General features: G+C 35.6%; 1 protein-coding gene and 1 pseudogene across 1 annotated transcript; both read right to left on the reverse strand.

Annotated features, from left to right (window-relative positions):
• Positions 1-8,318: 8,318 nt before the first annotated feature.
• On the reverse strand, positions 8,319-8,840 carry LOC139875659 (uncharacterized). Its single transcript, XM_071862975.1, has one exon. The coding sequence runs from the start codon at positions 8,838-8,840 to the stop codon at positions 8,319-8,321; it is 522 nt and encodes a 173-aa protein (XP_071719076.1).
• A 14,244-nt stretch (positions 8,841-23,084) lies between these two features.
• LOC139875660 (G-type lectin S-receptor-like serine/threonine-protein kinase LECRK3) lies at positions 23,085-46,561 on the reverse strand (annotated as a pseudogene).
• Positions 46,562-72,089: the final 25,528 nt, after the last annotated feature.

The raw sequence follows: 72,089 nt of genomic DNA on the forward strand, positions 1-72,089 counted from the left end.
CCACTTTCTTTTGACTTGCTTCACATTGGCCTCTTCAGCAGTCTGTTCTTTAATTCTTTCTTGAATCTGGTTCACTAGTTTGTGAGCCATTCTACATGCATGTTGTATGGAGGCGGGCTCGTGTGAACTTATATCTTCTTGGATTCTTTCCGGTAATCCTTTCATAAACGCGTCGATCTTCTCTTCTTCATCTTCGAACGCTCCTGGACACAATAGGCATAATTCTGTGAATCGTCTTTCGTATATGCTAATATCAAATCCTTGGGTTCGTAACCCTCTAAGTTCTATCTTGAGCTTATTGACCTCGGTTCTGGGACGGTACTTTTCGTTCATCAAGTGCTTGAATGCTGACCACGGTAGTGCGTAAGCATCATCTTGTCCCACTTGCTCTAGATAGGTATTCCACCATGTTAACGCAGAACCTGTGAAGGTATGCGTAGCGTACTTCACTTTGTCCTCTTTAGTACACTTACTTATGGCAAACACCGATTCGACCTTCTCGGTTCACCGTTTCAATCCGATCGGTCCTTTGGTTCTATCAAATTCTAAAGGTTTGCAGGCAGTAAATTCTTTGTAGGTGCATCCTACACTATTTCCTGTACTGCTAGATCCAAGGTTATTGTTGGTATGTAGCGCAGCCTGTACTGCGGCTATGTTTGAAGCTAGAAAAGTACGAAATTCCTCTTCATTCATATTCACGGTGTGTCGAGTAGTCGGTGCCATTTCCTTCAAAATAGTCAAATGGCACAAGTTAACCATACAGAATATTAAGAGTAGTTAATAGTATTTCGTAGCATAATATGAACTCATTTATAAAAGCTTTTTCTTCATATTAGCGTTTTATAAGTTTAAATTCGGGTAGTACCTACCTGTTAAGTTCATACTTAGTAGCTAATATACAATTCAACTACTACAATTCTATATGAACAACTGATTATAATAATATTTCACGTTCAAACTTTTATACAATATTTTACAAACTTACAATACCGCTTATTTTACGTAAAGCATGAAATATAGCACACAATAACTTTGATACAAGATAGTTGTGAAGATAATTCTAGCTAGTACACAAGTCGTTCAGCAAAGGCAATAAAGACACGTAATTCATACGTCCAGAAACAAGTCATGCATTCTGGTTTTACTAGGACTACTTCCCATCCTTGGTCTCGTGGAACATAACCGTTATGGCTGTTGATAAGACAGCGTGTTGTAACGTCATCAAAGGGACGAGGGTTACGTAATGTCCAACAGTCCCGTAACAATCTAAAAACCTTGTTTCTCACCCCAACTACTGACTCCGTTACTTGTGGAAATGTTTTGTTTAATAGTTGTAGCCCGATGTTCTTGTTCTCACTTTGGTGAGAAGCGAACATTACTAACCCGTAAGCATAACATACTTCTTTATGTTGCATGTTAGCCGCTTTTTCTAAATCATGAAGTCCTATGTTCGGATACATTGAGTCAAAATAATTTCTTAACCCGTTGCGTAAAATAGCACTTGGGTTCCCCGCAATATATGCGTCAAAGTAAACACATCGTAACTTATGGGTTTCCCAATGTGATATCCCCCATCTTTCAAACGAAAGTCTCTTATAAACCAAGACATTCTTGGAACGTTCTTCGAATGTCTTACAAACTGATCTCGCCTTAAATAGTTGTGCCGAGGAATTCTGGCCGACTCTAGACAAGATTTCATCAATCATGTCTCCGGGTAGGTCTCTTAAAATATTGGGTTGTCTATCCATTTTGTGTTTTTAAACTGTAAAATAGACAAGAGTTAGATTCATAAAAAAAAATACTTATTAATACAAGCAATTTTTACATATATCATAAAGCATAAGCACACTATATTACATATATTACACCACACGAATACAACTATCTTATTCCGACTCGCTTGTTTCTTCTTCTTCTTCGGTTTTGGTTCGTTTTGCCAAGTTTCTAGGGATATATGATGTTCCCCTAATACGAGCCGTCGTTTTCCACATTGGTTTAGAAAAACCTGGTAGTTTAGAGGTTCCCGGGTCATTGTTACAACTTAAGGACTTCGGGGGTTGACGATACATATAAAGTTCATCGGGGTTGGAATTAGATTTCTCTATTTTTATGCCCTTTCCCTTATTATTTTCTTTTGCCTTTTTAAATTCAGTTGGGGTAATTTCTATAACATCATCGGAATTCTCGTCGGAATCCGATTCATCGGAGAATTGGTAATCCTCCCAATATTTTGCTTCCTTGGCGGAAACACCATTGACCATAATTAACCTTGGTCGGTTGGTTGAGGATTTTCTTTTACTTAACCGTTTTATTATTTCCCCCACCGGTTCTATTTCTTCATCCGGTTCCGATTCTTCTTCCGGTTCCGATTCTTCTTCCGGTTCCGACTCTTCTTCCGGTTCCTCTTCGGGAACTTGTGAATCAGTCCACGAATCATTCCAATTTACATTTGACTCTTCATTATTATTAGGTGAGTCAATGGGACTTGTTCTAGAGGTAGACATCTATCACATAATATCAAACGCGTTAAGAGATTAATATACCACATAATATTCACATGTTTAAAATATATAGTTTCCAACAAAATTTGTTAAGCAATCATTTTTCAAGTAAACACGGTCGAAGTACAGACTCACTAATGCATCCTAACAAACTCGATAAGACACACTAATGTAAAATTCTGGTTCTCTAAGACCAACGCTCAGATACCAACTGAAATGTCCCGTTCTTATTGATTAAAAACGTTCCATATTAATTGATTTCGTATCGAGGTTTTGACCTCTATATGAGACGTTTTTCAAAGACTGCATTCATTTTAAAACAAACCATAACCTTTATTTCATCAATAAAGGTTTAAAAAGCTTTACGTAGATTATCAAATAATGATAATCTAAAATATCCTGGTTACACACGACCATTACATAATGGTTTACAATACAAATATGTTACAACAAAATAAGTTTCTTGGATGCAGTTTTTACACAATATCATACAAGCATGGACTCCAAATCTCGTCCTTATTTAAGTATGCGACAACGGAAGCTCTTAATAATCACCTGAGAATAAACATGCTTAAAACGTCAACAAAAATATTGGTGAGTTATAGGTTTAACCTATATATATCAAATCATAATAATAGACCACAAGATTTCATATTTCAATACACATCCCATACATAGAGATAAAAATCATTCATATGGTGAACACCTGGTAACCGACTTTAACAAGATGCATATATAAGAATATCCCCATCATTCCGGGACACCCTTCGGATATGATATAAATTTCGAAGTACTAAAGCATCCGGTACTTTGGATGGGGTTTGTTAGGCCCAATAGATCTATCTTTAGGATTCGCGTCAATTAGGGTGTTTGTTCCCTAATTCTTAGATTACCAGACTTAATAAAAAGGGGCATATTCGATTTCGATAATTCAACCATAGAATGTAGTTTCACGTACTTGTGTCTATTTTGTAAATCATTTATAAAACCTGCATGTATTCTCATCCCAAAAATATTAGATTTTAAAAGTGGGACTATAACTCACTTTCACAGATTTTTACTTCGTCGGGAAGTAAGACTTGGCCACTGGTTGATTCACGAACCTATAACAATATATACATATATATCAAAGTATGTTCAAAATATATTTACAACACTTTTAATATATTTTGATGTTTTAAGTTTATTAAGTCAGCTGTCCTCGTTAGTAACCTACAACTAGTTGTCCACAGTTAGATGTACAGAAATAAATCGATAAATATTATCTTGAATCAATCCACGACCCAGTGTATACGTATCTCAGTATTGATCACAAGTCAAACTATATATATTTTGGAATCAACCTCAACCCTGTATAGCTAACTCCAACATTCACATATAGAGTGTCTATGGTTGTTCCGAAATATATATAGATGTGGCGACATGATAGGTCGAAACATTGTATACGTGTCTATGGTATCTCAATATTACATAATATACAATACAAGTTGATTAAGTTATGGTTGGAATAGATTTGTTACCAATTTTCACGTAGCTAAAATGAGAAAAATTATCCAATCTTATTTTACCCATAACTTCTTCATTTTAAATTCGTTTTGAGTGAATCAAATTGCTATGGTTTCATATTGAACTCTATTTTATGAATCTAAACAGAAAAAGTATAGGTTTATAGTCGGAAAAATAAGTTACAAGTTGTTTTTGTGAAGGTAGTCATTTCAGTCGAAAGAACGACGTCTAGATGACCATTTTAGAAAACATACCTCCACTTTGAGTTTAACCATATTTTTGGATATAGTTTCATGTTCATAATAAAAATAATTTTCTCAGAATAACAACTTTTAAATCAAAGTTTATCATAGTTTTTAATTAACTAACCCAAAACAGCCCGCGGTGTTACTACGACGGCGTAAATCCGGTTTTACGGTGTTTTTCGTGTTTTCAGGTTTTAAATCATTAAGTTAGCATATCATATAGATATAGAACATGTGTTTAGTTGATTTTAAAAGTCAAGTTAGAAGGATTAACTTTTGTTTGCGAACAAGTTTAGAATTAACTAAACTATGTTCTAGTGATTACAAGTTTAAACCTTCGAATAAGATAGCTTTATATGTATGAATCGAATGATGTTATGAACATCATTACTACCTTAAGTTCCTTGAATAAACTACTGAAAAAGAGAAAAATGGATCTAGCTTCAACGGATCCTTGGATGGCTCGAAGTTCTTGAAGCAGAATCATGACACGAAAACAAGTTCAAGTAAGATCATCACTTGAAATAAGATTGTTATAGTTATAGAAATTGAACCAAAGTTTGAATAGGATTATTACCTTGTATTAGAATGATAACCAACTGTAAGAAAAAGATATTTCTTGAGGTTGGATGATCACCTTACAAGATTGGAAGTGAGCTAGCAAATTTGAAAGTATTCTTGATTTTATGTAACTAGAACTTGTAGAATTTATGAAGAACACTTAGAACTTGAAGATAGAACTTGAGAGAGATCAATTAGATGAAGAAAATTGAAGAATGAAAGTGTTTGTAGGTGTTTTTGGTCGTTGGTGTATGGATTAGATATAAAGGATATGTAATTTTGTTTTCATGTAAATAAGTCATGAATGATTACTCATATTTTTGTAATTTTATGAGATATTTAATGCTAGTTGCCAAATGATGGTTCCTACATGTGTTAGGTGACTCACATGGGCTACTAAAAGATGATCATTGGAGTGTATATACCAATAGTACATACATCTAAAAGCTGTGTATTGTACGAGTACGAATACGGGTGCATACGAGTAGAATTGTTGATGAAACTGAACGAGGATGTAATTGTAAGCATTTTTGTTAAGTAGAAGTATTTTAATAAGTGTATTGAAGTCTTTCAAAAGAGTATAAATACATATTAAAACACTACATGTATATACATTTTAACTGAGTCGTTAAGTCATCGTTAGTCGTTACATGTAAGTGTTGTTTTGAAACCTTTAGGTTAACGATCTTGTTAAATGTTGTTAACCCAATGTTTATAATATCAAATGAGATTTTAAATTATTATATTATCATGATATTATCATGTATGAATATCTCTTAATATGATATATATATATACATTAAATGTCTTTACAACGATAATCGTTACATATATGTCTCGTTTAAAAATCATTAAGTTAGTAGTCTTGTTTTTACATATGTAGTTCATTGTTAATATACTTAATGATATGTTTACTTATCATAGTATCATGTTAACTATATATATATCCATATATATGTCATCATATAGTTTTTACAAGTTTTAACGTTCGTGAATCACCGGTCAACTTGGGTGGTCAATTGTCTATATGAAACATATTTCAATTAATCAAATCTTAACAAGTTTGATTGCTTAACATGTTGGAAACATTTAATCATGTAAATATCAATCTCAATTAATATATATAAACATGGAAAAGTTCGGGTCACTACAAGCCGTATGGCAGGCCGGATGGTGGGCCGTATGCAAGGCAGGCCGTATGGTGGCTCGTTTGTTGGCACGTATTTGGCAGGCCATTTCCATACTGGCAGGCCGTATGGTGTGCTGGTCAGCCTTGATTCCCTGGATCGTAACTTGATTTCTTGTCTTTACCATTTTCGCTCTAGAATCTTCGTTTTAGCTCCGTTTTACTTGATTCTTTTTGCATCGCCTTTGTAATTACTTAATCTACAAAATCAACCGAAAAAGTGATAATTTTGCCAATAAAGTTTTAACCTTTATTGTTTTAGGGCTCCGATATCAACCCCCATCACCTCTTCCACATCAGCACTATACCCCACAAAAAACCCATCACCCCCGGCAGCATTAAAAAGAGTCTAAAAGGATCTACCGTATCTCTCTCTACATCTATGTTGTGCATATCTCAATCTTGATCTCTACCTCTCTTAAAAAAATCAATATCTTCCTTTCAACACATATGGGTAACCGACAAAACAAGACACGGATGAACTGCCGACTGACGGCTTAATGCTGATTAACACGATTAATTAGCATCCGCTTTGATTAACGTTGTTGCATCCTGCTAACAACTTGCCCTCGATTCACTGATGTGCATCTCGGATCTTAGACCGAACTATCAAATGTGTCACGCACTCCGGCGAAAAAATTATGACGCATCCTTGTGAAAATGGTTTAACTCTCAGTAAATGATATCCAATTATACAAAAATTGTGTTCAGCGCATCCTATTTGAATGTATATATCAAAATCAAATAATTACTCATATTGGTTAATATCGAGATGGATAGTGCATTCACCAGATTCATTGTTTTTTTTGTTTGGTAATTTTTTAATATTAAATAAATAGCATAAAGAATATTTTTATCAAATAGGTGTGCATCAATAAATTAGATCTATAACAGCATAAAGTATATATTTTTATCAAATAGGTGTGCAACAAAAAATTAGATTTATGTTCATCCCTAATTCTGTAATTTGTTCATTACGTACGGTCAGTAGTTTTTGTTTTTTTTTTTTTTTTTTTTTTTGCTAAAAATTCAAATGTATTAAAAACTTTCCAAACCTTCTCATCAAAGAGATGACTTGGCCCATTACAAAAGCTAGTCACTATTAGCCCATTTAAATATGGGTCAAGACTAGGAAACAAACTACAAATTACATACTTGATAACTAGCTTACAATAACAGAAAAATAATCGAAGCAAGTAGACTTTTGATTAGCTAGCGAGATGGTTGCTTAAAGAAGAGCCCACGGATTTGAATCCCAAATGTAAAATTCATAAGAATGACATAGCTTCGCATTCGTAGCCCATTCGAACGATTTGATTTTAACCTTCTTCAAAATGGTTGTCCAACACGTAAACTCGCTATTAAAAAGGGCGTTGTTTCTTGCTAACCAAATTAACCAAATAGTTACCGGGCCAATTAACCGCCATAATTTCCCGGCTTTGATTCCCATCCCCGAACTCCATGCGTGTGTAAAGGGAGCTAGGGAAGATGGCATAACCCATGTAATATTCCACCAACGAAAAATGTCCGCCCAAATCAAATTGACCCAAGAACAATGTAAAAGTAAGTGATCGATCGTTTCGACCGAATTAAAACACCAAAAGCAATCCACACTTTGACTAACATGAAGAATACCTCTTTGAGAAAGAATACCCTTAACCGGTATACTCCTTTGAATGGCGAGCCAATGAAAAATAAGAATTTTAGACGGAATAGGATTGTACCATATCAATTTTGCCCAATCCGGAATTGAAACAATACTCTCATTAACGAGTAAACGAACACCTTCGGAAACCGAATATGACCCGTCCAAAGCAGGTACCCAAAGCATTGAGTCGTCTTTATCTTCTAATAATGTGATATTATCCAATTCGTCCATAATAAGATCGAACTCGGGCGCGTCGAAAGCTTGAAGAGGAAAATCTAAAAACAAATTCCACTTTTGGCTACTGTTAGTGGAATTAAAAACTTCTTGAACACTAGCATCTTTTGCATGGCTAAATCGAAACAGTGAGGGATAAACATAACAAAGGGGAGATGAGGACACCCAGTAATCATGCCAAAATGAAATTTTAGACCCGTTACTCACAGACCACTTCCAACGACCATTGCCCAAAACCGACGTTAAGCTCTCGTCATCCTTTAAGGAAACAATATCTTTCCATAAAGGCGACAAGTTACGAAAATTCAAGCTAGCCGTTTCATACATTAACTTGCCTCTAAAGGAAGGACCAAACGAATTAAGAACAATTGATTTCCAAAGAACAGATTTATTGTCATTTAACCTAGCCCACCACTTTGCGAGCATAGCTAAGTTCTTTATCCGAAGAGGAGTAACACCGAGACCTCCCAATTCTTTTGGTTTACAAACGGTCGCCCATTTGACAAGGCACAACTTTTTTTACAACAATCGCCACCCCATAAAAAGTTCCTCCTTAAACTTTCTAATTTTTTGAGAACCTTTATAGGAGTTTTGTAAAAGGCCATGTAGTGAAGGGGAAGACTTGAGAGAACAGCGTTAACCAACACAAGTCTACCGCCGAACGAAAGACACCGCCCTTTCCATCCCGCTAACTTCTTTTTAAACTTACCAATAACCGGGTCCCAAAATGAGCTATGTCTTCGTTTGATACCAATCGGAATACCCAAATATGAAAACAGGAAATGACCAATTGGGCAACCCAAAATACCCGAAAAAAATTCCAATTGGGCTTGTGAACAATTTAAGCCGTATAACAACGACTTAGAGGGATTAATGGTTAAACCTGAGTGTTGAGAAAAATGAGCAAGAACACGTTTGATGTGAAGAATTTCTCTCAAAGATGGGTAGGCGAAAATCATAGTATCGCCCGCATATTGGGAATGATTAATTCTTAAAAAAGGACGAATTTCGAAACCTATTAACTTGAAAGTAACTTGCTTAGGACCTCGGTAACGATAATAAACAAAAAGGAGGATATTGGGTCTCCTTGTCGTAACCCTCTTTTCATAACACTCTCTCTTGAAGGAGCACCATTGATTAGAACCGAAAAATGAACGTTCGAAATACATGCCTTGATCCACCTTATAAACTTAGCACCAAAACCCATTTCTTTTAACACACGAAGAAGAAAATCATGAGAAACACTATCGTATGCTTTTGAAAAATCAATCTTTAGAAACAAAATTGGACTTTTCTTCTTCTTTGCAGAGAACCAAACCTCATTAAGAACCATGACCCCATCTAATAGTAGTCTATTAGGAACGAACCCACTTTGATTTTCACTCACTATTGACGGGATGACCTTCTTTAAACGATTAGCAATAACCTTTGACAATATCTTGTAAGGCCCGTTTATGAGGCTAATGGGCCTCATTTGATCGATAGAAGATGATGAGTTATTCTTGGGAATAAGAACAATAAACGAGGAATTGAAACCTTTCGGAAAAGACGCATTAACATGAAATTGAGAAAAAGTTTGCATAATTTCGTCATTTAAAAATTCCCAACACTTCTTGAAAAATTTCATTGAGTATCCGTCCGGACCCGGCGACTTGTTACCATCAAAACCATTCACAACATTTTGAACCTCCTGTTCTTCGAAAGTAGAAACGAGCTCACTGTTTTGGGCTGCAGACACATGGGGCAGACCTAACTCGGCCCAATCCAAATTTTGCACGAAATTTTGATTTTGTAAGGAGAATAGACTAGTAAAAAAGTCCAGAACATGTTCTTTTACCACATTTGGGTCATCCTCCCAAACTCCATTAATATTCATGCCATCAATTCTTGAGGATTGTAATCTTATTCGACACATTAAATGAAAAAATTTGGAGTTTTTGTTTCCAACTTTGAGCCAATTGACTCTCGATATAATTTTTCTCCTTGATTCCTTTTTTACTTTCAGTAACCGTCTTTGTGCTTTAAAAAGAATAAGGGCGAAATATTCTTCTATCGATAAGTCCCTTTGCTCGAAAATAGAGTTTAAAACAAGGATATTGTTTTCACATTCGGTTAAATCCTTTATTTGATTAATTATCTCCAAACTGTGCCAACTTTTAAGCTCATCTTTTAATAAAATTAACTTTCGTTGCAGCACGAAAGCCGCCCACCCATCAACTTGAAAGGATTGCCATAAAGCTTTACATTTATCAATAAAACCGCTTACTTTGAACCAAGAATTAATGAACTTAAAAGGCTTTGGGCCCCAAAACGTTAATTGTTTGGCCCAAATCAAAGGTCTATGATCAGAAAGATCATTATCCCCTGCGAATACTGAGGCTTCGGCCCAAAGAGATAGGCATTCGTCATTGATCAAAACTCTATCGATACAAGATTTTTTCCCCAAAGGTCCCTCCCAAGTGTATAATTCATTTACAATGCTCTGATCAAAAAGGTTACAGCTAGAGATAAAATTATTGAAGTTTACCATATTTGAGACGTCTTGAGATTCTCGTAACCGTTCATCGGGATGGCAAGTTGAATTGAAGTCGCCTAAAATACAAACAGGGCCGCTCCATTCGAGTAACAAATTCGAAATATGATCCCAAACTAAACACTTTAACACCTCTGATTGTGGTGCATACACGTTTAGTATTAACATATCAACACATGTTGGGACGAACTGCACGTACGTTGCAATCCATTGTTGATCATAAACCACCTCGATCAACTTAAAATAATCGTCTCGCCAAATAGACAACAAGCCACCCGAAAGTCCAACAGCCCCCACTTGAACTCCTCTGTACATATTATACTTCCAAATTTCGTTCATAACCGGTTTTCGAACTTCATTTACTTTGGTCTCTTGGATGGCCATGAAATGGATTTGATACTTTTTCACCAAACGTCCTACCATTAAACCTCGATCTTTAGAACTGAGGCCCCGAGTGTTCCACGTTGCCAATCTCATTGGCGTTTTTTGTGAGGTGGGGTTGGAGGTTCGCCATATTTACTCATACCGCTAATAAATTCAGTATATTTTTTCATATGAACCGCTTCCTTGTTAGGATTAACAAGTTTGACGTTTGATTTGGGTTGTTGAGTTTTAGAATTTTGACCTGACTGAATTTTGGATTCGGTTGGAGTAGGATGAGTTAGCTGATTCGAGGCACCAAGTGTATCAGTGAGCCCATCTGACCCATCGTCAATGCTTTCAGATTGGATATTCTTTCCGAACGGATCTTTATCTAAATTACCAGCTTTCTACTTCAAAGCCTTCTTTCTTTCGGATTTTGAAAGTCTGTTTTTGTTCTCATTTGGAAAGTTTACTGCTTCCTGAGCTTGTATCCCTTTGACTTTGTGAAAATTATCAATAAAATTAGCACAAGGCTCTTTGCATTGAGGAGTGGGACAAGGTAAATCTCTGCTATTTGATTTATCAGTAGGTGTGGGAACAGGTATATCATGCTTTAAGTACTCTGCACTTGTACTATGTTGTAAAGTGACTCCCTTTTTGTCCCCTTTAGTAACCTTAATTGGAATGGAATCAGATTTTTGGAAACTATTAAAAATTTGGAGTACATTATTATACATATCGACAGTAAGGTGCTGTTTGTTTTTTAAGATGTTTTTGTCTGAAGGTCTGCGGACCACATCTGTAGAGAAGATGTGGTCTGAAGGTCTGTATATAGAGTACTGAAAACTGTTTGTTTTTACATCTGCAAAATAACTTAATTCTGTCTCCAGATTATATGAGTTTACGTTTATTTTGCCAAAATAAGAAAATAAATAAATAAAATTCACTATTAACACAAACATTTACATGTATACTAGTAATATAATTAGGTGATCCGTAAATAAAAATATAGCATTCGAAGCATATTATATAGTTTATCTAAAAAGAATATACTGTAATTTTTTTTGACAAGGTTATTAGTTTTACACGTATATTACATATCATCCACTTGTATGTCTTTAGTTAATACATTGGTTCTTCCACCACAAGTTCCAATTCTCATTCTTGCAATATGCCAATATCTAAATATATTTATCCCTCTTTTTGTATCTTCTCCGTATATCGTTATAAATCATCTCAGTCCTTCACCATATATCTTGATTTCTTCATGTTCTTCACTTGTCAAAATCAAAATTAAAATCAGGACTTCTTTATATTTGATAAACACCTTATTTAACATTTATCTTGTCCTTTGTAATGTTCTGGCCGATAACTTTTACCATAAAAAAAGATGGTTAAACTGAGATGGTTACATCATTATAATAAGTCAAAAGGAACTGATCAGCAAAAGAAAATTATCGATTTATTGCTGCCGCAGGTCGTGTCGTTGAAGGTTATTCCGCCGGAGGTGGTGCCGCCAGAGGTGGTCCGCCGATGAAAGTGGGTAGGTTGGTGGGAAGGGTTGGAAGAGACGGGTAAAAAGTTGAAAGATAATTGCATAGGGTGAAGCTGATTATAATTCTGTAGAAGTTAGAAGCAGTATTTGAGAGCTTCAAATTAGAAGACATTTGAAGATGTTTTTTTGTCTTATGTCTTCAAGAAAACAAACCATCTGCAATAGAAATGTCTGCCCGCCCGCAGACATAAGCTATAATAAGGTCTTCAATATGAAAAACAAACACCACCTAAATTCTTCTTCATTTAAAGAAGTTGGTAAAAAAATCTTTCTTCTTCCCACTTTTTTCACTAGTTACCGAGCTAATGGGTTCAAAATTTGAATCTAAATTGCCACCATCCGGGTTAATAATTTCAGTAATGTAAGACCCCAATATTTATGGCACACAGAGTTTTTAATGATGTTCGTATAGTGGATGAAGCATGGTGTAAAAGTTAAAAGGTCAGAATCTGCCCAGACATGGGTGCGCGCCGCGCACATGCCCAGCGACAGAATTCTGCCTTTTTCTATTTTAAGTTTAATGAGGGGCTTTTTGATCTTTTCACTTGAGACCGGATCTCATGCCTTATCAGCCAGTTTGGATCCACTTTTGGATCATATTTAACATCCACAAACACTCTCAAGTATCTTAGAGAGAGAGAGTGAGAATTCTAGTGAGAGAATTAGGGTTTTGGTGAAGAAGGAGCTTGAATTGATCAAAGTCCCGGGTGTTAAAGTTGTTCACCTCGTTCCTAGCTATGTTTTGGTTGTTGTGGTAAGTTCTAACTCCGAATTTCATTGTTTGATTTTGATATTCAAGTAAGGGTTTGAACTTAAATTGTTGAGAAACCCATTTAAACTCTTGAAGTGAGTTTAGTGATGCTAGTAATCGGGTTTATTGTTATTGTTGGTGGATTTTTGGTTGGTGAACTAATTGGCCATGATTAGAACTTGTAATTGGGTTTAATCATTAGGTTTAGTGATTATGGAAGTGTTAGAACCCATTTTGTGTATTTGAAAGACTAATTTTGGAAATGGGTCAAAATTAGGGTTTATGGGTGATTTTGAGATTGATAAGTGTTTAACACTTATGATTGGGTTAATTTGGCATATTAGGACCATTGTCACTAGTGTTAGTGATTATTGGTTAGTTTGGGCGCGTTTTGTGCTTGGAAGTGCATTTGGGTCAAAATTGCACTAAGGGTCATTTGGGTTGGTTTGTACGTCAGCCCTAATTGTGTTGCTTGTTTCGTGATAATGGAATAGGTACTTTCCATTGAAGAGTTGCGGATTATTCGGTGGCATTCATCAAGGCGACAAGGTGAGTGTTAATATCCTATATGCATATGTATGTGTAGGATGGGTGCGGGTCGGATGAAGTGGTTCTCGGTTATAGAGCTCACTTCACATATAGGTGGATTGATGGACTTGTGTATAGGTCCAATTGGCACGGTTGTGCGTTTTGGTTGACCACCTTTGGCGAGGTACACGTTTATGTGTACGTTATCACACTTGGTTGTGATGTGGACGATATAACCCCAATGGCGAAGGGTTTTGATGTTGAGAAGTGAATCGCGTGTAGTTCAGATTCACGATGACGCGTGTAGTTTCGGTCATCTTATTAAATTGTGAAAGTGGATCTCGTGTAGTTCGGATTCACGGTGACGCGTGTAGTTCGGTCATCTTGTTGAGGTAGTGATCTTGTGTAGTTCGGATTCACTAAGGCTCGTGTACTTCGGCCAACCTCGATGTTGTGTTATTGAAGATAGTAGTCTCGTGTGTATGCGGATTTACTAAGGCTCGTGTAGTTCGGCCAATCTTCATTGTGGTATTTGGTTTTCGGTATTTGGGTTAAGGGGTTAACCTTGAACGTATATATATATTGTTATACATATATATTAATGTATTGTTGTGATGTAGCTAACCCTCCGGGTGTAGCTATTTGGCATTGTTCACATCGTCGTTGGTGAACTTATATTTTGTTGATGTATCTTTAGCTTGTTGCTTAGTGATCGTACGGTATGCTTAGCTTAGCTTGCCTTTATGCTTGGATGCTCCGGTATGCGGTATTTGATATTTTGTGGCGTGTCCATTTTATGCATATATATGTATGTAGTATATATTTCACTCACTAAGCGTTAGCTTACCCTCTCGTTGTTTACATTTTTTATAGATTGCATGGATGCGATGGCTCGGGTAAGCATGGGACTAGAGGTCTCGTGTAGTTGCTTTAGAAGGCTTGCTTTTGGATTGATTAGGATTGGGTAGCGTATCCCGAATCGCCATGCTCGGCTTTATTTTTTATTAAAAGTCGTGTGATCGAAAACTAGTATTATGTACTTAAAGGGTAATTTGGGCATATGTGGGCCCGGTGTCGTAAAACCCTTTTTATTAATGGAACGTGTTAGTTTTAACTATTATAATATGTTGTGAAAACCGTTTGGTCTAAATGTGTCGGGAAGTCGAAGATCTTTTCGCGTGAAATGGAAAAAGTGGACAGCGGGCAGCCAGGCCCTGTGCGCGCTGCGCACAGGTGGAGCTGCGCGCCGCGCACCCCATCTGGTCAGCCCAGTTTTAAATTTTCTTTTTCTTTTTTTTTTCGCGTTTTTGGTTGGTTAACGGGTTGGGATGTTACAAGTGGTATCAGAGCATGGTCTAAGGGATTTAGGTGACTTGAGATAGGTGCCTAGACTTAGACTTTTGTGTGTGCTTAATTTGTTGCGGGACTTGTAGGATTACGGGTCGAAATGGGTTATAATTAGTGTCTTGTTTGTAGGTGGACTAACGTTTATATTAGTAATGCGGATATTATTAATATATTATTGTGTTGTGGTGTAATTCTTGCGTGTGTGTATATCGCGTGGAATTTTGTTTGTGTTTGATTATATCATCGAGCGAGGCGGTCGTTGTACTAACGAGTTGATACGGCGTGTGTGCGTAATAAGGACTTGCAAACCTTATTACGGGTGCAAATCGTGTCTAGCAAGTGATGTACGACGAGTGTTTAGCAAGATGGGGCGGTGTTGTGTGTGTGGTTTTATACATTCGTGATCTAATCGCTTTGCATTCCTTAGAATGGCGACGGGAAGTGGGATTGAGACGAACGACGTGGAGTTTAACGTTAGAGTTGCGGCCGCCGTTGCGGAGCAAATGAGTGCGTTTCGAGAAGAAATGGATAGGAGGTATTTCGAACTTCAATGTAGTGGTGAAATGAAGCGTTGTTTTAAGGGCTTCATGAGGACTAAACCCCCGATGTATGACGAGAAACCGGATCCTTTGATAAGCACAACTTGGGTCTCGGATGTCGAAGGGTGTTTTCGTACTATTGAATGCCCTCCCGAGAAAAGGACGAGACTCGCTACTAGTTTGTTGCGGGGTAGGGCGAAGGATTGGTTGGATGGTAAGATTGATCTTGTCGGTGGGGAACCGTTTATGGCGTTATCATGGGACGAGTTTAAGAAGGAATTCTTCGAGGAGTTCTGAACTTCGGCTGATTTGTCGGAAATGCGTAATGAGTTGCGAAATTTGCAACAAGGTTCTATGGATTTGAATACTCTCAAGACGACCTTTATGGCGAAGGCTCGTTTTTGCCCGGAGTATTTGGGGAATGATCGTTTGTTGATGGGGAATTTCTATTGGACCTTGAATGACGACTTGAAGAGTAAAATTAGCTGAGGTCAAGCGAAATCGTTTGCTGAATTATTCGACTTGGCAAGAGGTTTTGAGTCGTATTCACGATCAAAGAAGGGTGGACCTTCAAGTGAGAGAAGGGTTGTTTCGTATGGTGCTCCGAGTAAGAGGACTAAGGGTCCGAGTGTGAGCACGGGTGGTACGCGGACGGGTATACCGGATTCTACTGCGTCTAGATGTTACAATTGTGGCATGAGGGGTCACAAGTCTTGGGAATGTTAGGTACCAAAGGGTGATGGCATGGTGAAACCCTTTTGAACAACCTTATAAATCTTGCAAGTTGATATTCATGAATGCTAGCAGGATCATAACATTCCACAAAAACATAAGAGTAACACGATTGGGTCTTTCTATGCGTCGATTTATCCACACAAAGCATTTTGCCATATTTCCTTGCAATAGCTATAGCATTTTCAACTGTGCCACTTTCAAAAGGTAGACCTTGTAGCTTTAACGAAGTGAATCTAGAGAAGGGTCCCTTTCTATCCTCGATCGATTGAACCGCTAAAAATTCGTCATCGCCTGAGCCCGGACCTTGTAAAGCTTTGTCAAAGCCATCCGAATCGAGACAATGAATGATGCACCCATATACGCCCCAAACACTGATCGAAGAAATCAAAATATTTCTGTTTTTCAGCCACTGAAAAACCTTGTTTTTACAAATGGGTTTGCGATCGATGAGCATCACAGATCTGCCCAAATTTTTAACAAGTTCTTCGTCGTGCTCGTAATAACCGATCTGTTTGAAACCCTTTTGAACAACCTTTCTTTTATGTAAAGAAAGGTTTAAAAGCCTCATCTCTGTTTTAGCATAACCCACAATTAATTTTTTACCATGGAAAAAACGACCATTCGTTTCCAACTTAGCATCATCTGCTTGGCTGGAGTTCATAAATCTTATGAACGCGTAATTTCGGTTTCTCAACCATGAAATGCATTGGATTGACCCAAATTTACGAAAAGAAACAGCTAACATTGACGGGTTAACCTTAGTGGTTAACCCTCCGACATAAATCGTCTTAATTATGTTACTGGAATCAAGACCTGAAGTAGGCAGGCTATGTGGAGGGTGATGATGAGGGTGTTGGGAATTTAGTGAGGGTTTAAATTGAGGTGGAGGAGGTGGAAGTGGAGGTGGAGGTGGAGGAGGAGGTGGAGGAACGGTTGGGGAAAGGGAAGGGTTTGAGAGCATTTTGGAATTCAAGTATCCAACAGGAGGTTTATTATATATTTTGTTTTTATTGTTTGAATAAAGAGAGATGCTATAAATTAGGATTGCCTAAAATTATGGAAGCATACGAATTTCCTTTAATACCCATGTTCTCATTTATTTAAATATGTGAGAATGTTCTCATGAGACTCGTGGGGATTGAGTCAATCTGCTGCAGATTGACATTTTTTTTCCTTTTTTGCAGATTGACTCAGCAGATTGACTTTTTTTTGTGCAGATTGAGTCAATCTGCGTGCAAATTGACTTTTTGCAGTTTTTTTTTTCAGATTGACTTTTTTCTGTGCAGATTGACCTTTTCTTTGTGCAGATTGAGTCAATCTGCGTGTAAATTGACTTTTTTTACAGTTTTTTTTTGTAGATTGATTTTTTTTCTGTGCAGATTGAATTTTTTTTGTGGAGATTGAGTCAATATGCGTGCAGATTGACTTTTTTTTGCAGTTTTTTTTTGCAGATTGACTGTTTTTTTTCTTGTGCAGATTGACTTTTTTTAGTGTGCAGATTGACTGTTTTTTTTTTTAGTTTTTTTGTGTGTGCAGATTGATTTTTTTTTAAGCTCAATCTTCACATAGATTGAAGTTCAATCTATGAGTTCTCTACATACTCTAGTTCTCTATGGATCCTTTCAATATATATATATATATATATATATATATATATATATATATATATATATATATATATATATATATATATATATATATATACACTCAAATATATGCATGAGCAATACATTTTAATGATTTTATGTTTATAACGTCTACTTTTTTCAAAGACAATTTTTTTTGCTTAAAACTATAAATGTGCACAACATTTTAAGTGACATGCCGATTATGCAATTTGGATGCACATATAATTTATTTTATAAAAATTACTGACATTTACATATATACTACTCCGTAATAGGTACAAATTTTTTGGTTGTTTATATGTTGGAGGGTAAAGTGCAACTCATTAACTATATAGGATTACGTATTATTTTTACAATATCAGTAAATTGTCATCATTATCACATTGCGTAAATATCATTTTAAATTATAACATGAGTGTTTGTACAATAACCGGTGATTAGTATTGATATGAGGATATTCAAGTCACTGAGATTAGAGATTGAGTTATTATGATTTTAGCTTTGTTCGCTGGCCATTCCCCGAAGGTAACTATCAAGTGATTGTTTTACGCCACCGAAGCAAATAATATAACATGATGTGTTATTATGTGTGTCAATGTTGAATGTGAAATGTATCCTGCATTCTATTATATTTATAAGTGGGTTGGAACGGCTTCCTATACCAGCTCGCTAGTTCCCAATGGTTTTGGAATACTAGTTGACCTTTTCCTTTTCGTAAACCTACAGATGAAAGTAACCTTGTCCCTTTCCTTTGTTGTACAAGCGTGCAACCGAGCTAGAAATAGTTTCGCTAGCTTGACTTTGTAATTGACCGAGGTTTTATGGGTTCTAAGATCACTATTATTGCTCTGATTTCAGGACCTCGTTCATTGTAGCTAAAGTTTCCTTCGTACCATGTATTGTGGCTAAATCCTCCGAAGCAAACTGCGAAGCTGGTAAAACAGTCGAAGGTGGGGTACACTATCAAGCCCTCCAGTTTAATTTTACGAAGCATTAATATCGACATATAAGCTTCGTTAAGTTAAACTTAGTAGTAATTACTTTTGCTGTTGTGATTTGACATTTAACTGCACCGGTTAAGACTCTTGTCCCCGGAATTACTATTTTGCCCTTAATGAGAGAATCTTTTGTGCCTTGCTTCCAGGGGTACGATCGTCCAATGAGAGAATCTTTTGAGAGAATCTGCAGTTTGATTTTACGGCTACCCCTTCATCTTTCTTAAAGGTATAACGCTACATCTTCTCTCTCTTATTTGTGTTCATCTTTTTTCAAAAAACTCCATCTTTCGGAAATCTTTCATCTTCGCATATCAAGGTACTCACGGTTTTTTCTCACGTTTCTCTTTCTTTTTGTTTATATTTTACCATGTCCAAACGTGGTATTGAGGCCTCCTTTAGCGATGTTAAGTCCTCTTTGATATTGTATCTGATTAAAATGCTTGGTTTGAAATCCGGTGATATGCTTATTCCTGCTAGCGACAAGCATATCTTAAAACCTTCTAAAGGTTACATTGGTGTGTATACCCAATTATTTACGGAGTGTAACATTAGGGTTCCTATCTCCTCTTTCTTTCTTAGCGTCTTAGATCATTTTAGGGTGAATATTTCTGTTTTTCATCCTTTGGCCGTGAAAAAGGTTATGGCTTTTGAGGTTATGTGTAGGGCTTATGGTGGTGAGCCTTCTGTTGATCTGTTTCGCCGTTTTTTTTTTTTTTGCACTGGTGATACCGGTGATTGGGTTACTGTTCACAAGCGAAAAAGTAGGAGAGGTGCTCCTCCTCATGTTTATTGCTTTGCTCCTCAATTTCCTGATGTTCAAAACTGGAAGTGTTCTTTTGTCTTTTTGAAAAGATCTTTCTTATTTCCGAAAGAATATCCCTTTGTTTCTGATCCTGCAAGGGCATTTGTCCCTAAAGAATACAAAGATCCCGTTCCTTTCATTTCTGAAGATGATGCTTTGTTCAGAAGGATTTGCAAACACGCCATCATTCCTTCTACTTACCCAGATGCTATACTTTTTAAGTTAGGGATGGCACCCGGATGGGAGGAGGGTACTGCCAATCCTGTGTTCTTGTGTGGGGAACAAAGTATGTTTCATTGTGTTTTTGGATATAATTGGTTATCTCTTTAACTTCTTACATTTATCTGTTATTTTTTTTTACAGAAATGTCTTTGAGGAATATTGTCAAGGCCCAAGGGTTGAAAGAGTATACTGTTTCTGTCCAAGCTAGGTCGACTGTTGCTAAGGATCTTGGATCTCCTTCATGATCTGGTTTCATGGAGATATCAAGCAAACCGAAAACAGAAAATGGTGAAGTGAGTTCGTCCAAGGCGAAAACTAAGGAAAAACTGAAGCAACTTGAAGCTCCCATCGATGTGGATACTCAAGATGATCAGCCTATTGTTTCTCTGGCGACAAACGTTGGGGCCGGAGTGGCACAACGCTACAAGGCTAAGGGTGTGATGAAACAGAAGGCATATCATGGTATTTCCTCTGTGAAAAAGTAAAAGTTTGGTTACCTTCGGGATGAAGCGAGTGATGACATCAATGCTGCAAACCCTCTGTTTGGTATGTTTTCTCAGTTTACTTCTTTGTTAGTTACTCCTTTATTTTTTATTTACTGCTTTGTTTGCTTCCTACAGACCTGCCTGTATATTCTGAAGTTCCTGCTCCAGGCGATTGTTTTGATATTATTGACAGTCTTGTTCCTGATAACTGGGGAAACTCTTTTGCTGACAACATGAAGAGTTTCTATGATGCTTTTCCAGTTATCAATTTGCATGCTGTTTTTATGGGGCACATCGCCTCCTCCCTTTTGCAGAAGCGCAATGCAGAATTCGAGTCTTTGAGGGAGCATCATGTTGCCATGAGTGAGAGGGTTAAGAAACTTGAGAAGGAGGTATTGATGGCTCCTAGCTATGAAGAGGAGTTGAAAGCTGCTCGTGATAAGATAATAGGTTTGCAGAGGCAGGTGAAGCTAGGCGAAGTTCAGAAGTTGGCCATTACTGATGAGTTGAAAGACTACAAGAAGCGTTGTGAGGAGTTGAAATCTGATTACTCCCAAGTTGTTTCTCAGGTAATTCCTCATGCTTGTCACCAATTACTAAAGAGTGCAGATTTTGGACAGCTTTTTGGTGATGTGGTGTTGGCCTCGAAGGTTCAGGCTAGGTGCGATGTGATAGGAGGCTTGGCATCAAAAGGGGTTGTGTAGCTTGGTGATTTTGCTGATTATACAGATCAGGGGAAAGCGATGGTGGATGCTGCTTTTGATGAGCTCGAACAGGCTGAATTGATTATGTCAAGACTATCTTTGCCAGGATTTGAGATAAAAGGATAATTCTAGCTCCAGAGGTCTTTAGTTTAATGTTTTGGTTGTTTTCTGTTGAGTATTGGTCATATTTAAGCTCAAAGTATGTTTGAACACGAGAAATTGAAGTTTTACTGAGTCTGGAGCTGATCACAGCCGCAACTGGTTGAATCCCGGCCGTAATACATTGACAGAAGTTGAAGGAATTGAAATCAGCTGGATCGCGGTCGCGATCCCCTCATCCCGGTCGCGATGACCTTCTGCCATCCCGGTCGCGATTGGTCTATTCCGGTCGCGACGCGGGCCCGAACTGGTGACTTTTTGAGCAATTATAAATAGTCGAGGTTTTTTTTACCCTAAAAGGGTGTGCAGTTTTCCAGTTACAAAAAGAGGAGTATTTTGAAGACCTCAACCCTACCATTGAAGACTAGTTCATATTTTTCATCTATTCGATTATTCATAACGTTCGGTACTTGATTTAATCATCAATTTATCATTGTAATCATGAATACTCTTTGTTTGTATTGGTCTTTTATTTCTTGCTACTTTAATATGCTAGGCTAAATAAGTTTAGTGTTTGCTTGAATGTGAAACTATGGATATTGGATTGTTCTATCATTTGGATCTAATGTTTTGTGATTGAAGTTAATTGTGTTTGATTAAAGATCCACTCTTATGCATGTTCTACTTTCTTAATTCAATTACATAGGTTGTTAATCGTTTAATGTGGGTTAAATTGAGATGCAATTTATGCTTCAACACTTAGGTGATCTAGACAATTAGATAAGTGATTTCAAGTGATTGTGTCATTGATTTAATTGGTAATTGAAAGGCTTGTGAACTGCATAATAGTGTAATTATTGCAAGTGATTGTTATAACTAGGATGTTACGTGAGTTTAGCCCAAATCAAGTCTCATTGGTTTCTATCAAAATATAGTTTAATCTTTTGAAGTGTGTTTATGTGAGTTCACTCACTTTGATTGATTAGAACTTTGTGAGAAGTCATACAACTATATTAAAGACATAATAATTGGTAATAATTGTAAGAACAATCCATATCAGTAGTGAATCATTCAAGTGGACACTGTTTTATCTTAATTGTTAATTCATTTCATTTGCTTCACGTTGATTGCGTGAATTGAAATACAAACCAAATCTCTTTATTAAATCTCTAGGATAATTACTAGTGTTAAAATCTTAATTAAACTGCTCTATGTGGAATGAACTGGTCAAATTACTTATAGGTTATTGCATGATCAGGTTATAGTTGCCTGTAATTGTGTGATAATTGATAAGTTTTTAGCTAGTTATTTTAAGGTACTCTCTTTTTGTTCTTCATGCAGAATTATATCAAAGACTGGTCCTTTCCAGCACTAGGAGCATAGCTTAACCATAAGAAGCCCAGCCCTAGGAGATTAACTTAGACGTAGGGAAGTAATCTGTTCTTAAACCTCTTTTCAGTTATTACGCACTAAAACCGGGTTACACCCGCAACAAAACTTAGAAACTCTAGAAAATGTTGTCCTTAATTTATCAAGGCCCAAAATATTCTATTTACGGGAACATTAGGGACAATGTTCTTCTAAGTGTGGGGTATTGGGTAAAGGTTTAATATGGTTAGAGATTATCTGAGAACGGACATGTACTTTATCAAGGCTCAAAATATTTTATTTACGGGAACATTAGGGACAATGTTCTTCTAAGCCTAACATATAGTAATCGTTATTTTTGCCAAACAAAAATACATTTTGTTTTAAATATGGTTAGAGATTATTTGAGAACGGACATGTACTTTCATCTACGCAATCAAATTGCATATTTAAATGCTTTTATTGGGTACAAATAAACTTTACGCTTTAGATAATTATGCTATAAGGGTAGAGTTATTATAAAATGGCAAAGAAGAAATTACAAGTTCAGATTGAGGTAGTAGATAAAGGAAATGGGGATGGAGGCTCACTGACTTCAACAACTCCATCAGGCATCTGAACAACCTTCCTCATGATCGGTCTCAGAGACGGATTTTTTTGTATGCACCAGAGACCAACCATCATGAATGTATTTAGGTTCTTGTAGTCATCTAAGGCCTCTAAATCATTCTCAACAAATGCATCCAAAGTTCTCTCTTGATAGCAATCCCATGCCCAATCAGTCAAGACCGGTCCACACTCATCACCACTTTCAAATTTCTCCAGGCTCTTTCGGCATGAAATTATCTCTAGTAGCAACACACCAAAACTATAGACATCCACCTTTGTGGTTACCGCAGTGTTCCTAAACCATTCAGGAGCCACATATCCTCTTGTTCCTCTTATTCCTGTATTTGTTCGACTTTGATTCATTTTCAAAAGCTTGGCTAACCCAAAATCTGAAATTCGGGGATTGTAGTAATCATCAAGAAGTACATTTTGCGGCTTTATGTCACAGTGGATGATCTGTGTGGTGCACTCTTCATGAAGGTACGGGAGTCCCTTTGCAATGCTCAATGCTATATGGCTCCTTTGGTTCCAAGACGGTTTATTGTTTTCAAAAAGAAACTAGTCATAGTACCATTACTCATGTACTCATAAACTAAAAGCCGTTGATCACGTTCGTCACAGTAGCCAAGAAGTTGCACCAAATTTTTGTGATGCGTCCTCAAAATAGCACCTACCTCAGTTTTAAATTCCTTCTCACCATCTTCAACAACTCTATTATACAACTTCTTAACCGCCACACTATTTGTTCCGATTAGCCCTTTATACACTATTCCAAAAGACCCTCTTCCGAGTTCATCTTTGAACTCATTAGTAGCTTGAACAAGTTCTTTATATCTAAAATAAACCAGATTGGTTTCAGCAACATTATCCCCTAGGTTACAAGTTCTAGACTTCTTATGGTAGTTTAGAAAGAAACCACGACAAATTATGACAAGTAATATGACATTTACAAAAACAGAACTACCTAAAAGGGCTGCTCCTATAGTTATCAAAGTTGTTTGGTCATTCTTCTTTCTCGGAAATTGAGCGGGGCTATGACGAGGAAGATCCCCTTTCACAAACTTTAAAAAAGCTTTCGTATTAAGTGACTCGTTCGTCCATCCATTAGAGAGAGGAAGTGTAACGTCCTCCCAATAGGGTCTGGAAGAAACGTTACTAATATCAAATAAACCAACATATTATAATACGAGAACAATACTAAATGAGAAAATTTAACTTTATTGAGTACGCAGCGGAAAATGAAATGTCATTACAATAATGGAAATAACGATAAAGTAATTGTTCATATGCAGAAGTAATAAATGCGATATCTCTTGATCCTAAGTCCAAGTAGCATCACATAAGTAGTAGATAAGAAAGCTTGAATCAAACGGCACCTGAGACAAAACATGCTAAAGTGTCAACCAAAAAGGTTGAGTGAAGTTCATAGGTTTAACAAAAGTAGTTATCGTTATTTTAGACCACAAGATTTAGTTTGTAACGTTGATCTCCCGCAGGATCAAAAGTTATGCCAGTGCGTGATATTTAGACTAAACGTTCAAGTTTGCCCCATGACAAGTTGTGTCTGTCCTTGTCGGTTTAAATTTCATTATCAAGTAATACAAAGACTGAGTCAAATGTATCGGGGACGTTACTCCCGATAGGCCTACCCCCAATAAATAAGCATGCCGCAGCACTTAAAAATATCATTGTAGGGACTTAGTCGGACATAGCCGGGTATAGCATAGTTTTAGCAGTTGGTACTTGTGTCTAGATTGTAAATAGTAAAAGCATGTGTCTCACCCCAATAAAAGTAAGTAAGTTTGCTAGCAATAAAGAGTGGGGCTATGAATTCACCTTAGTAAGTAGAGAGAGAGTTATTCCTCGGAATAAAGAGTTGAACGAGTGAGCAGGAAAGTCAACCTATTGACATTTAAGAGTAGTTAAGTGTTTTGCCCATGTTTAAGTTTAAGTATGTGTTTAATTATAGTTTGTTTTACTAAGTTTCTATTCCTAGTAAGTTACTATTTTTAGAAAGTTTCTATTTTTAGAAAGTTTCTTATTTTACTAAGTTTCTATGACTAGAGAGTTTCTACTTTTATGAGTGTTTTCCATTTTAGGATACTTGCCGTATTAGATAAGCTTCCAATCACCCCTTTCCCTTCGAATGGCTAATTTAGATCTAGGGGCTTGAGCCATAGGACCCTTTAAATCGGAAATCCAAACCCTCTGCCTAGAATCTCGTAGAAACCATTCGTCAAGAAAGTTCGAAGATCTATACATCTCTAATACATATCCCAAAATGTTTGTGTGCTACAATATAAGTAGTAGGTTATAGGTGCTAGTAATAGTAATAGTGTATACATGTTAAGTACTAGTATAAGTAGTATTAGGGTTTAAGGTTTTAATATGTATATGTATATATAATTTATATATATATGTATATATATATAAAAATATATATATATTTTTTTGACATGTATATATGTATATATAAATCTAGGTGTGTTTATGGATAACAAGTTTATAATATGAATATGAATTAACAAAGATTAAAGTTTATGTAAATAGTTTAGGGTTTATGTTATACCTTTGAAGATTCAAGATAATTAACAAAGAAAAGATGAACACGATGAAGATGGAAGATCAAAGCCTTGAAAATCTTGAAGAACTCCTTGAAGATTCTTGAAGAACACGAAGAACAAGCTTGAAGATCCGAATACCACAAGAGAGGGAGAGGGAGAGATTGTTTTTTTTAGAGAGGATTTTGGTGTGATTTGTGAATGAGAAACTAGGAGTTTATATAGTGCAAGTATTAGAGTGTTAGTCAACATAAGGATGTTCTAATTAATGATTTTATTTTGTTTTATATTTTTTAGTTAACAAAAGGTGGTACTAGTTTATAATTAGTCAACATAAGGATGTACTAGTTTATACTTTATTTTTAGTCAACATAAGGATGTAATTGTTTAAGATTCTTTAGTCTCATTATTATTACTATTATTATTATTATTATTATTATTATTATTATTATTATTATTATTATTATTATTATTATTATTATTATTATTATTATTATTATTATTTTTACATTTACTACATGATAAGTATTATTTTCTTTTTACTAATTCATGACTTGTATTTATTTTTATTTAGTTCCCAATTGTTTTATTATTTATATAAATGACACTTTTTATTTATTACTTATAGATTAATAGTTATAAATAATATTACTGAAATGCATAAATTTTAATTAGCAGTGAGTGTCGAATAAAAGTTTATTATTTGGTCAACGTTAAATTGATTGTGTATATAACAACCCTTAAATAATTAATATGTATAGTCAGACAGTAAACCCTAGGGTTATTTCAGTAATTTCAGAAGTCAAAAAGTGAGGGTTGTTATAGTACCTCCCCGTTAATAAAAACTTCGTCCCGAAGTTTTAGGTAGACTTCTCGGATGCATCAACAGTTGAGAAGAGATGGGGATATTTCCGTTTCATATGATCTTTGCGTTCCCAGGTATATTCGGGGCCTCTACGTGAATTTCAACAGACTTTAATGATAGGTATGTTGCTTTTACGCGTTTGTTTGACCTCTCCTTCCATGATTTCTATAGATTCTTCAACGAAGTGCATTTTATCATTAATGCGAAGATCATTCAAAATGATGATGTTATACAAGTCATTTCAGTAAATTGGATACATGAAATATGTTATGAATAGTATTGAGCTCATTTAAAACCTTGAGCATTTTATGCCACAATATTAGGGCAGACAAACACAGAGGAGTTCGTGAAAACCACAGTCATGAAATTTGATAGAGATCTTCATTGTTTACAACAAGAATATTTTAATGATGAATATAAGTTGAAAAATAAAGTTTTATCACTATTGAATAATATGGATAAAACGATTCGTTTATAGGAAGAGTATAAACGAAGCTATCATAAAAGAGTGAAATGAGAAAATTAAATGTTCGCCTTAACTTTTGACGTAGTCACGATTGATTTCCTGAATTCAAGGAATTAAAAGAAATCTTCGTAATCTATAAGATTTGATTATCCGGTAATTAAGGAATTTGAGATTTTCTTTAATTAAATGCGGTGGATTGTCTCGATTGTTGTGTTTGGAATTTTTCTATAAATTAGCTTCTTCCGTTTCATTATCTTCACCACTTCTATACTTTCTTCCTCATTTCAAACTTCCAAAAGATTAAGAAAATGCTTAATCCAGTTCTGATCCTGGTTATTATATTGACCATATTTGCAGTCATTCTTCTTTTTCTTTTACCGCCAGAGGAATCTGTTTACTTCTACTATGCTCTTGGGGTTATAGTGTTTTTAATTATCCCGTGTCTTTATATTGCTATACGTATTGATATACACGGTTTGTAATTTCGGAGTCGTTATCGGGCTTTATATTTTCCCTTATATGTCGGAGCTTTATGCTTTTGTTTCTTCTTCCCGACTTCAAGTCAAGCGAGTAATGGTCCAGAATTCATAGGTATGAAGTTTCGAATGATCATAATATATAAAGTAGAAAGGAAAGGTAATAGCACGATTTGATTTGTCATATTACCAGAATATCCGAAAAAGACCGAATCATCAAGAAAAATATTTTCTTGATATGTTTAGAAGTTAAACAGAATGTAAGAGTCGTGTAACATGGCAAATGATGATTATAAAATCTATGAATCATCATCTTCCATTAAAAACTTAGCATGACTTGCTGTAATATAATCACGTTGGCCTGACGTCTTTATATTATACTAACTCATGCTTCAATTGCCAACACTTCTTCAAAGCATTTATAATTTAAACTCGAATTTTACAGAATATAGAAACTAAAACAGTTTCCTTTATAAAGATATCGCAAAGAGATACTTAATTGCGGACATGAATCGTTATGAAGATATCTTCCAAAATATAGAGGATATTTATGATGATATTTTGGAATTTCTAAGTTCGAAAGTTGATGAAGAAAAATTTTCAGCAAGCTTTTAACATGACTTCGGGGCAAGATATTCTCTAAAGATTTCACCGGATCCAGAATTACCTGGATTCTTTGAATATAGGGTTTGGACCTTGTGTTTGTCCTTGGTCTCCTCTATGGTTAGCTCAATCCGTTTTTCAGTTCCAAATTTTCTTTTGAGCTTTTCCAACGTACCATTCTTTATTATCAAACTGTTGGCCCTTAAGACCATCTACAATTTTTCTGTTTCCTCTGCAATTAATGCAGCCATATTTGAATCATCGGTTATCAATCCGAGATGGTTTCAAGAAATTTCGTTTTTAGATGATTAAACGCTAATTATGATCGTCAAGATTCAAAGGATGTTTTTAAGAATTTTGAATTTGAAGTGTTTAAGTGTAAGATGCATCCATCAATGGATCTAACGGTTGACGAATAAATGTTGTGATTTTCAAAAGTAAGGAATGGTAAGTTCGGTGGTTTGATGTGATAATTCATCATAGAATACTAATGAATATAATTCATGAATGTAGTGATCTTTAGGAAGATAACACTTGCTAAAGCTTTACTTAAGTTCCGATATGTCAAAATCAGAATATGTAACTGAATTTGTATGAAAATGGTTGTCCTTTGGTGAACATATACATATATCATGTGAATGTAAGTAGTATAGTTAACAACTGCTGAATCAGAATGGAAGAATGTACAATGTAACATATTTATATAAGATATGAATATCTCTCGGGTTTTACCTACCCGTTAAAATATTTTTCACAATTAACAGTTTGTACAAAAGAGAAGATATACGTTCATATATGTATTCTTAAGATGTAATCATGGTTTTAATGAGTTAATATAACATTAAACTCATTTGATTTGCTGTTGAAACGAGAATAAATAATCTCCAAAACCTTTATAGATTTCATAATTGTCGTGAAATATTTCGCTAATGAAGTTATGAATCAATACTTCATCATTCATTGTTATTGATATACTTCGGTATATGATGTTGGTGCTCGTGGAATTCTTGAGAAATTCATAAGTGTAACACCGACCATTTTTTTTTTAAACACAGCGGAAGACTTTAATAATAAACACAATATAAGTCACGTCATTACGTTTAAGTTTACACAACGGTGTTACGTTATCACAAAACATTATTTATACAAAAGTCCACATCAGAGTTGGGTTGTCAAACATGTCTTCTGCAATAGCACCCTTCCCGACTAGCAGTACCTAAACCTGCAAGGGGAGAATATGTGGGGGATTAGCGCACCGCTAAGTGAATGGAATCTATCTAACAGATATAGCTTAAGTCACACACAAGCTATATACTAACAGTAACACTTGCTAACTACCAACTAGCAGACAATAAGACAATACGAGGATCGGCGGCTTGTACGAGCACACGACTCCCAGCTGATCGGGCCTGAGTCTACCGATAGTCCCTGCTACTCAATTCACAGTATAGTTATCCAGATGCAGGGGATGCATCATTCACACTATACTCCACAATCAGTAGCCTATGGACCCAACCTCCCCTAGGCACGGTTGACCTCATACGGACTCTAACCTCTCCTAGGCACGGTCTCGAGTCCCCAGTCTCCCTAGGCCCGACTGGTGTCATTCACACAGTGTACACATAATTCACATACAACATCAGGCAAACGATATTATTCTATCATGGCAATTCCTACACTATGCATGGTAAAAGAGTCAACCACAGTAGCATGATATGCTACTTAAACTCTATCCGTAGATAGACCCACTCACCAATTACCAGCAACTGCTCAGTTATTATTTCTGAGCTTCTTCCTTGTCCTTATCTCCTGAGAACAGCAAAAACCAAGTTAGAATAGTGTTCCCATCAAGATTAGACACACTGACAGCGAATTATAGCAAATTCATAAAAAAATGCGTTCGCTAAAATTTTCATGCTTAACACTTATGCACTTTCAAAATTTACATCCTGAACACCAAAATATAAACGGGCAGCATAACGGCTAGAAAAAAGCACTTTGGTAAAACATTCTGCCCTGTACACACAGTCGGTCGACTGTCTCCTCAATCGGTCGACTGACATAGACAGTCGGTCGACTTTTGACACAACCGGTCGACTGACTTTCCTAATCGGTCGACTTATTTGGTATCACCACAATCGGCCGAAAGTCGAACTCAGTCGGTCGGTTCACTAGCCAGTCGGTCGACTGTCGACCGACAGTCGGCCGACTGTGTTCATCATCTGCAGATTCTGAACACAACCTACGGACTTCAAGCTAAATTCACCAAAACTCGATCTAGAGCTCGTTTTCGACACCAAAACTTACCACAACTCAATTACTACATGTTATAGACTATAAACCCATAAAGTTTTGACCATAACAACATCAAATCCATGGATTTTGACACAAAATCAAGCTTATGAACAAATACACTTAAAAACACCATTTTAACACTAAATTGATCATGAAAGCTCATGATTCATACCTTAAAAGAATCAGTAGAGTGTAAAGAACGTGATTTCAAGACCAATTCGAGCTCAAGATCAACAATGGAGAATTAGGGTTTGGTTAGGTGGGAGGGATGAAGGTACGGGTGTGTGGGAAAATTCTAGAAAAGGGAAAGAAGAAGGCAGTACACTAGTCACATATTTGGGATTAATTCCCACACTGTGCAACACACGGGTATTTACCAGTTATCAGATATCTTTCGTACAGGATTAGGTAACCCAAACGAGGTCCAAATAAAATAAACAAACCTGTTCTGGGACCCTTGTCACAAACTGGACACAACATAAATATAATAAAACACTAATTAAATAATTTAAATAAAAAGCACTTAAGACTTACACAAACCCTAAGGGCAAAATAGTCCACTTACAACTAGCCCGGGTTTCAGTCTGTTACAATAAGGCACTAATGATGTTTTCTAGAAAGTTTCGAGTACATCGAAAATTAAAGTATACAATCAATCATGTATTTGAGTAATACACTTGGTTTATTACGAAATGAAGTTTATTGTGTTGAAGCAATGATTAACGATTGCTAAGTTATTAACAAAAGATGTACATCATAGCATATTAACCATGTAGTACATACTAGTTAAGATTCACACGTAATAGCTTAGCACGAAAAGATTTATTATTGTTCCAACCCATATATATAAAGTATACATATGTAATTCTTCAGGAAGAATAAGTCAATACATCTTAACTCATTATTACTAATATTCCTTGGTATCTATGGGGCGTATGATGTTGATGTTTGAGGTACTGAGTGTGATGTTGAGGCGTGGAATGCGGATGTTGTCGTTGGTGAAGCTGGTGATGTTGGTGGTGATGCCGATGGTACTGGTGGTACTGGTTATGCTGCTGGTGCTACTACTGGTGTTCGTAGGTTTCGCACCATATTCTCCAGAGCCACTACTCGAGCGCGAAGCTCGTTGACTTCTTCTATTATTCCGGGATGATTGGCGGTTCGGACAAGTGGATAAATAAGATCTAAAATTTTTGATATTATATATTCGTGACTGGATATCCTGGAAATGAGGGTGAAAATAGTGTTCCGAACGGGTTCGCCAGTAAGTGCTTCAGGTTCTTCACCAAGAGGTGAATTCGGTTGGTGGAAGGGATCACCTTCTTCTTGTCTCCATTGATTAAGTTTACTAGAACCCATCCCCAATTCATCCAAAATAGATAATGGCTGATTGGTTGGTTCATTCCGGTTACGCTGCCATTGGAGCTCGAAGAGTTCGAGGAATCCATATTATGTGTTTGGAATTAGGGTTTTTGATATGAGATTAGTGTTGAATACTGGATGATATATTCGTCTCCTTGAATACGTGTATATAGCAAAAAGATTTCCATAATTTACGGAGGGAATTTAGGAAAAGTGTTTAGACAAAATCTATTGGGATAGATACGATAAGATATAATAAGATATGATGTGTCTATACTTTAATAATGGCAGTAGGACGTGTCGAGATCATAAAGTGATAAGTATGTAATCTAATAATCTTTTGATTAAAGACTTTCAATTCATATACTGTGATAACCCAAATGACATTTTTTTGATTCGTAAACCGATGCATAAAGGCATAAGGCATATAGGTACGTGATATAACAGAAAGTTATATACGTTTGAGTGTGAGTAGTAACAATTATAAGAGTTTCAAAATCATGGATAATATTTCATGTAATACATATGTAATACACATAACCATGATAGATGACTTATGAATGTCAAGAATTTCTGAAATCATTGTGTCGCATTTAGATGCGGTGGTGTAATTGGATAGTACTCAGGAAAGTGAGCAGAGTTCTTAGAATAGCTCGGCATTCTAAGATAAGTAAAGTTTCTAAAATATAGTGTAGCATTTAACAGTTAAAGGCAACAATTAAAGGCACTATGGTCAAGGAAAGTTGTAGTCCTACATTAGGAAAGAGACTTTGATTAGAATCTTTAAGTCAAGTTTGGTAAAGCATGATTGTTAAGATTATAAGGCAATCCTAAGTGCTTTAAGTCTAAGGAAAGGTTATAGTTTCCTAGATTGCTAAGGCACCCTAGCTAGCAAGTAAGGCATACATAAAAATGCAATCCTGGTTCTCTATAACAGCCTGGTTATGCTCTGTTACCAATCTGTAACGTCCTCCCAATAGGGTCTGGAAGAAATGTTACTAATATCAAATAAACCAACATATTATAATACGAGAACAATACTAAATGAGAAAATTTAACTTTATTGAGTACGCAGCGGAAAATGAAATGTCATTACAATAATGGAAATAACGATAAAGTAATTGTTCATATGCAGAAGTAATAAATGCGATATCTCTTGATCCTAAGTCCAAGTAGCATCACATAAGTAGTAGATAAGAAAGCTTGAATCAAACGGCACCTGAGACAAAACATGCTAAAGTGTCAACCAAAAAGGTTGAGTGAAGTTCATAGGTTTACCAAAAGTAGTTATCGTTGTTTTAGACCACAAGATTTAGTTTGTAACGTTGATCTCCCGCAGGATCAAAAGTTATGCCAGTGCGTGATATTTAGACTAAACGTTCAAGTTTGCCCCATGACAAGTTGTGTCTGTCCTTGTCGATTTAAATTTCATTATCAAGTAATACAAAGACTGAGTCAAATGTATCGGGGAAGTTACTCCCGATAGGCCTACACCCAATAAATAAGCATGCCGCAGCACTTAAAAATATCACTGTAGGGACTTAGTCGGACATAGCCGGGTATAGCATAGTTTTAGCAGTTGGTACTTGTGTCTAGATTGTAAATAGTAAAAGCATGTGTCTCACCCCAATAAAAGTAAGTAAGTTTGCTAGCAATAAAGAGTGGGGCTATGAATTCACCTTAGTAAGTAGAGAGAGAGTTATTCCTCGGAATAAAGAGTTGAACGAGTGAGCAGGAAAGTCAACCTATTGACATTTAAGAGTAGTTAAGTGTTTTGCCCATGTTTAAGTTTAAGTATGTGTTTAATTATAGTTTGTTTTACTAAGTTTCTATTCCTAATAAGTTACTATTTTTATAAAGTTTCCATTTTTAGAAAGTTTCTTATTTTACTAAGTTTCTATGACTAGAGAGTTTCTACTTTTATGAGTGTTTTCCATTTTAGGATACTTGCCGTATTAGATAAGCTTCCAATCACCCCTTTCCCTTCGAATGGCTAATTTAGATCTAGGGGCTTGAGCCAAAGGACCCTTTAAATCGGAAATCCAAACCCTCTGCCTAGAATCTCGTAGAAACCATTCGTCAAGAAAGTTCGAAGATCTATACATCTCTAATACATATCCCAAAATGTTTGTGTGATACAATATAAGTAGTAGGTTATAGGTGCTAGTAATAGTAATAGTGTATACATGTTAAGTACTAGTATAAGTAGTATTAGGGTTTAAGGTTTTAATATGTATATGTATATATAATTTATATATATATGTATATATATATAAAAATATATATATATATTTTTTACATGTATATATGTATATATAAATCTAGGTGTGTTTATGGATAACAAGTTTATAATATGAATATGAATTAACAAAGATTAAAGTTTATGTAAATAGTTTAGGGTTTATGTTATACCTTTGAAGATTCAAGATAATTAACAAAGAAAAGATGAACACGATGAAGATGGAAGATCAAAGCCTTGAAAATCTTGAAGAACTCCTTGAAGATTCTTGAAGAACACGAAGAACAAGCTTGAAGATCCGAATACCACAAGAGAGGGAGAGGGAGAGATTGTTTTTTTTAGAGAGGATTTTGGTGTGATTTGTGAATGAGAAACTAGGAGTTTATATAGTGCAAGTATTAGAGTGTTAGTCAACATAAGGATGTTCTAATTAATGATTTTATTTTGTTTTATATTTTTTAGTCAACAAAAGGTGGTACTAGTTTATAATTAGTCAACATAAGGATGTACTAGTTTATACTTTATTTTTAGTCAACATAAGGATGTAATTGTTTAAGATTCTTTAGTCTCATTATTATTACTATTATTATTATTATTATTATTATTATTATTATTATTATTATTATTATTATTATTATTATTATTATTATTATTATTATTATTATTATTATTATTATTATTATTATTATTATTATTATTATTATTATTTTTTTTTTTTTTTTTTTTTACATGATAAGTATTATTTTCTTTTTACTAATTCATGACTTGTATTTATTTTTATTTAGTTCCCAATTGTTTTATTATTTATATAAATGACACTTTTTATTTATTACTTATAGATTAATAGTTATAAATAATATTACTGAAATGCATAAATTTTAATTAGCAGTGAGTGTCGAATAAAAGTTTATTATTTGGTTAACGTTAAATTGATTGTGTATATAACAACCCTTAAATAATTAATACGTATAGTCAGACAGTAAACCCTAGGGTTATTTCAGTAATTTCAGAAGTCAAAAAGTGAGGGTTGTTATAGGAAGCTTCTTTTTCCAACAATTGTTACCATCATGAACCGCCACCGCACAAAAACAATCATTCAAGCATGAATCTTTGCATTCTTGCTCATTAGTTAAATCCATGTGTATATAATCGGATCGTGGCCAATCGGTTTTATTGAGCTCCACAAAATCAAGTTCTCCCTTATAACTTGACACATCTTCATCGCACGTTGTAGTAAAGTTTAGCTTGCAGTCGCCATACGGATCGTTAGGATCTAACAACAATAACCCTGGTGGGCATTCACACTTTGGCCGTCTAGCACCATCAAGGCTACAAACATTGTTTAACCCACAAGCCCCACTACCTTCGAGTCCGATGATATCACCACATATGTTTTCAGGCTCTAACCACGAAACGCTCCAGCTCGTGTTCCCGGTAAAAATTTTCGGATAATAGTATTGCGTAAAAACCCCGTCGAATGAAAGTGTAGCTCGATGATGATAATCACCTGATGGTAGTGTTTCTCTTGGAGTAAGAGTCGATCTTTGGCCATTTCTTTTCAATATATACATGTAACCGGTTACATCAAAGATCAATTGGTCACCAGGATTCGTTGAATTGGAAACGTCTATTGTATTATTCGATTTTAATAAGCCTCATACGCAAAATTCTAAAGTACGTCTCGAGAATTAAGAACAAGTTTTCCGTCTTGAAGAAGGCGTAGCTGAAATCTTCCACCAGTGAAATTTGTTTCGCTCATTCTTGAATTAATCACTCCGCCTCTCTGTTGATGCATATTTTGTATGGCCGTCGATGGGCGAATAACGTTTATTCTTACATTGTACACCTAGATGTATTACACGCGTGAAACTGATCAGTTACAGGAGCATATATGACTGTTGGGCCGACTATTGGATCGTTCATGTCGATAGGACCATTAGGGTAACCTAAGCCTAGGTCGTCTATATAAATCAGTTTCATGTGTGTTTTAGGGTCAACAGAGTAGAACCCTAATTGGGGGCATGCTAGAACCCTAATTTAGAAGAGCCGTTTTGGCGATTCCCATGCATAAGGGAGATCATGCTCGATCTCCCCTGGCCAACCGATGTTTTTCCGTTTAAATCAATTGTAAGTGTAACGTTTTATATTAATAATATTGATTTATGTTTGATTCATCGTGTTTATCTCTTCCGTCTTTGATTTTGCTCGAATATGGTTGTTTATGATCCTTAAACGGACCAACACTCTCACCATAATCTGAGTTGGCAACAAAGTGTCCGCCGGAAAATTAAAACTCTCCCATATCTTGTTAGAACCACTACCAACGATCACAAATTTACTCGTATCATTCATGACACTATATGAAACATTATTGGATAACGATCCGGAAGTCCATACCTCTCTACCCTGAAGATTAGTGAGTACGAGCCCACGCTCGTTGATTAGCTCAATTTTCGATCCTCTGGGCACGATAGGATTTGCTTGTGGATACCAGATAATGGTCTTGTTGGGTAATGTTAGGATTTTATGGGACCCAAACAAGACCGGTGATTTAAACCAATCACCAAACTCACAACGACAAACGATAAAATAAAGCATGAAACGATAAATAAATGACACGATATTTAACGTGGTTATATCCCAACTCCAAAACACGAAGAAGAGTTTACTCCATGGGTGCAAACCAGAGATCTTTCACTATAATTTTCGTGCACACATGTTAGGGTTACAATGAGATGTTTATATAGGCAAGGAAACAACTTAGGGAACAAGAAAACTTGATTCTAGAATTTTCAACCCGTCAGGCCCTAGCCGCGCCGCTCCCGGGAAGGGCCGCGCCGTGCCTCCACTGCAAAATCTAAATCAACCTTTTTTTCTTATTTTCCTTGTTGTTTTGATATCCTTCACACAACCAACAATCTCCCACTTGAAGGATGATCTAAACACAACCTTCGCCAACCCGTCACTATGTTTCTTTAACAACCCACAATAACTCCAGATTAGCTGATTACCAACTCTTTTTGATACCGCCGGATGAGACACCAGAATCACGCCGCACTTCATTCGATAACCTTGGAACAAGTGAAGTCTTTCGACACCAAAAAAACCGCTGACCGATAATCCAATCTCTTAGTTACTAGCTTGGGCCATCTCGGTTTCTATCGCCACCATCTTCTAACACGAAGATCATCTTCTTACACTAGAAGACCAATTGAAGTATGCGACACTTCAAATATAGGATTCTTCATGAGACTACACCGCCTCACCAATCATTCTAGATATGTCCAATCCCGAACACACATGTCAATGATTACCCTCGTACAGGATTTCACCTTCTATCAATGATTTCCTTCACCAACAAAAAAGGAACTCTAACAGACGCCTTTGTAGACTCTTCTTCAAGATACCCTAGTGAGAACGTCACCACCACCTTGAAGTCTACTAACTTTTCAACTTTCCGCTTCCTCGCTGGTACACTGACTTTCTCATAGCTATGAATTTCACAAACTCATATTCTCATCCCAAGCACGCTCCCACTGTACAAGTAAGAAACAAATTGCGGCTACTCGAGAAGAAACTTGGTTCGTACCACCAGTCAGTCGCAAATTTCTTTGTCATCGGAGAGTAAAACAAGTACTTGAAGCCCTAGTGTTACCCGGAATCATCACACTAATCTTGAGAACTTTGGAGAACAACGTCGCATAATTATCCCCATCACTCTACTAGTTGACTAACTCCCACTAGCTCGATAACTTCCGTCGATTACTAAACTCAACCGAGTTCCCGACACCCTCAACGATCCTAGAAAGCTCAAGTTCCATCAAATTCCAATCATCTTGAAATATCCGACCATACACTTAGTCACACAGTTTCATAACACGCAAGCAACAAACTTCCTCGATAACTCCCACTGTTGACTTCAACTCGATGCATCTTGTTCGTTATCCAACTGCTCTAACCCGAGATAAAAACAACCTCCTGAGCTCCCATAACAAACCAGCATCTTTGAAAACACAAGTCATATCGCTTGAAGTTTCACGAGACAAAAAAACCTTCTCGCACTCGCGTCATCAAACCCGAAAAAGTTCAACCCTGAAACAGCCCAAATTCGAAAAATCATAACTGAAAATCCAACTGTCCGATCAACCTCGAATGTTTGCCACAACTAGATCTGTGTGTGTAGAACCACCAGCCCAAACCACTATCGCTTCTAGTCTTCTTGTGATCTACATGTTAGCCTTCTATGTATCATTCAATTCGATCCAACGGTAGACGAACCCACAATTAATTTTCTCGCACAGCTGCGCAAACAAACCCCAAAAGGGTCTGCAAAATTTGAAAAAATATAACTCCAAATTGAACGGTCCGATCGCTATGATTTTTGGATATGATTTAGACCTACATGTCTACCACCTACAGAAAAAATTTCAAGACTATCCGACGGTTAACGAGCCCTACATGAATTTTCGACCACAGCTCTGCAATTAAACTCTAAACCGAGTTACTGCAACTTCGGAATATTTTATCTCCAAATCCAACCGTCTGATCACTCTCAAAATTGGTACACAACCAGATTTATGAGTCTTCCACCTACGGTTAAAATATCATGGAGATCCAACGGTTAACGAAATCGCTACGAATTTTCTACCACAGCTGCGCCAGAATTCCGAATTTCGAAAAATCTCTCTTCTACAACAAAACCTATCGATTCGACCACCGACCCCGTTACCACCGCGAACCACCACGATAACCTATTATAATCATAGACCAATTTTAATAGATTATCTCATGAGTACATAGACATACTCATGAGTTCTTCGCGATCTTCTAACAACTAAGCCCTTTGATCTCGATACATGTTGTACAAAACTCGTCGTTCATTCACCATGCTTTCAAATCGCCATCGCTCCCACTCGAAACCTGGCTCTGATACCACTTGTTAGGATTTTATGGGACCCAAACAAGACCGGTGATTTAAACCAATCACCAAACCCACAACGACAAACGATAAAATAAAGCATGAAACGATAAATAAACGAAACGATATTTAACGTGGTTATATCACAACTCCAAAACACGGAGAAGGGTTTACTCCACGGGCGCAAACCAGATATCTTTCACTATAATTTTCGTGCACACATGTTAGGGTTACAATGAGATGTTTATATAGGCAAGGAAACAACTTAGGGGAAAAAGAAAACTTGATTCTAGAATTATCAGCCGATCAGGCTATAGCCGCGCCGCGCCAAGGAAGGGCCGCGCCGCGCTTCCACTGCAAAATCCAAATCAGCCTTTTTTTTCTTCTTTTCCTTGTTGTTTTGATATCCTTCACACAACCAACAGGTAATTTATTATACCATATGGATAACAAAAATAAATCTTTTCCCTGAATTTGTTGGAAGCCAAAGGTGAAATCGCCCGAAGATGAGATCCATGATCTGATGTTATCGTCAGTTGCTGTGAGGGATGAACCAACTGGTACGGAACCATTTGATTGTTGAGCTATAGCTGGAAAGGTAGAAAAGTAATTAAAAGAAAATAATACTATAGGACACTGGACATTGCAACTTGCTAATTTTTTAAAATTTTAACCTGGGTATTCAAACGGTCAACTTGACTAATCCCAGGGCGACTACTCGCTACGCGAGCAGCCCGGAGTCATTGCAGGCGAACCTCCGTGGCCATGAGTGGATAACTGTAGGTGCTTGGAATCGAACCCATGACCTTTACTATGGAAGGCCAGGGTCATAATCATTCAACCACCACACTCATGGTTTGCAACTTGCTAATATGATGTGGAAAACAAGAAACTTTAATGATCCTGGTTAATTAAAAAAAGAAATGTCACTGACTCACGGTTACAACTTACAAGTCAACAGAAGGACATTTGCAAGTCGTGTCAAACTTTAATGATCCAGGAAATTTCCACACGGAGTTACTAAAATAATGTTTCTATCGACATCAAAAACCATTTCAATTGACATAAAATAACACTGTAAATTACACTAAAAATGACACTGAAATACATTTTTACCTGTTATCATCCCACTGAAAGTTAAAACTCTCTTCAAACTATTGTTTTACTTTTCATAGATGGGAGCGTTGGAATCGGGCATGGCGTAAAAAGTGTTAGCGAATATAGATTGCCTTTGCCCGTTATGGAAGTTTAGGATAAACAATACCATTTAGTAATTAAAGATTATTTTTTTATGGGTTCGGGTCCTGGTCCATCTCCAGGGATGGTATTGATTAATTAGGTAATCTCCAAGCACGAAAATGGATATTATTTTTCTGCTAACAAAGAATAAGATGTATTGACTGATAGATTTGAATATTCAAACATGAAACAGAGACTGATTGTAAATATTCTATATACATATACATTAATTAAAAAATTCTGGAAGTGTTGTCCTAGGTTATTTGAAAATATTAATAACATTATCATTCTGTTGTTATAATAGCTGTAATGAAAGTGACGTGATCCTATGATGACTGTTTGAATATAAATTAGTTTGTATCATAGTGACCTTATGTGATTGTTCCTTTGATAACAGCAGGCTTTACTGACTGCTCTTGCAAAGACCCTTGTAGGATCGTGTAAACAGGATTAAAAGATCTTAGATTCAATAACGAGTGCGAAAAATTTAGTTATTGAGTTTTATACTCAAAACTCAATGAAAACATTTGATCTTAATGATAAAATTGACTTAGATATGTTAAAGATCGACTATATTGAATGCTAGAACACCAGAAAATCGGATTGTACGTGTAGAATAGGCTAGGATACGTAACCCTAACAATGAACCCGAAATACTCATTAAATACACACAGCACGTTGCAACCGTGCGGTTGTACGTTGCAACCGTGCGGTTGCACCTTGCAACGGTGCGGTTGCATGTTCTAACCGTACGGTTGCATCCTGTAAACCGTGCGGTTGCACACCAGCAGAGAAAGCTAAACGATTAAGCTTATTAACATGATCATAATGAACTCGGGGACTAATTATGCACCAACAAACTCCCCATAGGACCCAGTTCATTATCTAAAATCACAAACTGTACTTTCCCTGCAATACAACTAAACACACAGTCAAACACATTCAACAATATAAAAATTAAAACATTAAAATCAAGTTATTACAACCAAATCGAACTCAATCCAAAAGAAAACGTTCAAGTTCACAGTTCATGAAAACAAGAGCATAAGATAGACATTAAGCATGGATATCATAAGCATAACAAGTTAATCTAATCATATTCAAACATCCTAGTCCATCAATTTCATAATTTACATACCATCATGCCATAATCAAAAGACAGAGTTACCAATATTACACAAACAAAGTTTCATCAAAAGATCACCAAAAGACAATCAACATCAAATACACATTTAGGCTGCATACAAGACCTCAGCTTCCACCTCTTCCACATCTGTTGGATGCACCAACTCATCATCATCATCAAAGAAATTGTTCAGCAGAAACCCATAAGGCAAACCTCGATCAGCAGACACACGCAGACCTACCATCTTTTTCGCTACAACATAAGCAAAGTTGAAAGGAATTTGACTAATCAAACACATTAACATTAGAACTTCAGTCACAGTCAGCTCTAAATCATCCTCATCTCTAAACATAACATTTCTCTTGATGACTCTCATCATCTGTCTGTATTCATCCAGAATGTTTTCCTCTCGAATGATTACTGGCCCGCTTCTTGGCCACTTGAACCCAGATTTACACAAGCCAGAGACAAACCCAAAAGAAGAAAACAAGTTACATGTTGCAGAACTTCTTAGAGCAGTGTTTATATCCTTACTCATGCTAAAGAACTTAAAATCACCATCTGGAATATCTAGTATCTCAGCAAACTCTTCTAAAGTCCAGTCGTAGGGATACCCAAACATATTCAGGTGAATACTTTTCACTTTTCTCTCGTTAAACTCAAAGTTTGTATAAAACTCCCTAATGAGCTTAGGGTAATAAATTCTATCTCTATGAATAAATGCTCCAGCACTTATCCCTCTCCAGTAAGCAGTAAACCCTGGTTGAGCTCTCACATGACACACAGTAAGGATAGCACGACCAGCAATCAAATTTCTTTGTTGTGTGATAGCACTCTCAGTTTCACTCTGAGACACCCTGCGCGATGCTCTGCTTGCCATAGAAATGAACTATAACACACAAACCTTAAAGATTGTTAAAGCAACACATTGAACTAACAATTCAAATTAAACAAAAACTGATTAATATGTGAACTTTGAATCTGCTGTGCAACCGTGCGGATGCACAGAATAATACTCGATTGCAAGCACAACCATGCGGTTGCAAGGTGCAACCGTGCGGTTGCATTCATCCGAACTGTTAGGGTTTTCAAAAACCCAAATCCACCAAAACGAGTATTGATCATCAAGTAAATCATTGTAATAGCAACTAATACCTCAGATTAACATGTTTAAAACAACAATTTTAGTTAAAACACATTAATACTCCCTGTATTGATCTTAAGTTCATGAAAAATAAAAACTAATTAAAACAAGAGATTTAATGGATGAAATAGAACCTGTTATAGATGAAATTGATGAGAAACACAAGTAGAATCGGAAAAACGAGATCAAAAGCTCCCCTTAACACTTTGCAATTTTTGAAGAATTTAACACTTAACCAAATGAGAGCACAAGCAACCCACGGTTCTGAGTTTGGGTATTTATACCCATCATGCAACCGTGCGATTGGAGGGTTGTATCCGGCCCAATATTATGTAACAGTGCGGGTGCAATATGTATCCGTGCGGTTAGATTTTAAGTCCAAAAACCCCTCAAATTACACTTATCCGGGCGGTTACATGGTGTAACCGTGCGGTTGCATTGTGTAACCGTCCGGTTGCAAAAAAACATTATCATTTTAATTTTCCAATTCTCGTTTATCTAACGTTAATTCTCAACCAATTCAACTCACTTATGTAAACTAGTCCATAAAATCTCAACTTTACTCATCTTTTCCAGATCCAAAAGCATTTTAACCTAAGTCAAATAAATTAATACCCGACTTAATAAACTTTTCGTTTTACGGATCTCTTCCACTACCACTTACACACTTGCTTACTCCCCCTCGTCCACACATACAGAGTTTATGAAGTAACTACCAAATGATATGCAAAATATACAGTATGAAACATGCAAAAGCATTAAAACACACTAAATCTTTTGTCTTTTTCATTTTATAATGCAAATTATGGAAAAATAAAATAATGCATGCATATACATTATGATGAATTAAATCAATAAACTAGCATGGTGAATATCACAAGTATGAAAACAGATTATACTATCAAGAATAAAACTACACAGCTAAAATAGCATAAACACATATTTTTGTGAGAAGATGAATTAATCAACATTTTTCTTGGGATCAGAACTGAACTATGTTTTGCAAATTTTCACATCGTTAAATTCATTCATTCAGAACTTTTTGTTCCAAAATATATTTTCAAGTATTAACACTTTCAGTCTTTGAATATCAATAAACTTATTAGACTTTCCTCCCAGACTTTTTGAAAATCACTTGCGCACATGGATAAGTAATCTTAAACTTAGTCATCACTTAAGATCGCACAAATTTTTTAGGTAGTCAATTGAGCACAATAAATTGAAGCTGTCCGCTATCACCTCAATGTACTTTCGATTAGATTGAACAGGAACATCTCACGATGTTTCTAGCAACCCTGTCAGCCATGAGCTTCTACCTTAAACTTATACCTTTCGATTCAGAAGGCTTTGTTTATCTCAATTTTATTGCATACTCCGTAAGAACACAGTTATCAGTCGCTATAAACCCCATGCTTGAGTGGAAATCTAATAATGATGGAATGATAAGATGATTTTGGGGGTGATGGAATTCTAAGTCAGAATACCCTCTAGAAGATATCCCCAGCTATATAGATCAATCGGCATAACCCATATTACAGACAACAGATGAAACGTCCCTTTAAATGATACGCAAAATCCTGCTAAAATTATGATTTCCAGGATAGACAGAATGATTTGAGTTTTCTAGATCTGAAACTCTGGCACTTCTCCCCCTCTAATATAGATAACTTAAATAGTTCTGATCAGCATAGCATTTGATCATCTTTCACATGTAGACTTTATATTTTTGATAGACACGAAGTCTAAACTTGTATAGCACGAATTCTTTGTATTTGATGTGGTGCATCATTTTAATTTCATCTAAATCATATATACATTAATAAATAACCAATAACATAATCCACACAATATTTTTTATTTTTTGGATTTTCTGATTTTGCTCTTTTGCCTTTGCAAACATAAACATAAATGAAAACAAACTTAAAATAAATAAATACAACTTTGATGATGATGCACCACACTTAGAAATGAACCACACTGTAACTTTAATCTTTGGCGTTGAAGCAGTCTCCTTTAATAACTTTCTCAAATCGATGGAATGTCTGTGATATAGAATTGCACTTTTCGACCCGTTCATAGTGAGAACACCCCCCTTTGGATAACTGACTATCCTAAGGCATTTCGGCCCAAGCAATAAAGGTAAATAGAAATTGGTATATGTTCAAACAGAGTAAACTCACCTTGGGGACTTACTTGGCAATCCTTCACTAGAGTATAAATCGTAGTAGGGGAAACCTCAACCGTCTGTTGAATCCCTGAACAATCGTTTCTCAATACATTCTCAGTGATAGGTAGGTGACTACCGTCAACCGCTGTAAACCTTTCCACTATTTCCTTGCCAAGATTATTTACTTTATGCCCAAGTGATCCTCTCATTCCAAAATTCAATCCTCAGAATTTATCAACATTCATTAACTAATCATGTACTACTTACTTTATACGCAGAACGATTAACATGCACGTTCAGTAATACAGTCATTTCCCATTTTCACATAGCAACTTCTCATTTTCTGATTTTTCTGATTTTTATGGCTTTTTCATTTTTCACTATTTTTGTATTTTCTGATGAAGCAAATTTTCTCAACTATTCTACTTAACAGAAAGCAAATAAACACAATCTTTTTGCTTTTTCAAATGCATAGCAGAAAATAAAATGAACATGCAAAGCAGAAAATAAACTAAGTAACATGCAAAAATGATGCAAAATGCTAATATACAAAAGATACAGAATGGATGGTTACTTCAATAGCTCCCTGTCGGACACAACCTCCACCCTATCTTTCACTCCTAACACATTTAACAGGAATAGGAAACGAGGTCGGTCGAAAGCTTTCGTAAATAAGTCAGCCCTTTGGGTTGTTGTACCTATTTGTAGGACATCTATTAGTTTCTTTTCATAACAGTCCCTAATGAAATGGTACTTGATCCCTATGTATTTGGTCTTAAAATGATTAAGAGGATTCTTAGTAACAACAATAGCAGCAGTATTATCAACATATATAGGAGTGTTAGAAATTTGCAAACCGTAGTCCCGAAGTTGTTGTTGAATCCAGACAACCTGAGAAGTACAACTTGATACTGCAATATATTCAGCCTCACACGTTGATTGTGCGACTGCCGTTTGTTTCTTACACTGTCAACTTATCAACCTACTACCTAGAAACTGACAACCACCAGAGGTTGATTTGAAGTCCCTCTTACAACCCCCATAATCAGAATCGCTAAATGCCGTTAGATCAAACCCATCCTTTCTTGGATACCATAAGCTCAAACTTGGAGTTCCCTTTAGATAACACATGATCTTCTTTGCTGCTAACATATGATTCACATTCGGTTGTGCCTGATAACGAGCACACAAACAAGTAGCGACCATGATATCTGGGCGAGACGCTGTAAGATACATTAAAGAACCAATAATAGCCCTATATAGAGTCGGATTGACTTTCGAACCTGTATTTTCTGGTGTAATCCCATGATTCACCGACAGAGGATTCTTGGCAATTCGTTCACCTTCTATCTTGAACCGGCTCAAGATGTCAGCTACATACTTTGATTGATGTAGAAAAATGCCCTTTTCAGTTTGGTCAACCTGCAACCCTAAAAATAAATTAATGGCCCCTAGTGAACTCATCTTAAATCGTTTTTGCATTACGTCCTGAAGCTCATCAACCATTTTTTGATCGGTTGACCCAAAGATGATATCGTCCACATATACTTGTACCAGTATAATGTCGTCCCCCCTTTCCTTAATAAATAGGGTCTGATCAATGACCCCTCGTCTAAAACCATTCTCTATCATATAGTTTGACATAGTAGCATACCAAGCTCTCGGGGCTTGGTGAAGACCATAAAGCGCCTTTTCTAAGAGATACACCTTCTCTGGATGATGTGGATCAACAAAACCCGGTGGCTAAGTCACATACACAGTTTCTTGAAGAGTACCATATAAAAACGCACTCTTAACATCCATCTGAAACACTTTAAAACCTTTCCACAAAGCAAATGCCAAAAACATCCGTATCGCCTCAAGTCTGGCAACCGGAGCATATAACTCATCATAATCAACTTCTGGAATTTGTTGATAACCCCGAACAACCAATCTTGCTTTGTTTCGGATCATGATACCTTGATCATCTGTCTTATTCTTCAATACCCACTTCAGGCCATACGGCTTACAACCTGTAGGCGGTATTACCAATCTCCAAACACCCAAGTGATTAAACTATTGAAGTTCTTCCTGCATGGATGAAACCCACTCATCATACTGCAAAGCATCTTTGACGTCTTCAGGTTCGATTTTCGATACAAAAGTACAGTACGCATTCCTGAAGATTCTTCTGGTCTGATTCAATTCAGTATAAAAGGCAGTAACAACATTTGCAGAGGGTGTTACACGCTCATCTGAAGCAGAAGATTCACCTGTATTAGCCCCTGAAACACCTGCAGGGTTAATTACATAATCATCAAAATGTTTAGGAAAGATACTGAACGGCTAGACCGTCGTAGTTCGCCTGTTTCAGTGGTATCATCTGTATTAGTTTGTAAAGGATCCACAATAACTATTTGTATAGGTTCCTCATGTTGAATCGATTCCTCCAACACAGTTCTATTCGGTTCCTCCACTACTAAGTCCTCGTATACTTCATCTAGATAAACTTCCTCCCCCTCAGACTGTAAGGTCGATTCTTCTAATGCCGAAACTGAATCGCCTGAGTCCGAGTCATCATCATTAGACCTTGTTACTGGTGCTATAATATCAGTTGCCTTAGGTACTTGAGATTGCACATGCACATCAGACATACGTTCAGTAGAGAGACGCATGTTATACATCATTTGTACATCTATCTCTTCTTCATCAGAGTCATCCTCAGGAAGATTGAATGAATCAAACAACTTATCATAATCAAACTGCCACGTGTACCCTTTACCAGATGGGATTGCTGCATGTCTTTGAATATCAATTTCGGTACATTCTTCAACACACCGCGATTCCAAATTATAAACTCGTTTGCACGCATTTCCATAACCCAAGAACCTACCTGTAACAGCTTTCGGATTAAATTTCTCACCTGTATCTCTAACCATTATAATACAAAGAGAACCAAACGGTTCGAGATGTTTAATGTGAGGTGTTCTTTTCAGTAGCAGCTCATAACATGTCTTGCCGTGACGTTTCACAACAAGCACTCTATTCATCGTATAGCACGCATTCAAGACTGCCTCACTCCAAAAGGTAACTGGTAATTCTGAGTCAGCCAGCATGGTCCTAGCAGTCTCAATTAGAGTACGATTCTTTCTTTCGTCAACAGCATTCATCTGAGGAGTATAAGGTGAACTGAATTGTTGTTGAATTCCTCTTTCATTACAATACTCTTCCATTTTCTTATTTTTAAACTTTATCCCATTATCTGTTCGGATCCTACGAACCCTCAATTTATACAACGTTTCAAGCCTCGTGATCAGCAACTTGATTTGTTTAAAAGTATCAGCTTTACTTTTCAGCATCACAACCCACGTAAACCGTGAGTATTCATCAGTAACCACTAAGAAATAGGAGTGTCCAGTTATACTCTTCTTGTTAACTGGACCGAATAGGTCCATATGAAGCATCTCAAGAGGAGTATCAATGGAATGATGTTTCTTAGCCTTGTGTGGTTTCTTAGCTTGCTTCCTCTTCTTACACGGCACATAACCATCAGGATCATGAAACCCTTTAACATTTACCCCTTCCACCAAACGATTGTGAACTAAATGGTTCATTTTCCTGAAACTCAAATGACCCATCCTTTTCATAACATAGACTCATGTTCAGAAGCTTTGGACACAAAAGCCTGATGTCCCATAGTTGCGTTCACATAAGCCTTCGACATATCCAAAATGTACAAGTCTTGACATCTTGGTGCCGTCATAAGAATCATATCATCAGGAACTTTATAATCTTTCCTCATGAAGTAACACTGTTGTTCATCAAATAAAACTTTGTGCCTCTTGTCACACACTTGAGAGACAGACAGCAGATTGTTCGACATTTCCTTCACATAGCTCACTTTGTCAAAACTGACCGATGAATTTGAAATCATCCCTTGTGCAGTTATAAACCCTCCTTGATCACCAGCAAAAGAAACATGTCCACCCTTAATAGATTTAACATCATTCAACAGAGACATGTTTCCTGTCATGTGCCTGGACGCCCCACTATTAACAATCCAAGTGTTTGAGGGGGTACCCATGCCTTTTCGGCAATGGGTTTCCCATTTACATTAACAACCATTTCATTTTCCCTGAAAGTGGTGCCCGAACCACAAGTCCCATTAGAACCCTCCTTAGTCACCCACATTTGGCTTTTATATAAGAGTTTTTTAAAATAAACATTATCTTACTTTACCCTTTTACTGTTTGCAGCTTTGGATAGATTCTCATAAATCACATGTTGACTTGACCCTTGTGAGTTAGGTCTAGACGACATCTGATTCTTAGGAGGAGAAGCTGATCGAAATTTTTGAAAACTTTTAGGGGGACTCAGCTCAATCCTCCTTCTGGGTGCTACAAATTGTTTAGAACAATGAACCGCCCTATGACCTCCCAACCCGCAATGTAAACATGTCCACACATTTTCAATATCCTCATCCATAAAATAGGAATTGAAGCTAGGTCTACGAGCAGGTGGAGATCTATTTCTAAAATATCTGGGTGGAGATCTCCTGATTACAGGGGATCTCTCAGAAGTTCTATCAGGAGACCGTTTTGGTGGAGGAACATACTTTGACTGCGAATTTCCAGCAGGTTTCAAGAAGTCCTCCTCCTCAAAATTAGGACCTTTAACAAATTTAATTGGCGATCAGTTCCTAATCTTTATTGGTCTCTGATTTGCCAGTGTGACGTCCTCCAAATAGTGTCTGGAAGAAAACGTCACTAATATCAAATAAACCAACATATTATAATACGAGAACAATACTATATGAGAAAAACAAACTTTATTGAGTACGCAGCGGAAAATAAAATGTCGTTGCAATAATGGAAATTACAATAAAGTAATTGTTTCAAATGCAAGAATAATAAATGCGATATCTCTTGATCCTAAGTCCAAGTAGCATCACATAAGCAGTAAGTAAGAAAGCTTGATCAATCAGTACCCGAGACAAAACATGCTAAAGTGTCAACCAAAAAGGTTGAGTGAAATCATAGGTTTAACAAAAGTAGTTATCGTTGTTTTTAGACCACAAGGTTTAGTTTATAAAGTTGATCTCGAAGGGACCAAAAAGTTATGCCAGTTCTTGATATTTAGACTAAACATTCAAGTTTGGCCCAATGACAAGTGTGTCTATACTTGTCGATTTAATTTCATTATTAAGTAATACAATGACTTGGTCAAATTTATCGGGGACGTTACTCCCGATATGCCTACCCCCAATAATTAAGAATGCATTTAACGAGCAATTAAAAATATCACTGTAGGGACTTAGTCGGACATAGCCGGGTATAGCATAGTTTAGCAATTGGTACTTGTGTCTAAATTGTAAAAAGTAAAAGTAGCATGTGTCTCACCCCAAGTAAGTTAAAATAAATTGCGCAATAGTAAGAAGGGGCTATGAATTCACCTTAGTAAGCAAGAGAAGAGTTGTTATTCCTTGGAATAGAAAGTTTGGATGAACGTAAGCAGAAAGTCAACCTATTGACATTTACGAGTAGTTAAATGTTTTGCCCAAATTAAGTTTAAGTATGAAAGTGTTTTAAGTATAGTTTGTTTTACTAAGTTTCCATTCCTAGTAAGTTTCCACTTTTAGAAAGTTTTCATTTTTAGAAGTTTCCACTTTTAGAAAGTTTCTATTTTAAGAGTATGTCCATATTAGATATACTTCCAATCATACCCTTTCCCTTCGAATGGCCATTTCAGGTCTTGGGGCTTGAGCTACACGATCCTTTAAATCGGAAAATCCAAACCCTTCTGCCTATAGTTTCGTAGAAACCATTCGTCAAGAAAGTTAAATGATCTATATATATTCAATATGTTTTTAGGTGTTATAATATAAGTAGTATAGTATATGTGTTAATAATAGTATATGTGTAAGTGTTAGTAGTATATAGTAGTATTAGAGTTTCATTAATTAATTAGGTTTAATTAATTAAAGTAGTATTTAATGATTTGGGTTTAGTAAAAAATAAATGTTTAGGGTTTTAATTAATGTAGTAGGGTTTAGGTTTAATTAATTAGGGTTTTAATAAATTAGGATTTTAATTATTTAATGTGTATATGTATATATATATTTCGTATATATGTATATATGTATATATATATATATATATATATATATATATATATATATATATATATATATATATATATATGGCCGAATATATATAAAAAAGAAATATATATATATATATATATATATATATATATATATATATATATATATATATATATATATATATATATATATATATATATATATATATTATTTTTATTTTTTTACAAATAGGCATGGTGTATCTATTTATGGTATGTACATATCTTGTTACCTTTTTTAATCATTAACAAATCTCCTAACAATTATCCAGGGTTTAAAGATCAAACATAATCTAGTATGAATATGATTATGAATGTAAACATGAATTGAAAGTAAGATTTAAGAGTTTTGGATCTAGGTTTTTACCTTGATGAAGATCTATGAAGATTAACAAGAAAAAGTTGAAGAACACTTGAAGATGATGATCAAAACCCTTGAAGATCGAAGAACACCTTGAAGATCTTTGAAGAACGCTAAGAACACGACGAACAAACTTGAAGATCACTTGAAGATCTTGAAGATTTTCGATGGTGGTGGTGGTGATTTCGGTTTTTGGTCAAAAATAGGGAGAGAGGGGAGAGATTTGAGAGAGAGATTTGTGATTGTGATTTGGTACATGTTTAGCTCTAGCCTAGGTCTCTATTTATAGGGAGGACTAGAGGATTCTAGAATTAGATTAAGATTAGGTTTTACTTAGGGAACAAGTTAGACTTGGAGAGGAATTAATGGGAGTTGCTTGGGCCGAATTTTGGGAGGGGCAAAAGGGTAATTTTTCCATCTTAAAATCGGCTAGGGTTTTAGGGAGTAGGGTGGAACTTTTTCACTTTAGTCCTTGTACTTTAAATTAACTTAAATGGTTCCTTAATTATCCAAGTTTAATTATTTAAGTGTACTAAGTTTGAGGGTATTCATTTTTTTCACAAAAGTTTATTAACTCATTATTTTATCTTTTATTAACTTGTCAATTATTACACAAAGTTAATGTAACGACCCGAAGAAATCGTCATTGACGGCGCCGTTAACTTAGGTCCCGTTGCGTGGTCATAGTCCCTATATGAGACACGTTTGACCAAAATTATGTCGCATTCATTTGAAACATGCATGACTTGCAAAGTTTAGTTTACCAACCGGATCGACAACAAGTTTAAGTTTACAAAAGTAGTGATGTATAAATGAAATAACTTACGACATAATAAGTTTAAAATCACAGTTGCTATAAATAGCGTATGCATATAATCAATATGTTTAAGTTTGAATCCAAAAGTGCTATCGCTAGCGTATGCATGTATGCTTGACTCCAAGCAAGTAATCAAAGTGTGCGGAAGCATGTATCAAGTAGCCAAGTATAAACCTGAGAAAACATATAGAAAACTGTCAACGAAAAACGTTGGTGAAATCATAGGTGTTTGTAAACGTTGTTTTTGAACCACAAGATTTTTGTATTTCCATAACGTTGATTATCTAAATCGTTTGCATTCCAAAAGTTTGTTCGCGAGCACCCAATTATCAAGACTTAACGTTTCCTTCCATAGAACCCCATCACAATAGTGTTAGAACATACACTATTTCTCGAAAATATATTTTATCCGTAGACAGTAGCGAACCGTCCGTAATGAGGGTTTGTCAAACCCGTATGGCCACACAATATAAGTTCTCGCTTACACCCTGCAAGTGTAACTAATGATAATCGAATTGAGGATTTTTGTTCTAACTCGCTGTGGAATGTTTGTTTTCTTGTACTTGTGTTCAAAGTATAAAAGTATGTAGTATAAAACTGTATATGTTTCTCATCCCATGATTTAAAAGTATAAATGTTGTTGAAAGATGGGACTATGATCTCACCTCGAGTGCACGAGTATAAATGTACTTCACAAAGTAAACGTGTGCATGAAAGTTGCTTAGTCTTGACCTAAACAAGTAAGTTGTATCAATTAACCGGTTACGACACAAGGTCGGGCGAAATGTGTTCGATTAGTCCTATGGCTCGTTACGACTCGAATAGTATATCATGTGAATCATGTTGTCAAGTGAAATGTCCCGTTCTTATTGATTAAAAACGTTCCATATTAATTGATTTCATTGCGAGGTTTTGACCTCTATATGAGACGTTTTTCAAAGAATGCATTCATTTTTAAAACAAACCATAACCTTTATTTCATAAATAAAGGTTCAAAAAGCTTTACGTAGATTATCAAATAATGATAATCTAAAATATCCTGTTTACACACGACCATTACATAATGGTTTACAATACAAATATGTTACTTCGAAATCAGTTTCTTGAATACAGTTTTTACACAATATCATACAAACATGGACTCCAAATCTTGTCCTTATTTTAGTATGCAACAGCGGAAGCTCTTAGTATTCACCTGAGAATAAACATGCTTTAAACGTCAACAAAAATGTTTGTGAGTTATAGGTTTAACCTATATATATCAAATCGTAACAATAGACCACAAGATTTCATATTTCAATACACATCCCATACATAGAGATAAAAATTATTCATATGGTGAACACCTGGTAATCGACATTAACAATATGCATATATGAATATCCCCATCATTCCGGGATCCTCCTTCGGACATGATATAAATTTCGAAGTACTAAAGCATCCGGTACTTTGGATGGGGCTTGTTGGGCCCGATAGATCTATCTTTAGGATTCGCGTCAATTAGGGTGTCTGTTCCCTAATTCTTAGATTACCAGACTTAATAAAAAGGGGCATATTCGATTTCGATAATTCAACCATAGAATGTAGTTTCACGTATTTGTGTCTATTTTGTAAATCATTTATAAAACCTGCATGTATTCTCATCCCAAAAATATTAGATTTTAAAAGTGGGACTATAACTCACTTTCACAGATTTTTACTTCGTCGGGAAGTAAGACTTGGCCACTGGTTGATTCACGAACCTATAACAATATATACATATATATCAAAGTATGTTCAAAATATATTTACAACACTTTTAATATATTTTGATGTTTTAAGTTTATTAAGTCAGCTGTCCTAGTTAGTAACCTACAACTAGTTGTCCACAGTTAGATGTACAGAAATAAATCGATATATATTATCTTGAATCAATCCACGACCCAGTGTATACGTATCTCAGTATTGATCACAACTCAAACTATATATATTTTGGAATCAACCTCAACCCTGTATAGCTAACTCCAACATTTACATATAGAGTGTCTATGGTTGTTCCGAAATATATATAGATGTGTCGACATGATAGGTTGAAACATTGTATACGTGTCTATGGTATCTCAAGATTACATTATATACAATACAAGTTGATTAAGTTATGGTTGGAATAGATTTGTTACCAATTTTCACGTAGCTAAAATGAGAAAAATTATCCAATCTTGTTTTACCCATAACTTCTTCATTTTAAATCCGTTTTGAGTGAATCAAATTGCTATGGTTTCATATTGAACTCTATTTTATGAATCTAAACAGAAAAAGTATAGGTTTATAGTCGGAAAATTAAGTTACAAGTCATTTTTGTAAAGGTAGTCATTTCAGTCGAAAGAACGACGTCTAGATGACCATTTTAGAAAACATACTTCCACTTTGAGTTTAACCATGATTTTTGGATATAGTTTCATGTTCATAATAAAAATCATTTTCCCAGAAGAACAACTTTTAAATCAAAGTTTATCATAGTTTTTAATTAACTAACCCAAAACAGCCCGCGGTGTTACTACGACGGCGTATGTCCGGTTTTACAGTGTTCTTCGTGTTTCCAGGTTTTAAATCATTAAGTTAGCATATCATATAGATATAGAACATGTGTATAGTTGATTTTAAAAGTGTAGTTAGAAGGATTAACTTTATTTGCGAACAAGTTTAGAATTAACTAAACTATGTTCTAGTGATTACTAGTTTACCACTTCGAATATGATAGCTTTTTATGTATGAATCGAATGATGTTATGAACATCATTACTACCTTAAGTTCCTTGTATAAACCTACTGGAAAAGAGAAAAATGGATCTAGCTTCAACGGATCCTTGGATGGCTCGAAGTTCTTGAAGCAGAATCATGACACGAAAACAAGTTCAAGTAAGATCATCACTTGAAATAAGATTGTTATAGTTATAGAAATTGAACCAAAGTTTGAATATGATTATTACCTTGTATTAGAATGATAACCTACTGTAAGAAACAAAGATTTTTTGAGGTTGAATGATCACCTTACAAGATTGGAAGTGAGCTAGCAAACTTGAAAGTATTCTTGATTTTATGTAACTAGAACTTGTAGAATTTATGAAGAACACTTAGAACTTGAAGATAGAACTTGAGAGAGATCAATTAGATGAAGAAAATTGAAGAATGAAAGTGTTTGTAGGTGTTTTTGGTCGTTGGTGTATGGATTAGATATAAAGGATATGTAATTTTGTTTTCATGTAAATAAGTCATGAATGATTACTCATATTTTTGTAATTTTATGAGATATTTCATGCTAGTTGCCAAATGATGGTTACCACATGTGTTAGGTGACTCACATGGGCTGCTAAGAGCTGATCATTGGAGTGTATATACCAATAGTACATACATCTAAAAGCTGTGTATTGTACGAGTACGAATACGGGTGTATACGAGTAGAATTGTTGATGAAACTAAACGAGGATGTAATTGTAAGCATTTTTGTTAAGTAGAAGTATTTTGATAAGTGTCTTGAAGTCTTTAAAAAGTGTATGAATACATATTAAAACACTACATGTATATACATTTTAACTGAGTCGTTAAGTCATCGTTAGTCGTTACATGTAAATGTTGTTTTGAAACTTTTAGGTTAACGATCTTGTTGAATGTTGTTAACCCATTGTTTATTATAATAAATGAGATGTTAAATTGTTATATTATCATGATATTATGATATATAATATATCTTAGTATGATATATATACAGTTAAATGTCGTTACAACGATAATCGTTACATATATGTCTCGTTTCGAAATCATTAAGTTAGTAGTCTTATTTTTACATATGTATTTCATTGTTAATACACTTAATAATATATTTACTTATCATTTAACATAATTAACCAAGTGTATCAATATCTTAATATGATTCATATGTGCCTAGTAAGACGTTGTTATAACGATAATCGTTATATATATCGTTTTCGAGTTTCTTAAATTAATAGTCTCATTTTTATGTATATAACTCATTGTTAAAATACCTAATGAGATACATACTTATAATAAAATCATGTTAACTATATATATAACTATATATATGTCATCGTATAGTTTTTACAAGTTTTAACGTTCGTGAATCACCGGTCAACATGGGTGGTCAATTGTCTATATGAAACCTATTTCAATTAATCAAGTCTTAACAAGTTTGATTGCTTAACATGTTGGAAACACTTAATCATGTAAATAACAATTTCATTTAATATATATATAAACATGGAAAAGTTCGGGTCACTACAGTACCTACCCGTAAAATAAATTTCGTCCCGAAATTTTAAGCAGTTGGAGGTGTTGACGTATCTTCTGGAAATAAATGCGGGTATTTCTTCTTCATTTGATCTTCATGCTCCCAGGTGAACTCGGGTCCTCTACGAGCATTCCATCGAACCTTAACAATCGGTATCTTTTTTGTTTAAGTCTCTTAACCTCACGATCCATTATTTCGACGGGTTCTTCAATGAATTGAAGTTTTTCATTGATTTAGATTTCGTCCAACGGAATAGTGAGATCTTCTTTAGCAAAACATTTCTTCAAATTTGAGACGTGGAAAGTGTTATGTACAGCCGCGAGTTGTTGAGGTAACTCAAGTCGGTAAGCTACTGGTCCGACACGATCAATAATCTTGAATGGTCCAATATACCTTGGATTTAATTTCCCTCGTTTACCAAATCGAACAACGCCTTTCCAAGGTGCAACTTTAAGCATGACCATCTCTCTAATTTCAAATTCTATATCTTTTCTTTTAATGTCAGTGTAGCTCTTTTGTCGACTTTGGGCGGTTTTCAACCGTTGTTGAATTTGGATGATCTTCTTGGTAGTTTATTGTATTATCTCCGGACCCGTAATCTGTCTATCCCCCACTTCACTCCAACAAATCGGAGACCTGCACTTTCTACCATAAAGTGCTTCAAACGGCACCATCTCAATGCTTGAATGGTAGCTGTTGTTGTAGGAAAATTCTGCTAACGGTAGATGTCGATCCCAACTGTTTCTGAAATCAATAACACATACTCGTAGCATGTCTTCAAGCGTTTGTATCGTCCTTTCACTCTGCCCATCAGTTTGTGGATGATAGGCAGTACTCATGTAACAACCCGTCCTTATCCACCTGGACGAAATCATCAACATCTGGTCCCATTGCGATGATCGACTCCAAGTAATGTCCTTATAATGAGCAAATGCACAGCGGAAGACTTAATTTGTACCTGAGAATAACATGCTTTAAAATGTCAACATAAAGTTGGTGAGATATAGGTTTTATTGCTAGCAGCGTTATAACTATGGACCACAAGATTTCATGTTTATACATAATACACTCCTCGTGTATGAAAAGTCGTTGAGCACTTGGTAACCATACTTAACATTTAAATCACAGCAGCATATTCTTAAATAAACCCTACACCGTACCAAGTGTAGTAACGAAACGAAGTACTGTGCAACCGTTTAAAACTGGTTGTCCAGCCCGGTTGGGGTTGTCAGGCCCGATAGATCTATCAACAGGATTCGCGTTTACGCTCCTCACGTAAATATTAGCTACCAAGTATAAAGAAATATGCCATGGTACAACTCAACGTAGAATTTATTTTTGATCACTTGTGTCCATAAAGTAAATCATTTATAAAAAAAACAGCGCATGTATTCTCAGCCCAAAAATATTTAGAGTTTAAAAGGGACAATATACTCACCATACTGTATTTTGTAGTAAAAATACATAACATCATTGAACATGTATAAGATTGGCTTCGGATTCACGAACCTATATCATTTATATTTTAACACATAATATTAATCAACTAAGTTTATAAATTTTATAATGTATTATGATAATAAAGATAATAATACTTATACTGATAAATAAAATGACAATTTCAATAAAAATACTTTTGATAATAATAAAACTAATAATAATAATAATATAAATTATACCTTTGTAATATTAAAAAGAGTTAAACTGCCCGAGACGAGACTCAAACTCACGACCTCCCGCTAACTTGACATTACCCCTAACCATTCCTTCATTTCTTATCTTTTTTTTTTTTTTAATTCTTCCACAAATTTTTTACACCCTTTTATTGATTAGCATAAACCTCATCATCATAATCTCTTCATCGTCTCTTATCATCATAAAATTAGAACATATAACCAATATTTGTAACAGCAACCTTAGAACGTTATAACTGTATCGTCTTTTACGCCATACCTCATATTATCTAATCGTCATTTAATCTTATATCATTATCATAATATTATCACCATCTATCATTATCCATTATCATTAAACCCGTCATTTTCCTAAATCTATCTCTTCATCATAATCATCACCTAATCTCCAATCAATCAACTCTCGGCTCAATCATATACACCAAAAACGTACATCATGTCCCGCTAAACAAAATAATAAGAACATGGTCCAACAATTAAATCAATCATGGCCCAACCCAAAAGGGATCCCTCGGCCCAGCAGTAACCGAAAGTCCAAATCAGAAAATAATACGGTGGCCCAACTATAATTTAGAAACAATAGTCCATTAATAATCTAATCCTAATGCAGATTTCTTGAATACGCTCACTTGTTTCAACTAATCCCACCATTGAGTGGTGGGGTTACCCTCCATTGATTGACAGCACTTAAATAACAATAATATGAGAAAAGAATACGCACAAGAGCCATGCTTTATCATATTATCCATAAATCATTATCATCCATAAAAGAATAGAAACAGCAGAAGACTCTCGCTGGCAAAAAAAAAATAATTGCAGCGACAATAGTGAGTTGCAGGTGAGTCTTCGTTGGGTGTTAAATGATTGTTCGATGGCGGTTGAAACAGAAACATTAAAGTAGCTGCAGCAGTTTACAACGAAAAGGAAAAAAAATATGTAGTTGTAGGTGAATCGTGTTTGAGCTGTGGGGTTTACGGAGGTGGGGTCTTTGTGGAGCCAATCAACACGATTTAATATAGTGAAAGAGGGTTTCGGTTGTCATAAAAAAATGCAATATAAAACAACAAAGTTGTAGCAGCCACAAAGTGGCCACGTAAAGCTGCCTTGCCTCAATTATTTTAGTGGGAATGTCCAAGTAGCCAGCTGTTATGCTCATGACAATTTTATAAAGGCTATGTGAGTGCTTCGATCATAGTAGAGAAAAGAAAAAAAATAAACCGCATAACAGCAACTATTTTCAATGATAATATTGAGTTTGTTGATCGTACAAGAACGGGAATGGAGTTTACAAGCGAAAAGATAAATAACGAGGTAATTGATAGTGGTTCCTGGTTAATGAAGTGTCATGATTTTAGGGTGTTTAAACAAGGTGGGTTCATTCACGAAGAAGAAGAAAGTGAAGAGGTGACGGTTTGAACGCATATAGACAGAAAAACAAGAGTGGTTTCATGATTGTAGGGTGATGAACAATGGTGGTTTGTGATGGCTACGACGCGAAGAAGGATGTGTGTTTAAATGGTGTCGTGATGGTTCATGAGTTGGGTTCTCATATGATAAAAGGTGATTGACATGTAAGGTGATCAATGAATAAAAAAAAATGGTGGTGATTGATTATGGGGTTCGAAGGTGGTGGTTTGGTGATGATATTTTGACAAGAATTAAGAAGACGGAAAGATGAAAGTTCATGTGGGTTTGTTCTTGGCGGTCATAGAAACCGAATAGCAGCAAAAGATAACGATGATGATGATGTTTTAATGGGTCTCGATGTCGGGTTGTTTATTGATCGAAAGGTGGTGGTTTAATGTAAACAAAATAGACGAGGAATAGATGGTGTTGTAGGGTTGAGTTGAAATAAAAAAAAATGGATGATAGTAGTAATAATAAAAGAAAAAAGAGGAGATTAAATGGTGGTTATTGTTCATTGGAAATGGTGGAAGAAAGAAGATGAAGTGTTGGTTCAAAATAAGGGAAATGTCAAGTTGATCATGTGGAAGAATCAAATGGTGATCGTGTGTGAGCTTCTATATGTATATTTATATACATAGATTATGATATAAAATAAGGAAGGATACAAAACAGTGACACAGTAATATCCACTTAAGTCTTCATTTAAATAGTTAGTGGACGAATGAATTTGTTTTACTTTACCGACAGTTCCCCCGAAGATTATATCGTGTCCATTGCTAAACAGTTAACGTATAAAAGTGTTCCTAAAAATCCCAAATTTTTAGATTAAATGTATTTAATCATTTCACTCATTAATTGTTTGAAACCTGCTCAAAAGGGGTCAATAATTATTTAATTTTTGTTCCAATTTGTATGTACGGTGTACCAATATTTAGACTTAACAATGTAAAAATATTTTATTTATTTCCTAAAATTTAATCATATATTATAACAAATAATATATTAAATTATTATTGTATATATATATATATATATATTTAAATATATATGTATCTATTTACAACTAGTTGTTCGTGAATCGTCAGGCATGGTTAAAAGGGTTACTAATTATCCAAATATAGATTTCAGACTTTCTAGACTCAACATTAGGGTTTTTGCTTATCGTGTCGGAAACCTATAGAGATTAAGGTTCAAATTTGGTCGGAAATTTCCGGGTCGTTACAGTACCCACCCGTTAAAGAAATTTCGTCCCCGAAATTTGATAGAGGTTGTCATAAATAACAATAGGAATGTTTTCATGACGAATATGAGGGAATAATAGAGTTTTATCATTATTGGAGGATATGGATAAAACGATTCGATCATGTGAAGCGCACGAGTGAAGCTATCACAATAGAATGAAATGAGTAATATGGAATCGTTTTGACCAATGTCATAGTCATGATAGATTTCCGGATTTTAAGGGAGTTATGGAAAATCTTACATAGTAAGATTTGGTTCTTCGGCGATTTTTAATTTAATGCGGCACATCTGTTTTGATTTCTTTGTCGGATCTTTTACTATAAAACTACGTTCTTCGTTTCCTTATTTCCATATCCCACATCTTTGTTGGGTTTTAACAAGTTTCATAATACTTAGGACATTTTAAGAAACAAATTAAGCGGAAGCATGTAAGTATTACCATTTAGAACTTGTAAACCTTTAACCAATTAAAGTTAACACCCAATTAGGATCAAGTTATGAAACATGCTTACAAACTACAAGCAAATAAAGAGATTATACCTCCTACTAGCTTGTTGATAGATGATGATGAAGATGATGATGAATGGAGCTCCAAAACTATGAAACCTCAAGTAGTTATACCCCAAACTTGTGCACCAACACCCTAGCTTTTGGTTAGGATTTATTTTTACTTGAAATGAACTTGCAAAATTCAAATTATGAACCTCTTTTGGCCACCAAACCCCACGGCACCAGCAGCTAAGTTTTAAGAGAGTTATGCAGTTTTTTTTCAAGTATTTTTGACTTGTTTCACTTGAGAGAATAAGTGCTATACTTGGTAGAAGTGTTAAGCATGCTTATGAGGAGTTGTGAAGTATTAAAAGTAACAAAAACAAGCATGTGAGCCCTTCCTTGGAGTCCAAAAATCTGCCACATATTTGTTTAATAATAATACATGTAAGTTTATAAAAGTTTATAAACTTATTATAAACTTATGTATTATTTTGTTACTTATATATTTTATAAAACCTTTTATAAAATATAACACAATATAATCATTTAAACCCATAAACAATTTTATATAAATTATCCAAATAATTTATCTCAAGTGATAATATTTTAGAAACCCGATTTTCTAAAATCCAAGTGTCGCGTATTTGCTTAATGATCCAATCGTTAAGATCAAATACGTATGAGGTGTCGGTAAGTTTGTTATTGGGTATGACCCGACTTGGATCATATCATATTAGCCACATTAATTTAATATGTCTCTCGGGCATACGAAATACCTTCAATCTCCCACTTGCACGAGAAACATAAGAAATTAATGCAAGTGACGGATACAGCCTAACACACCGTCCATCACCCCTAATATGTTATGACTTTGTGCCATTCAATAACATCATCCCTTTCGAGCTCCCTACTTGAACTGATATATGTAGGTGAATCTTTCATTATTTCCTTTCGTCCTAGATGTCATGTCAAATCCAAGAGATACAGAGTGATCACTCTCTTATAGATTTAACTTTTCAGGCCTTAGACATCTGACTCTCAACGAATAAGAGGGACAAATTCCATCTTGACTACATACGTCCTAGATATACACTTTGTAATATACCTGAGTTCTTCCTTATGTACTACCATGTTTCAGAATAGCGAAGGAAAGAATCAAGGCACAGTACTTGGTGAATATCCGAACCCAATATGTATCTCAGGTCAGAGGATACAATGATATTCGCCTTTACTCAAGATTACATGTGATCAACCACAAAGGCTCTATACAGTAATTCTTGAGAGCGGGTCTTCCAATATTTGTTTCCCACAAATATCTATGAACCTTGGTTGCAACCTTGCCCCACATTCAACCTATGAATGTATACCAATCCGAGTTCATAATAGTCTAAACTTCACACTCGTTCCCACAAATGTGATTGACTACGGAAATTTAGAATAATTGCTTATTCATGGATGAAATATGCAAAATAGGAACATAACTCAAATAAATTAACACCATAGTTATATTAATGAGTTTGAATAATTTCGTTCCGGTACAATACATAAAATAGATCATATCCAATCACTAGAATATCGAAGCCCTAATGCACAAACATGTCCCTCATGTTTTGGCCCATGTAAAAGCTTCGTGAGTGGATCCGCAACATTATGATCTGTATGAACTTTGTGAATACATATCTTTCTTTTTTCAACTTCATCCCTTATGTAGTTGAATCTCCGCTCAATGTGACGAGTCTTTTGATGGGCACGAGGTTCCTTGATTTGAGCAATCGCACCCTCGTTGTCACAAAAGATCTCAAGGGGGTCCTGAATGGAAGGGACCACTCCTAAGTCGTCGATGAATTTCTTCATCCATGCAGCTTCCTGAGCTGCCAGTGAGGCGGCAATGTACTCCGACTCTGTAGTGGATAACGCAACAACCTCCTGTTTCGAACTCTTCCAAGAGACCGCACCACCATTTAACATGAAGACATAACCGGATTGTGATCGAGAGTCATCTCGATCAGTTTGGAAACTCGCATCCACGTAACCTTTTACAGCGAGTTCCTCCTCACCAGACCCATATATTAGAAACATATCTTTAGTCATCCTAAGGTATTTCAATATGCTTTTAACAGTAATCCAATGACTGTTTCCTGGGTTATTCTGGTATCTACTTGTCAAGCTTAGAGCGCATGACACATCCGGTCTAGTACATATCATTGCATACATGATAGACCCAATAGCAGATGCGTATGGGACTTTCTTCATTCTCTCTTGTTCATCTTTCGTGGCAGGACACTGAGATGAACTGAGAACGGTTCCTTTTTGAATAGGTACCAAACCTCTCTTAGAGTTTTCCATCTTGAACCTTTTCAAGATTTTATCAATGTATGTACTTTGACTTAAACCTATCAATCTCTTGGATCTATCCCTATAGATCCCTATCCCCAATATGTATTGTGCATTTCCAAGATCCTTAATGGAGAAGCAACTCTTTAGCCAAGTTTTGACTCCTTGCATTGTGGTAATATCATTCCCAAATAATAATATATCATCCACATATAGTACAAGGAATATGATAGTGCTCCCACTAGCTTTCTTATATACACAAGCTTCATCACCATTTTTAATGAAGACAAATTTCTCGGCTTCCTCATTAAAACGATGATTCCACATTCTAGATGCTTGTTTCAATCCGTAGATTGACTTCTTTAACTTGCATACCCTTTTAGGATATTTTGGATCAACAAAACCTTCAGGCTGAACCATATAGACATCTTCCATAAGATATCCATTTAGGAAAGCGGTTTTGACATCCATTTGCCATATTTCATAGTCGTAGTGAGCAGCAATGGCAAATAATATCCTAATAGACTTTAGCATTGCCACTGGCGAGAAAGTTTCATCATAATCAACCCCTGGAGTTTGAGTGAAACCTTTTGCTACAAGTCTAGCTTTATATGTATCCAAGTTTCCATGTATGTCGGTTTTCATTTTGAAAAGCCATTTGCAATCAACTAGCTTAGAGTTAGGAGGTTGCTCAACAAGTTCCCACACTTGGTTTTCATACATGGATTGCATCTCGGCGTTCATGGCTTCCTGCCATTTATCTTTATCAATTCTTGATAAAGCATCTTGGTAGTTTGTTGGTTCATCCAAATCAACCGTATAGCAACCATCTATGAGAAACCCATATCTCTCAGGAGGATTGCTAATCCTACCAGATCTACGAATGCCTTGTGTATTTTGATCATCCATTTGATCACTATCAACATTTTCATGTTGAGTGCTAGTGTCAACCAATTGTGTATCATCTACTTGATCTTGAACCTCTTCAAGATCTATCTTCCTTTCACTATTTTCTTCCATTAGGAACTTAGTTTCTAGGAATTCCGCTTTCCGAGCAACAAATACCGTTTGCTCGGATGGATCATAGAAGTAATATCCCATGTCATCTTTGGGATATCCTATGAAGATACACTTTGTGGATCGAGCATGTAGCTTATTTGCTACATAACGCTTAGGATAAGCTTCACATCCCCATACTTTCAAGTATGAAAGAGAAGGAGGTTTTCCAAACCACATCTCGTGAGGAGTTCGTTCCACTTTCTTGGTTGGAGCCATATTTAAAATACGAGCCGCGGAGCTTAGACAATAACCCCAAAATGATAGAGGCAACGAGCTTCTTGCCATCATAGATCGAACCATATCCATTAGGGTTCGGTTCCTCCTTTCGGAAACTCCATTAAGTTGGGGTGTTCCGGGTGGAGTAAGTTGTGAGATAATCCCACAACTCCTAAGATGACCTTGGAAAGCATCGCTTAGGTATTCACCTCCTCTATCGGTACGAAGTACCTTAATTGTCTTATTGAGTTGATTTTGTACTTCGTTTTGATATTCCTTGAATGCTTCAAAAGTTTCGTCCTTGTGTCTTAATAAGTAGACATATCCGAAACGACTGAAGTCATCAATGAAAGTAACGAAGTACCTTTCACCATTCCTAGTCATGGGCTTAAAAGGTCCACATACATCCGAATGTATTAATCCTAATAAGTCTTTAGCCCTTTCATTTATCCCTTTGAAAGGCGCTTTAGTCATCTTGCCTTGTAAACAAGATTCACATACATCAAACGAATCCATTTCATTTGATTTCAAAAGTCCATTCTTTTGAAGTGTATGCATTCGGTTCTTGTTTATGTGACCAAGGCGACAATGCCATAAATAGGAATCACTCAAATCCCTTTTGAGTTTCTTGGTGCTTGTATGGTATATTGAGCTACTAGGTAATGTGTCATCATGAACCAATTCATAAATTCCATTTGAAGGTGAAGCCTTGAAATAGAATACATTATCTAAATAAATGTGGATATCATCATTAACAAAATTAGGATTAAAACCACATTGTTTCAAACGGGAAACAGAAATAATGTTTCGACATAAGTCGGGTGCATACAAAACATCATTCAAAATAAGTTCCAAGCCACTTGGAAGTTTTAACACAAAGTCTCCTTGAGCTTTCACTTGCACTTTAGCTCCATTCCCCATGAAGAGACTTGATGTTCCCGTTTGCTTGTTACTTCTTTTGAACCCCTGCAAAGAATTGCAAATATGAGTTCCACATCCCGTGTCTAATACCCATGTATTAGAAGAAGTAATATTAAGCTCAATATATACCACATATATATTACCTGAGGTTTGCCCCACATCCCTCTTTTCCTTCAACTCCTTAAGATAGACCGGACAGTTTTGTTTCCAATGACCCATTTCACCGCAACCGAAACATGGGTCTTCCTTGGGGTTTGCCTTCTCGGCTACCTTTTGTTTCTTAGCCTTGTTGATGGTTGGGGTAACCATCTTCCCCTTCCCTTTGCCTTGATGGGCGGGTCCTTTTCTCTTAGCCACCTTTGGCTTAGAGGTGTTACCTTTGGATCCACCTTGATCGATTGCTAACACGGGTAAAGCCCTTTTACCCATGCTAGTTTCCGCCGTTCTAAGCATACCGTGAAGCTCACCTATGCTCTTATCCATCCCATTCATATTGTAATTAATTACAAATTGATCAAACCTTTTTGATAGGGAGTTAAGGATAAGATCGGTGGCTAACTCATTGGAAATGTTTAGGTTAAGACGGTTAGCACGATCGATAAGGCTTTTCATCTTAAGTACATAAGATGAAACCGATTGGGTATCGTCCATACGACAAGCATGTAGCGCCCGAACCGTTTCGAAGCGCTCGACACGCGCTTGTTGGAGAAACATCTCCTTCAATTGCGTTATCATGTCGTATGCACTATGGTGCTCGAAATCCTTTTGGAGTTCGGGTATCATAGTCCCAAGCATTAAGCATGAGACTTGAAGGGAGTCGTGGCAATACTTATCGTAAGAGGCCATTGCCTCCACATCATTCTCATCCGGTTGATCGGGAATGGGGTCCTCAAGCACATACATTTTATCCTCTTGTTTGAGGACAATCCGAAGATTGCGGAACCAATCCATAAAGTTTGTATGGTTGAGTTTGTCTTTCTCTAAGAGAGACCTTAATGATAGGTGGTTTAGGTTAAGTGGTGCGTTTGGAATGTTGTTGTTGTTATTGGCGGCCATCTACAAAATTAACAAAGTTCGTTTAAGTATCGATTTTAATTTAACATTCAATACCCTTTAAATCAAATTGAATTATTAAATTCTAGAATCCAACGGTAAACCAAAATTCGGTTAGGTGACCTTTATCCCGCAATTTTGATTTAGCTAGGTAGTCAATAAATGACAATTGCAATCCATTTGCAACTTCTAGAGTATGGGATCATGCAATCCTTTTGCATGGCATATTTATCCCATCAACGCCTATTTGTTCCTCATGCTTCGGTGACCCTAAGTTCATGATTCCCAAATCAAGTCGTCCTACTTGTATAGACTTGTAAATTTAACATACATGTGGTTAGGTGACCTTTATCCCACAAGCATGCGAAATTTACCTTAATCATATTAGTTTGCTCATAATGGTTAGGTGACCTTTATCCCATCATGAGTTCCCTAATACTTTTAAGTGTCACACAATAGGATGGCGTTTAACTTGTTTACCTTGTTAGTGAAAGGGATTTTGAGTTTTCGTTAATTCTAGTTTGAGAAAACTTTTATACCATACACCAACATGCATTTAGTGCATGGTACTTATGAAAAACCATTTTCATGTCTTGTAATTAAACCAATTACATGATATAAACCATTTTATATATATGATCCTTATTATGATCTTAATAACCGTTTATTAATGTCCTTTTAGCCATTTCAATTTAACCATTTAAATTGTCGTTTTGCATGTGATTAATAACGTCTAATTTAACCAATTAAATTTTAGTTTTGTTTGTTGTTAACTTGTGTGATTAACTTGTAGCATACAAACATACAATCCACAATCATACAAGAAATTAAAACAACCACGCATGCAAAACAAAGATGTTCACAATCTAGCCATTTTGGTAGGCATTTGTTTAGCCGAAAACAAATGCCACCGGTTAAGGGGTTATAACACAAAGTTAGAGATTTCAAAATCTCCCACTCAATCTTGCATCCAAATGCTTCTTCATGTGTTCTTCAAGTCTTCATCATCTTCATCATTTTACAAAATATATCCTAATACATTTTGTCTAGAAAATGAAAATACATCCTAATCTATTTTACATACCAAATATAAAATAAATTACATAACCAAATGAATATTATTACAAACCACTTGAATAAATATTATTACAAACCATAAGAATGAATTAAATCAACCAAACATACATGCAACCATACACAAGGTCAAGGCTAAGATTGTGAACAACATGCAACCAAAATTTGAACCAAATAAAGAGTCCAAAACCCATTTTGGGACTCCTATAATTCGGCCCAAAAATCATACCCACCCAAAACCATAAATTTTTGCATTTTACAATCATGCATGTACATAAAATGCAAAGTTATGGTGAGTTCAAAAACCATCTCGAAGCATATTTCAACAACTTCGGCTCTAGATACCATTGTTGGGTTTTAACAAGTTTCATAATACTTAGGACATTTTAAGAAACAAATTAAGCGGAAGCATGTAAGTATTACCATTTAGAACTTGTAAACCTTTAACCAATTAAAGTTAAAACCCAATTAGGATCAAGTTATGAAACATGCTTACAAACTACAAGCAAATAAAGAGATTATACCTCCTACTAGCTTGTTGATAGATGATGATGAAGATGATGATGAATGGAGCTCCAAAACTATGAAACCTCAAGTAGTTATACCCCAAACTTGTGCACCAACACCCTAGCTTTTGGTTAGGATTTATTTTTACTTGAAATGAACTTGCAAAATTCAAGTTATGAACCTCTTTTGGCCACCAAACCCCATGGCACCAGCAGCTAAGTTTTAAGAGAGTTATGCAGTTTTTTTTCAAGTATTTTTGACTTGTTTCACTTGAGAGAATAAGTGCTATACTTGGTAGAAGTGTTAAGCATGCTTATGAGGAGTTGTGAAGTATTAAAAGTAACAAAAACAAGCATGTGAGCCCTTCCTTGGAGTCCAAAAATCTGCCACATATTTGTTTAATAATAATACATGTAAGTTTATAAAAGTTTATAAACTTATTATAAACTTATGTATTATTTTGTTACTTATATATTTTATAAAACCTTTTATAAAATATAACACAATATAATCATTTAAACCCATAAACAATTATATATAAATTATCCAAATAATTTATCTCAAGTGATAATATTTTAGAAACCCGATTTTCTAAAATCCAAGTGTCGCGTATTTGCTTAATGATCCAATCGTTAAGATCAAATACGTATGAGGTGTCGGTAAGTTTGTTATTGGGTATGACCCGACTTGGATCATATCATATTAGCCACATTAATTTAATATGTCTCTCGGGCATACGAAATACCTTCAATCTTCTACTCTCTCCTTATTCCTACCTTAAGACATTCGTCAAAATGCTTCATCCCATTCTAATTCTTGATATACTCTTAATTTTCACATCCGTTATTCTTCTATTTCATCTACCACCGGAGGATTTTATATCTTCCCTTATATTTCGATGTTCTTACTCTTGTCTTCTGTAATCATTGTCATCCACAGTTAATGCTCTCTCTTATTTGCTGTGGTTTATGCTCCTATTCTATTTTGGAGCTCCATTCTTTCATTTCCTCTTCCCGTCCTCGAGTCAAGCGAATAATGATCCGGAATTTGTAAGCATGAAATTTGAAATGAACATAGCTAATGCTTTTAGAAAGAAATGGTAATAGCATGAGTTCGATTTGTCAAATTACCAGAATATCCTGGAAAAGATAGAACTATCAGGATGATATGTTCCTAATATGTTTGGGGATTAGCTAGAATGTAAGAGCCGTGTAACATGGCACATGATGACGGTACTGTGGATCATCACATTCGATTAGAAACTTAACATGACTTACTGTAATATAATGAAGTTGATCAAGTTTCATTATATTATACTAATTCATGCATCAGTTCCCAACACTACTTCAGAACATTCCTATTTTAAACTTGAAGGTTTCAGAATTAGAAATTAACACAGTTGTAACGCAGATGTTACGAAGAGATACATGATTTCAGATAAGAATAGTTGTGAGAATATCTCCAGAAATATGGAGGATATGTATAACGAAAGATATGAAATTATCTTATAATATCTAAGATAAGATGATGACGAAGAATATCATTTCGAAAAGTTTAGAATAAGGAGTAGAGTTCTTACTAACGGTTTTAGCAGGCACTAAATCGCTTAGATTCTTTGAAGTCAGGTTCAGTTTTCATGATTTGTTCACGGCCTCCTTCATACTTTGCTCAATTCATTTTCCATTTCCAACCCTTCTCTTTTTCTGAACTTTACCAACACACTGTACTTTATCGTCAAACTTTTGACTTGTTAAAGTCGTTTACAGTTTTTGCTGCTTCATCAGCATCTCGAGAACTACTTCACAGTTCAGGGTGTTTTCCAGAAACTTCACATTCGAAATATGCAATTCTTAGGGATAGACGTTTTTGGTATAACTGGGAGAATTTCTACGAGATTTTCAAAATACTAATTGCGGATTTCACCAAAGAGATAACGAGTTGCTGGTACATTTGCTAATGCTGTTGTGAAATATAAAAGGTTCTCTGATAAAGACGGCGAAAGGACAAGGTATAAATATCAAGATTATAATAGAAGTAGTCTCACTGAGAAGTTGAAGTGGAGCTGTGACATAATTAGCTTCTTGAAAAGAAATTGTAGGGTTGTTTTTGCTAATAAATGGCAAAGAATTCAACACGGTATGTGTTAAACTATGAATTTGGATTCGAAAGTTTTTCAGGTGCATAAATCTTTTCTTCCGTAGATGAAGTGCGGTTGGTTCATCTTTTCGATCGAGGTGTTTTCAAGAATCATGAAAAATTGTGAATGCGAATTGTAATTGTCAAGATTCGAATGAGGTTTAAGATAGAATCAAGTGGAAAACTTGAAGAATTGTTTAGTTTCATATGTTATAATCAACATTTTAATTCATTTTAATTGTCCAAAGTTAGCAGTCCAATAGTCCGATTGTCCAATGGTCCAATAAATTCATATATAGATTAAATATATACTATTCGAATTAATTAACACGTATCGTGACCCGTGCACCGGTCTCAGTATTGATCACAACTCAAAGTATATATATATTTTGGAATCCACCTCAACCCTGTATAGCCAACTATAGAGTGTCTATGGTCGTTCCGAAATATATATATAGATGGGTCGATATGATAAGTCGAAACCTTGCATACGTGTCCCGTTATTTAAAGTGCGTAAAGTAAATAATTATATATCATGACTCATTATACAACGTGTTGTCTCAGAATTAATCCGACGTATTGTTGTACATGTGTCCCGACGGTATGTAAAGTGCGAAAATTAAATAACAATAAATAAAATTGCTAGAATGTAAATTGCGAGAATGTAAATTGCGAGAATGTAAATTGCGATAAATAAAATGTTAATCAGTTAGCTAGGAACAGTTAGCTGGAACAGTTAGCGTGGAATCTTAACAATATTTCAATTAATTAGTTCGTTTGTTTCTAATAAATTTTATTTGTCCAATGTTTTCTTCATTATGCCACTTGTTGAATTTTGATAGATCAACATCCAAATATGAAACTGAATGAGAATGGTTATTTTTCGGTGAACAACTTTGTATATTGGTGGTTGTAGATAGGATAGTAAATGACCGTTGAATCAGATTCGAAGAATGTACATTGTAACTTATTAATGTGAATTCTAAATATTCCTCGGGTACTACCCACCCGTTAAAATATTCTCATCATTAATAATTTGTACGAAGGGATTTTTAATTACAATCTTTATGAAAATATACTGGCATATATATTTTCTTCAGATGTAATCATAGATTTAATGAGTCAATAAGATATTAAACTCATCAGGTTTATTGTTAATACTAGATTACATAATCTCTAAAGCATTAGAGATTACTTAGTCGTCATATTGAACAAAGGTAGTGAGGTAGAATGGTACGTAAATCGAAGATAATCGATGTAGAACGAAAATAAAGTGGATAGAGCGATACGTAGAACGGTGATTATACTCAAGGTGTAATTTGTGACGTTGAGATTTACGACGTGGTGGTGGTTTGGGGGTGATAAGAGTATTGTCGACGTTGATGGCGGTGGTACGGATTATACTGATGGTGCTGTTGCTGGTGTTTGTAACCTTCGCACCATGTTCTCCAAAGCCGTCACGCGAGCGCGAAGTTCGTTAACTTCTGCTAGTACACTGGAATGATTGGCGGTCGGAGCGAGCGGATGAACAAGATTCAAAATATGGGATAGTATATAATTGTGACGAGATATTCTGGAAATGGGAGAGAAATTGGTTTCTTGAACAGGTTCACCGGTAAGCGTTTCAGGTTCATTGCCAAGAGAGCAATTTGGTGGATGGAATAAATTTTCGATGTGAAATGATTTTTCGGATATCGGATGATATTCTAGCTATATAGAATATCTATATATTATACCAAAGATTTCGTAGACTACAGAGGAACC

The sequence above is a fragment of the Rutidosis leptorrhynchoides genome, chromosome 11, assembly GCF_046630445.1.
Source record: "Rutidosis leptorrhynchoides isolate AG116_Rl617_1_P2 chromosome 11, CSIRO_AGI_Rlap_v1, whole genome shotgun sequence".
Taxonomy (NCBI): Eukaryota; Viridiplantae; Streptophyta; class Magnoliopsida; order Asterales; family Asteraceae; genus Rutidosis; species Rutidosis leptorrhynchoides.

What these genes read in the sequence shown, in the direction of transcription:
- LOC139875659 (XM_071862975.1), bottom strand. Translation starts at nt 8,840, where the DNA reads ATGATTTTCGCCTACCCATCTTTGAGAGAAATTCTTCACATCAAACGT.